At 33.5% G+C, this 70303-nt stretch overlaps 5 protein-coding genes across 9 annotated transcripts; 3 read left to right on the forward strand and 2 right to left on the reverse strand.

Moving 5' to 3' along the window:
• Positions 1 to 2288: 2288 nt before the first annotated feature.
• ATM (Serine/Threonine-kinase ATM-like protein) lies at positions 2289 to 40376 on the forward strand. Of its 2 annotated transcripts, XM_012224674.4 has the most exons (79): positions 2296 to 2744; positions 3023 to 3131; positions 3215 to 3358; positions 3500 to 3661; positions 3769 to 3964; positions 4161 to 4317; positions 4419 to 4558; positions 4662 to 4749; positions 5154 to 5257; positions 6439 to 6537; positions 7887 to 7943; positions 8204 to 8288; positions 9157 to 9231; positions 9586 to 9627; positions 9826 to 9896; positions 11452 to 11500; positions 12088 to 12159; positions 13606 to 13764; positions 13869 to 13958; positions 14036 to 14220; positions 14844 to 15453; positions 15540 to 15611; positions 15739 to 15897; positions 16133 to 16258; positions 16687 to 16814; positions 17195 to 17351; positions 17470 to 17516; positions 17592 to 17655; positions 17880 to 17954; positions 18068 to 18187; positions 18279 to 18464; positions 19343 to 19464; positions 19554 to 19623; positions 19713 to 19840; positions 20662 to 20803; positions 20885 to 21025; positions 21157 to 21255; positions 21375 to 21421; positions 21638 to 21830; positions 21916 to 22137; positions 23031 to 23102; positions 24006 to 24075; positions 24262 to 24379; positions 24469 to 24592; positions 25160 to 25297; positions 25721 to 25831; positions 26319 to 26366; positions 26481 to 26585; positions 26822 to 26908; positions 27800 to 28117; positions 28314 to 28426; positions 29656 to 29722; positions 29800 to 29874; positions 30300 to 30422; positions 31296 to 31460; positions 31537 to 31635; positions 32596 to 32747; positions 32837 to 33038; positions 33117 to 33164; positions 33250 to 33333; positions 33653 to 33736; positions 34118 to 34198; positions 34335 to 34424; positions 34508 to 34570; positions 34807 to 34947; positions 35037 to 35093; positions 35251 to 35310; positions 35486 to 35580; positions 35690 to 35798; positions 36738 to 36827; positions 37420 to 37499; positions 37581 to 37659; positions 38003 to 38049; positions 38137 to 38236; positions 38509 to 38640; positions 38732 to 38866; positions 38965 to 39030; positions 39556 to 39699; positions 39894 to 40376. In XM_012224674.4, the coding sequence occupies exons 1-79, from the start codon at positions 2667 to 2669 to the stop codon at positions 39969 to 39971; spliced, it is 9120 nt and encodes a 3039-aa protein (XP_012080064.1). In that variant the 5' UTR covers positions 2296 to 2666; the 3' UTR covers positions 39972 to 40376. The 2 variants fall into 2 exon arrangements, 1 of the variants encoding a protein (XP_012080064.1); XR_002285134.3 differs by lacking the exons at positions 37581 to 37659; positions 38003 to 38049; positions 38137 to 38236; ... (3 more) ...; positions 39556 to 39699; positions 39894 to 40376 and having other exon boundaries at positions 2289 to 2744; positions 35690 to 35802.
• A 2622-nt stretch (positions 40377 to 42998) lies between these two features.
• Positions 42999 to 46430, forward strand: LOC105640382 (putative inactive poly [ADP-ribose] polymerase SRO5). 2 transcript variants are annotated; one of them, XM_020681778.3, is made up of 5 exons: positions 42999 to 44003; positions 44157 to 44398; positions 44492 to 44628; positions 44728 to 44818; positions 45991 to 46430. In XM_020681778.3, the coding sequence occupies exons 1-5, from the start codon at positions 43468 to 43470 to the stop codon at positions 46047 to 46049; spliced, it is 1065 nt and encodes a 354-aa protein (XP_020537437.1). In that variant the 5' UTR covers positions 42999 to 43467; the 3' UTR covers positions 46050 to 46430. The 2 variants fall into 2 exon arrangements, with proteins under 2 accessions (XP_020537437.1, XP_012080065.1); XM_012224675.4 differs by having other exon boundaries at positions 43010 to 44003; positions 44728 to 44823.
• A 3999-nt stretch (positions 46431 to 50429) lies between these two features.
• On the forward strand, positions 50430 to 51756 carry LOC105640383 (uncharacterized). Its single transcript, XM_012224676.4, has one exon. It carries the CDS (start codon positions 50584 to 50586, stop codon positions 51490 to 51492), a length of 909 nt encoding a protein of 302 aa, XP_012080066.1. The 5' UTR covers positions 50430 to 50583; the 3' UTR covers positions 51493 to 51756.
• A 5134-nt stretch (positions 51757 to 56890) lies between these two features.
• DXR (1-deoxy-D-xylulose 5-phosphate reductoisomerase) lies at positions 56891 to 61534 on the reverse strand. 2 transcript variants are annotated; one of them, NM_001308791.1, is made up of 13 exons: positions 61234 to 61321; positions 60681 to 60847; positions 60500 to 60586; positions 60181 to 60306; positions 60037 to 60099; positions 59505 to 59654; positions 59267 to 59334; positions 58717 to 58828; positions 58492 to 58596; positions 58289 to 58410; positions 58034 to 58180; positions 57168 to 57337; positions 56917 to 57027 (listed from the first exon to the last, which is right to left on the reverse strand). In NM_001308791.1, exons 1-12 carry the CDS (start codon positions 61319 to 61321, stop codon positions 57169 to 57171), a joined length of 1404 nt encoding a protein of 467 aa, NP_001295720.1. In that variant the 3' UTR covers positions 56917 to 57027; position 57168. The 2 variants fall into 2 exon arrangements, with proteins under 2 accessions (XP_012080067.1, NP_001295720.1); XM_012224677.4 differs by having other exon boundaries at positions 56891 to 57337; positions 61234 to 61534.
• A 3415-nt stretch (positions 61535 to 64949) lies between these two features.
• On the reverse strand, positions 64950 to 70098 carry PEX14 (peroxin 14). 2 transcript variants are annotated; one of them, XM_012224678.4, is made up of 13 exons: positions 69958 to 70098; positions 69794 to 69874; positions 68753 to 68994; positions 68590 to 68629; positions 68272 to 68465; positions 67899 to 68088; positions 67693 to 67782; positions 66874 to 66950; positions 66694 to 66736; positions 66543 to 66610; positions 66270 to 66314; positions 66122 to 66190; positions 64950 to 65656 (listed from the first exon to the last, which is right to left on the reverse strand). In XM_012224678.4, exons 2-13 carry the CDS (start codon positions 69855 to 69857, stop codon positions 65165 to 65167), a joined length of 1614 nt encoding a protein of 537 aa, XP_012080068.1. In that variant the 5' UTR covers positions 69858 to 69874; positions 69958 to 70098; the 3' UTR covers positions 64950 to 65164. The 2 variants fall into 2 exon arrangements, with proteins under 2 accessions (XP_012080068.1, XP_020537559.1); XM_020681900.3 differs by having other exon boundaries at positions 68272 to 68468.
• Positions 70099 to 70303: the final 205 nt, after the last annotated feature.

Raw genomic sequence — 70303 nt, forward strand, 5'->3', positions numbered from 1 at the left:
TATCCAATGATTAATTAAAAAAATAAAATATAAAAAAAAAAGGACAAGCGCATGAAGAAATATAGTGTCAATTCTGACTTTGGTAATCGAGTAGTATGAAACCTGTTTCTGGTTTGTTGTCGTTTTGGCGTTATCTAATTAATGTCAATGTGTGCATGATGTGATTGAATAGTTCTTTAAGTTAATAGTGGAGCACTTTGCACTATTTTGTGAGAAATTTTGAGACTGGTCAATTTAGAGCGGTCCAAAAAAATATTTGATGCAAAAGTATGGTTTCACACCATCTTCATTTTCACATTCAGAAAAGCATTTGCCTTGTTGATTTGATTCGATTATCTTATCTATGTCTACTAGATATAAGTTTTATAATTAAGCGTTCACACAGTTTGATTTTTTCAAAATTCATCTATACATAAGTTATGACTTTTCTAATATTCGTTTTATATAAGTTATGACTATTTTTTGTAAGTGTTATTTTAATAGATTGAATATCTGATATCTTAGAACATAAATCATTAACTGAATTTAAACATATCTTACCACTTAAAATACTCTTTATTAATTTAAACACGATACATATCAGGTTTTAATACAAGATGCATATAAATATAGACACATTAGGACTAGTTAATTTCTGGTTTGCAGACAGAAGTAACGAGCAAGACCTAAATTAAATTAATTGACTTACAGTAATCTTTGTTTGTCTTGTAGGTCCGGATTGCCCCTGCCTAGCTTGCTACCAAACAATATGGATAAAAAGATATATGTCGACTGTTTTCTTCCTTCTAATTGGTTGCACTGTCATTGATTTTCTGTTTATAGTGGTAAATGTGACTCACATTTCTTGAGCCTTTTATGATTACTTATACAGGAAGCAGATTTGCCTTGACATGATGCAATTGTTCAAGTCCAGCTTGGTCGGAAATTGTATAATTAAATCCTCAAAAAAGAAAAAGTAATTGTATAGTTAATTAATTAATTAATCTGAAATACATGCACGCGTGTCTGTCTTTTCCTTATTTTCTTTGTATAAGAAAAGACTATTGGTAATTTTACTTTGTCAAATATTATTGTGTTAGTTGAGTTGCACGTGTAGATGGGAGTAAGGTGGACAATAGAATAATTAAGTTTTGATTAGCAATTAAATTTGATTATGTGTTGTGAAATTTAATTAATTGTCTCAATTGACTATGATTTTGACTTAATATTATTGAAACAATTTCTAAAAATTATAGAGTTTTCCTCTGAAATGCTAAAAAAAATTATAGAGTTTTATAGTTAAAGAAAAGCAATAATCTTGATCTCCATTTTAATCATCGTGTATAGGTTACTAGCTAATGTAATAACATCGCAAAGAGCAAATGTGAGATTAAATTTTCCTTACATTCACGGAATAGTCAAAAAACTGAAAGGGTAAAAAAATTATTTCATGAGAGTAATTATTCTATAGAATAACGAATTTATAACCTTCATTTTTGATTGAATTTTTAAATATGTTATAATTTATTATATTCAAAAAATATTTTAAAAATGGACTCGATAGATTTTTTACCATGTTGCATTGTGCATGGCGAAATAAATGGGCCAATATGCGGCCCATTGTTCAGCCCCCAATAGTATAAGGAGTCCAAATATAGCCTTTGGATCCATTATGATATTAATATTAATGGACATTTTTTCATGTTATCCATTATAATATTAATGTATTTTTTTAAGATTATAATGTTAATTTATATTAGTTACAAAGAAAATAATAAAATAAATTTAAAACAAAATATGGAATTATAAATGAAAAAATTACAACTATATTTCATGTATACTAAGTGAGTAATTCTCTGTTTTATTATGTGATTTTTTTTTTTTTGGCACAATGCAATTATTGGAATTTTAATTTAATTGTTTAATAATTTAATTTATATACTATAAATAATAAATTCCACTTAAAGCGAATTTATTTTGATTTTATGAACGTTGATTAATAAAGAGAGAAACTTTCATTTTAACCAAGTTAATTAATCGTAAATTAATCACTTGATATAAAATAGCACTTCATTTTACAATAATAATAATATTTCAATTAGAGAATAGTAGTATTAATAAAATTAAATAATTTGCTATTTTAATTCTAAATATTGCAGATTTTTTTTTTTCAATTTATCTCAAAAGCACATAGTTAAAATAAATAAATTATACTTAATTAATAATATCCAAATAGTTGAATGCTTTATAATGTATGTCCAAAACGCACCGTTTTTCCGTAACCCAGTAATCCCATTCTCTCTTTGCCTGCAAGCTATTTCCCACTCTTCCATGGCCAGCAGTCCGGCACAAACAATGTCTCTTTCTGTACTTGACGTAAATGGCTTTGAAGCGAGATAGTTACTGCGTTTAATCACTAACAACGGAGAGATTTTAAAAACCTAAAAAATCTCAACTCTTACGATCTCAGAAAAGCTGCTGCCAATTCTATCACTTTTCACGCCAATGCTCGCGCCAGGGATACTATTGGTGGCTGTTATCGTATCATTTCCAGTTTAAAAACTTAAATTCACTATCTTCAGCGGGAACTTAATCTCGTTAACCAGCGACTTGGGTTCTATCAGCAGCTTTTCATACTTTTCTTCTGCTAAAGCATCGGCCATTTCCCGCCAATTATCCCTGGAAGAATGTCGACGATGGTCACTTCTAGAGATGTTCAAGAGATCGTCTCAAAACTCTCATCTGACAAAGCCAAAATCCGAGAGGTAACCTTTCTACTTTTTTTTTTCCCTCTCTATTCTGTTTGTTTCCTAAGAAACTGAAACTGTCTATTTGCCATAGAAGAAAAACGTCTGGAGGAAAGATGAAACGTAAAATGAACAATTTCAAACTTAATTTTTAACATACTAATAGTTTTAAGAAATTCGGTTGACTTGGCTATTTTCTAATTTTCTACTGCTTCAGTTCCCAAATTAAACTCGATAATTTTTACTTACTTGTTTTGCTTTTCTTTTTCTTCCTTTTTGTTACTTTATGCAATCAGGATGGAATAAAATTGTTGAACACATGGTTAGAAGGAGAAAGATCCATAAAGTTCTGCACATTCCTTGGACAGAACACAGCAAAGCTTAAGCCTAATGAAATTCCTCACTGTAAGAGAATTTTTTTAGAGGTATTATTATTTAAGAAGATTGTTTACCGACCAACTTTGAAATGCTTGTATTATTTTCTGCAGCGGAAACATGGCCATTTCTCGTGACATTGCTTACTAAATGTGTGTCATTGGAGATATCTACTAGCAAGCGAAGATTACCTAAGGCGAGTCTTGCAAAAACTCTGAGAATTGTTGTTCAACGAGCTGAGGATGCTAAGTTTTCCGGTTAGCCACTGAACAATATTATATCTGTAATAGTATAAGGTGCATATACATTTAATTGATTCCAGGATAAAGCATTTATGCTTATTTCCTTTTTTTTTTTTTTTTTTTTTTTTTTTTGTTTTAAATATGTTCCACTGACAGGCAAGACATTGCTGCTATTACCTGTGGTTAAAACGCTCTTTAATCATATATGGGATGTCCTCAGCAATGTTCCAAGCTTTCAGTCAGAATATGGGATTATTCTTCGGCATCTAATAGCAGTTAGAGATTACCGATTTCACTTGAGGGACCGCATCTATTGCGGTGAGTTCTTTTTGTGGCTTTGATTTTACACATGTCTGTTCATGGTTGCTAATTGATGTTTTGTTTGGTTGCTACTATCTTATTTAATTCACTTTGTGTTGGCAAAGGGCTTATTCGTCTTTATATAGAGAAAGTGGAAATGGGCATGGGAGGGAAAAATGACAATCAAGTTAATATAAAAGAGGAGGTCTATCGCTATGTCCTAACACTGCAGTCGCTTTTGGAAAATCCTCCTGGAGATTTCCCAGATGAACTCAGGGAAGACATTCTTAAGGGGCTTGTTCAGATTTTCTCCTGTGTAAGGTACTTCAATACTTGACCTGCTTGATTTATATTTTGGCCTAGAGATGAGTTAGGAACAGGAACAAGGAGAAGAGAGAACCACTTAAACGGAGGAATCAATTATATTTTGGCCTTTCATCTGTTGCTAATGCAATGTGTTTCTGTAGTTGCTTACTATTATTAACACAGATCAGTTACCTTGTTGTAATGTGTTCAGGGAGGAGGGAAAGTTCTCACGTAGACTTATTGAGTGCGTTAATGTCTACTTGTTGAAAGATGGTCCAAATTTGGGTTGCCAGTCTTTGGAGATACACAATGCTGTGCAGCAATTTGTCTTTCGTTTTTGGATGACAACGCATGACAGGGTTTTGAAGGTTTATTAATCATCCATGTTGTTGCTACTCATGCTATTATATTTTTTTTTGGTTGATCTTCCGAATTTGTCATTTACTTCCATATCTTTGTACTTTTTCAGGATGCATTTATACTCTATGCTAGGTTGCAGCTGAATCTAGCAAGAGGTATTGCTGATAGAAGTTTGTTGATTGAACAATTTTTGGATGTAGTATGTAAGGAACTAGATCAAAGCAGTATATCCAGCATAAGCATGCCCAGGTGAGTTCCTTGGTATCTTTACTGGTCCAAACTTTCCTTTGCTAGGTTTATACTTGATAAAGTTTGTCGGTATGGTTGTGATGAATTATTTTGTGACATCCAGAACAGACGCAACCAAGGAGGATAAGTCTGGAACTTTGAGTGGCTCACAAAGTAGTTTGGTGGAACTTGCAGCCCATGTTTTTTATCAGGTTGCTATTTCCTTTCCATTTTTCACTTGTTTTATCAAAAAGCTGAATGCAATTTATAGCACTCTTTTACTTTATTCTGTGGAAAAACATTTTTTTTTTTTGGGTTAAGAATTTGTTTAGTATTGCAAGCATCTCACGGTAATATATGTTAGGGATATGGAATTGATTTTTTTGTCAGGATGTTTGGTAATTGTTGATATTCTTTGGTGAATGATTGATTATGCAACTGGCTTATGGTTACATTCTAAATTGTTTCCTCATTGTTAACTGTATGAATTTCTTTTCACACATGCTAACTTTTGTGCACTTTGAATACTTTAGAGAAGCAGAGGTTTGAATCAAAATTTCAAATTTTTATTCTCCTTATTTGGGGCAGGAGATATTCTAAATTCTTCACATTGCAGGCCTGTGTTAACACGTGTAAAGCACAGCCATCTGAAAAGCGGGTAAAAAGGGAACATGCTACTGTCATTTTAAAAGAAGCACTTACTGAAGGAAAATGGTTATGGTAAGGCTTATCCAGCCAGTAATGCTTAACTCCCATGTTTTTACTTGTGTGCCAAACTTGAAACCTTTTAATTTAATTGGAATAAATATTTCCCATGTGGTTCTTCTTACCTTACTTGGGTACAGAAAGGCAAGATAGGTGCTTTATATTATAGTTTAAATGTTTGCCAAACAAAACAATGTCAGCAGTGTGGTAACTTTGTTGGCATGAGTATTGAACTTATTTCTGGGATGATACTGTTGCAAACATTTCTTTGATCTTGTTTACATGCTTGTAAAATAGTAGTTCAGTTTGAAATAAAAGGATGGAACAACCTTTTTCTCTTCACTGTCATTTAACAAGTTGGTGTAGTTCGGTTTCATATTGTAAACAAGACTTTCCATCAATATAACATGTATTGAGTGAAATAGTTGAACAAATGGCAGTAGAAGTAAGTCTTCACTGTCTCCCACGATGCATATTGTTAAAATTTGAAGTACAATTACTATGAATGCTTGCATGACTAAAGTTATATATAAAGACCTTGCCTCCCAGCCGATTTTAGTGCTGGTTTTCTGTCTAAAATTGCTAGTAAAAACTATTAGGAACTCACATCTTAGATAATCCTCCACCAGGCTTATCCTCTGGGCTCATGAATGATGTTATGGGTGTTATTCACCCTAGAATGTGCTTGTAATTCTTAGAGCTTTGCTCCCTTGTTACCAGAAAAAAAGACCTTCCCTTCCACTCCTATCTAGTTTCTTGTACTTAATTGCCTACTTTATACCATGACCTTTTCTTGGTTGTTGAATCATGTATAACTCATATAGAGTTGTATTCAATCATTCTTCCAACTTGGGTTCAGGAGGTGGTGTGAAATTATAGTTTTCACATTAATGCTGACCTCAAATGATATCAATGTTAATATGGAGTAAAGTGAATGATGCCAATGGAGGCTTTATTGATATACCATATTTCATGTATTCTAATTTGTATTGTGCTCAGATTCGTTGTCGTTTAATTGATGCCTATAAAATGATTTAGTTCCTTGATGTATGTCTTGTAATGTTATTGTGCAAGATCTCCTTATTTTCGCATAATTTCTGTGCTTCTTCAGTCCAGTGCTATCTATTTTTTTCTTCTGATGCAAATGTTTCGTTTACAAGATCAACTACACTGAAAATTATGGTCCTCTATTTCAGGAATGCAGCATTTTGTTGTCTTGTTCATAACTACTACAGTCGCATGAATAAAGATCTTTTCATATACTGGTTTGAAGGCCTTTTGAAAAGCTTTGAGAGGTAAATATGCATTTATATATGGTTATATGGTTAATCGAGTCCTTCATCTGTTATAATTCAGCTTATTACATCTTTGGTTTTTTCACTCTTCATGCGCATGCTTTTGTATTTGACATTGGATTAGAGAGTTCTTTATTTCCATTTGCTTACATAGAACACTTGAAATTGTTATATTTTACAAATAAGTTTTCAATTATATAGATTTATTAGTAAGGAGCTTATATGTTGCTGGTCGGTGTGAGCAAACTTCGGTTCTAACTGGAAAATCAAATCGAACCAACAATGTTTGGTTTGGTTCGGTTGGCTGAGCTGTTCAGAAAAATTGGTTTGGTTCAGTCTGTTAAAAATCAGAATTGTTTTTTTTCTAGTCAGTTTTCTCCCTAGAAAACCAAATAGACTGAAATAACCAAATTGCAAGTTTTTGAAGTTTGAACATAAAACTTTGGTTCAAATCGAGAAACTGAGCCGACCAACCACTCCAGCCAAATCAGTTCCTTTAGGAAGGTAATAATTTTGAGTTCTGTTAGGTATCAATACAACCGAAATGTTTCTTTTCAGTTCGATGTCTCCATTTTAACGTTTAGTTATTTTGGTTAGTGGTTGTTTGGTTCAGTTGAACTAAATGCTCAATCCCTTGCTATGGATGTGAACTTGAAAACTGCAAAAATTTTATTGGAGAGAAATTGCACTGATTTTTTTCTTTTTAAAACATATCCATCTTAGAAAACTTGATGCTACTTCTTGCTTAGTAACTCAATGCTACTTAATTTTTCTTTATTCTTTATTTTTTAAAGTGAAAAATGCATTCTTTTAATCATCATCTCTTTTGGGATCACTTCATATTTTTATTAGCTTTTGAGTAGGTTTCTACTTTTGGCATTTTGAATGGTATGTTCCTTGCAGGTGTCCAACATTACTGTAGTTCTTTACTTAGAAAATTTTCTTATATTTTCTTTTTCTCTTAGTGGTATATAAATTATCCTCGTCTGTCTGATAATCATCTTCTATTTCTTGTTAACAATTTTTTTTTTATCTTCATGAAAGTACTCTTGATTTTTTTTTTTTTTTTTGAAGGACACACATGTTTGGATTCCCTTTTGAAGTTTTTTTGAACAATTGATGGGCCGTTTACACTTTTCTCATCTGCTGTTTGACAAAATTTCTCCACTATTTTTCCTTTTCAATTCTTTGAGATGCTCATTCAAATCTTAATGTGTAAATGCAGTTCTCTAAAATTGTAATGCTAGTGTCACTTCCTGCCCACCTACATTTCATCTATGTTGTGTGAAATCTTGGGAATGTTTAAATTCTTTGCAGTTGTTTGATTGTTGATTTGGGATATGTTGCAGGATTTTGAGTGATGCATGTATGGGGCATGCTTATGATGGTTTGCTGTGGACCTTGAGGTATTATTCTTTGATTTAAATAAACAAGGATCGGTTTTATGTTTAATGTCTTTCTACAGCATATTGTGTCTTCGAAATTGTGGAAAAATGGGTGTTTACAATATAAAGTGGAAAGGAAGGGTTTTTATCAGATGGCATATTTATGCTTTTCATTTCTGAGTTAACGTCATTGTGTTGATTCAAAAGGTGTTAGATAATTTTTACTGCTCCTCTCTCATATTTTCTTCCCTTTTAGCTCATATCTGCATTGGCTTGTAAAGGAGTTTGCAGGAGCTGTCTACTATTTTGCCGCTTTCAGATTCTCAAGTGGAGATATGGTCCAGGTCTTCATCTATATCAAATGAGGTATTTTTTTTTCTCCTTCTTTTTGTTTTCATGGTTGTTCCCATATTTTTTATTACCCAGAGATCCCTTAACTATTAAATTAATAAACTGAATCACACTTTTACCACTAAACTATGCCCGCTACGATGTGATTATTGTATATAAACCAAGAACTTTACTGACAATTACTTGCTTGGTCAGAAGTGTCCTCTGAATATTCCGGTCTTGGATTAGCGATTAGTTTCATATATATATTTTTTGGAATATAAATTATTAATAAAGAAGAGAGGATAGGCTCATTTCAGTCAAAATCTATTTTTTTCCTATTGACTAATTAAATATATTATCACCTTAAAAATTTGGCATTAATTGCTTGGCCATGGAACTCTTTGTGGAGATTGCTTGTAAAGTAGTGTATAGCTGATATTCAATCTGAATTTGGGGATCGCTACTTTTTTAGTTTTTTATCAAAATTTTAGTTTACATTTCCTTTCGACTTTCAAAGGATATCTTCTCTTCCACACTGCATTTCTAATTTCCTTCTTTAATAAAATCCTCTTCTTTTGTCAGAAAAAAAAGTTTTTCCCTCCAATCCAACTGGAGAAATTCAGTGCATATCTGTCATTTTCCCTGAAAAATCTTTATGATTTGTTTTGTACTCAATTGTTGGAAGAATAATTTCAACGTTTAAAAAAATGTCTCGCCTCATTTTTTTCATATTAAGAGTGCTATTGTCATAGTTCAATATCTGACATACATCTGTTGTTTATTCATATGAATTTTTCCAAACTGTCAAATCTTTATGCATTGCTGTACTTCCAGTTTTCATTGCAAGCATGCTTCCTTTATTTGAAGCAAGCACTGACTTATTGATTGGCAAATTTTGCAGTTGGATTCTAGTTGGCAATTATTATGGAGCTGTATAATGCACGGGCTGCCATTATTGAGTAATATAACTGCAGTTGTAAGTTTTATTTGTACATTGGCTTTGGTAATATAACTGCAGTAATATAACTGCCATTATTGCAATTATTGCGTACTCAAGTTATAAGTGGTTTCATTTCTACATTGCCATACCTACTTTGATCTGTTTCATTGCTGCATCTACTTCCCTTTTAGACTTCTCATTTCTTGGGTGGTAGTCCTTTAGTTTTTTAAATTAAATAATCTTACACCAAAATGGCTTTTTAAGGTTGATTTAAGATCAAAAAATATAGACATGATTGCTATTTTAGTTTTCGTTGTTTATCTGCAGTGAAGCTAGGATTCTTGTTTTAGCTGATTATATCTCTTTTATTCCTTTTACAAAATCATACAGGCAGATGCGGCTCTTTTCCTACTTGGAAGTATTATATCCAATGTAAGTATACTAATCTTCTTTTGGAGTTTGGATCTTGGTTCTCACACTTGTTGTATATGAGCCACCTCCTTTTTAAAGGAGTTCGACTATTCTAATTGTTACTACTAGAATGATCTTGAAGCTTTATCTATTGAAGTGAATTTAAATATTTTTCCCATTCGCATTAGTTTATTGACCGGTTATAATTTTTTCTTTCAGCATTTGACAAATACCTTTGTTGTGCCTCAAGATGTATGGGACCTCAAGTTATTTAAGCAAATGCCTTCAAGGTGAGTACTTTTTTATTAACTCTTCTTGTTGGAATCTTTATAATTAAAGTAAATATTGTGTTTCCTAGTTTAGGTTTATTCCTAATTAGAGTAAATATTGTCTTTTCTAGTTTAGGTTTATTCCTATTTAGATTACTTCCTATATTGGAACAATCTTTTTTTTTTTTTTTTTTTTTTTTTTTTTTTTTTTTTTGTATATATATAGTGAAGTAGAGGTTGAAAAACACAACACAATTGAAAGAAATACAACATATTCTTTCCTTTAATTTCTACACTTCTCAAACTTTGTGTGCCCTTCTGGAAGAGGTAAAACCAGACCAAAATTTGATCTTCTGTAACATTATCCATGAAACGAATGCGTCATCATCTTTTAGATAAGCTTGGGAAGAATTAAATTTGCAAGTACCTAATTGAATGAATAATTATATTGTTGAGAGCCACAATTTCATCAAGTTTAAGCTTTTTCTTCTTAGTTGGTAAACATTATAGTTAAAGGATTATGATGTAGAGTGACAAGTTCTTAATTATAAGAATATTATGTTTCCATGACATTGTATATTAAGCATCATATTTATGGTATAAGTTAATAGCTTCGAAGGGACAAATTCATGTGGCATTATGAGTTCGCAATTACTACCACAAGAAAGCCGCCCCTTTCAAGAAGATGGATGCTACTATTTGATTCGTTGGTTACCTACTGTTCACGGGTTGTCAGACTAGCTCTTTTTTCACTACTGTGCTAGTAACCTATGTCACTAAAAATGCCATTTAGCATTGGAAACAGACATGACTACATGGCTAAGTAAACTTGATGGAAAGCAATGCAAAAGTAAGGAATGAATTTTTGATACTTAGGTCACCAATGGAACTGCTCCATTGCTGAGTTTTTGTGAGTATTCCTTTGGAAAATAATTGGTAACACTTAGTCACTAATTTTTGTTGATTCCCTCATTTTTCCATTCAGAAATTAGCTGTAGAAACCTGTGCACCGCAAATCTTCCGTAGCTATTTCGCATATTTGTTATAGAGTATTGAATACTTGTCTCGTAATGCAAGAAGTTAGGGGTTTGAATCCTAACACTTCCTTCCCTCAAAAATTTCCAACACATTGGTTTTTTGAGGATTTCTGTTTTCTCCGGAGGTTTGGAGCGCTATTTACTCTCTCTTTTTCAATGGATTTGGTGGGTTGGGTGGGAGGTGTTCTTATATGGTCATGGTTTTAAAGTGATAATACAAGATTTGTTGGATACAACAATGTAATTGTTGTGATTCTGTTCAATCCTTTTGCCTTTATGAGAGACTAGTGTCTCTTTCTTAGAGATCGTGTGGCTCTTTGCATTTTTTAATATTTATTTTTGGTGTAAGTGGAAACTTCTATATATGCATCTTGTGTGCACATTGGTTTCACCCTCTTGGATTTATTTTAGGCAAAATTTTGATTCATTTATTAGTAACATTATCATGCATTTTTCGTTATCTATATATGACCAATTATAAATATTGTCATGCATTCATGATTATCTAGCTAACTTGATCTGTTATGATTTTCTTTCAGGTCTGTTTTGTACTTCATTGCATGCTATTTTTCTCATAAGGGTTCTCAAGTAAGTGGCTTCTTTGACATATTATGGATTTCTTTCTTTGTCATTTTAATGTTATTGGATTCTTTATTTCACGTTTGTTGGGATCTTTTTTTTTTTTTTTTTTTTTTTTTTTGCTGTTGTTTTTTCTGCTTTTATAACTGTTTTTTTCCCCATTAGTTTTGGGAACTTGATATCTTTTCTGCTGTTAATTATCTACTCAATTTCACTTCAGTCACTACAATCATTTATTGTTCTTTTTAAGTTGACTTATTAAAACTTAAGTTGCCTGACTTGTATAGTTGGTTTGAATGAATTTCCGAACATGTTAAAGCTTCTCAAAATTTGGGGCTGACTATCAATTCATAAACCCTTGCCATTAGGGTAGCAACCCAACCATACTTTATTTTATTCTCAACGAAAGTTTGAGATTTACACTATCATTTATCTCAATCCAATTCCCTTTATTATCCTTTACTTTGTTTGGGTTGTTGGGTTTTGGGGGGTTGGGGGGGGGGGGGGGGGGGGGGGCGCGTTGCAAGTGTGTTTGATCAGACCTAATGCAATGAACTTTAGATCATACTTTCCTACCTTTCCTTTTATCTTTGCAGGGTGACCTTCGAGACTCTTTGCATCTTCGGAAGAATCTCTTGACAACAATTTTGAGCTATGTGAACTGGAAGGTATGTTGGTCATAAAATCTTATGCTAATAGCAATGTTGCTATTCTTCTAGCATCTCTCTCTCTGGCATAATGGTGGAAATAGAAATATAATTACCATTTCATTTCATTTAACGTCACTCTGATCTGTGATCCTTTTGGTCATATATTCTTGTATTAGTCATGCTGAAGAACTGGGAATTTTTTTCAAGTATGACTTTGTTTAGTTTCGGTCAGGGGTTGGGATGGAAGCGGCTCGGTAACTGCGAATTTTGACGTACTTGTATCTGTCCAAACCCGTTTAAGTATCTATATCTGAACCCGTTAAAAATTTTACTATCCGTATCTGTCCAAAACTTGTTGAAAGTACACCTTAAATATGTAGAGTATCCGCAAATTTCAAACTATCTAAATCCGAACTTATTTAAAATATATATTTTACTAATAATGGATAGGGTACCCGCCGGTACCCACTACCAAACCCAATTAATATAGCGGTACTAAGAGACCTATATATGTACCTTACCCATATTCGTAACGAGTAGCAATTTCACTACCCATATCTATTTCAAACCTATTTATAATTATCAATATCCTCTTTAAATGGATTGGAGCAGGGTGCGTATCCTAAAATACTTGTACTGCTTCCATCTGTAGTTAGGGGATAAAGTGGACCTGTATTGTGCTAGCTTGCCAATCTGAAGTCCACTATGGTAGGAAATGGTTCTCAAGGGGCCTGACTCATATTCGGTATGGTGGCATTTTGGAACACATTCTAATGGTTGAATTGAAACAAGTCTACCTTAGTTGCTTTATGAGTTTGGTATGGTTTATACAATCTCTGGGTGCCTCATTAAAATATTAGGTTTTCTGGTTTGTGCTTTGATTCTTCTGTTTTTTTTTTTTTTTTTTTTTTTTTTTTTTTGGGGTTTTGTATTTTTTGTTCTAATGGTATATTTTGGGCCTGCACCTCAGAAAAGGTCTCTAAGAATCTGCATTTGTGTGTTTTTTCGCCATTGGTTGATAGTGTTGCAGGACTGTATTAAGTGAAAATTTGAATGCTCTTTGTGGTTGGTATGGAAATTATGATTGGTCCTTAAAAGGCGTTTTCTACAAATTTGTGAAGCATTTTGATCATTTATCTACTATGTGGCATTTATTGTTATTCCTAGAGGAAGAAGCTTTTACGGTCCTATCGGGAGTATTGACTAGACACCTAAAGTTGGGCATGCATTTGTTCTCTCTAATAGAAGTATGAGAACACCAGTGCATTCCATTTCGGTTAGGAACTTTCATGTTGGGCATGCATTTTAAATTTTGCATTGACTATTGCATTTTGTCTTCTGCTTTTAGGTTTTATATCTTCAATGTATAAACTTATTTGCAGCATGCTAGTTCATTTTTTTTCAGGTTGCATGATTTTTGACTGTTTTGTATAATTTATTAGTGAAGTGTAACTTCTTATGTAGGAATTTTCCATATTAAATGAGCATATGGTACTGTTGTTGCCAGCCGCTGTTTATGCTCTTTGTGCTGGCTGTGCCCCATTCACACATTGTTCCAAAGGACTTGCCCTGTTGCACACTTTTTTCATGGACAAATTTGAGGCTGCAGATAATTGGGTTAAGGTATCTCTTAATGTTGGATCTTTCCTGATTACCATTTTGACCTTTGGACCAAATACATTCAAATTTTTCTCTTTGATATGTTTATATATGGTCATTTCCAATAGACAGACGAAAATGAGAATGAAAGGCTTTGTGGACTCTTTGAATGCTCAGTGGAGGTTTTGGCAAAAATTTATTTGGGTTCTCAAGTTGAGGTGCTGGATCATTTTCAATTTTTTTGTTTTTATTCTTTTCACTTTTTGTTCTTTAACTTGTTTATTTTCATTTGCAGATTGCTTCACACAAAAATCAAAGCGTACGCCTTTCCAGACAATTAAGAGATCCGCTGCAGCATGAAATGGAGACTCATATTCTTGGAGCTCTGATGAATAACCAAATCAGCAAAAGGCCTTTATCTGATGTTTTATTTATATGCGCACTATTATCTAATTTTATACATGGCTCATTGGTAACAAGGTTTGTGTTTTCTGTATCACATATGCTTATCTGCATTGAAAAGAAGTTCTTATCTTTCTATCCCTAGTTGGAATAGTTTCTCCTTAGGTTGTCTTTTGTATTGCAAGAATTATACCCCATGCATCTGAAGTTTATTTATTTCTGATAATAAAAATTGTGTTTTAGGTTACCAAAATGGTTGATTATAATCATTAGGAAGCTTGTGTTTTTCTCTTTGAGTAGGCATGCGACTTTGAATTTTCCCAGGTTTAAAATCTTGGTAATACTTGTGGTTTGCTTTCAATCTCACTCAGCTTCTTTGTGCATCTAGCAGTACGCATGGTGCATATTCCTCCCTTTTGTTTTTCTCATTGGTTAGTTGGATGGTATACATTTTAAGTTGCAGCTGCCATGTTTCTACTATTGTGTTTTCCATGTTCAAAATGCACCATAATTGGCTGGAGAGCATTGCTGGTAGATTTATATTTTTTAACCTTATTACATTGGTGTTAACTATGCAGTTGAAGATTTCTTACTTGGATTCTTATTACTTGATGCTTATTCATCAATAACATCTAATTTTGCTCCTCTTATTTCTTCTATTTTTTTTTTACTTTAATTTATTCCCTTTTTTTACCTTACAGGAAAAGAGAAGAAATATTACCCTTTCTCACCAAAATGGGCCAGTATTTACTAGAATTGCTAGATCATGCTGTTATTGTAATTAAAGAAAATGGCAACGACTTCCAATCTCTTGGTTGTTCAAGCTCTAGTTCTGACTGCAATTCAAAAGACAATATTTTAGCTTCATTTAGAAGCCTTCTCTTCTCTCTAATCTTTGTCAAAGGGGGAGATGAAAATTCTTTGGACCCTGTACTTTATGGTGCTATAATTCAAAATATAGAGAGGCTTTTGCAGGCACTTGCTGAACTATATGAACGATTTGCTGAAAGTGCACAAAATTCTCATTCTGACTTGACGATGTCTTCACATTCATCTGATGCTTCCTTTCAAATATCTTGCCCACTAGATAGCAATAGAAGTAGGATTGTGGACATGGATTTAGATGTGAATGAAGATACAAATAATGTGGATATTCTGAATTTTGGTGGCAGAATTACTAGTGGTATATCCTTTTCTATGGTTAGCTGGAAGTTGGGAATGGTTTCAATTATTTCAGGTTTTTTCTCAGTCATAGATTTTGTCACTTGGGATATCCTTCTTGAACTTATGAGAAAAGAATGTGACACAAAGGTATATTGCTTAACTTTTCTATATGTTAGTTTTCCCTGAGTTTTATATACTAATGGATCTGTTGTTTTTGTAATTCATTTCCTCAGGTCTATGACCGGGTTCTTTACTATTTGTGTCAACATCCAGACTGGTCCTCTTCTGCAAAGATTATGGACTTGGTAACAGATAGTTGAAGTTTTGATTAGTTTTTGTGCGGAACGTGCTGTTTGTAGCATTTGCAAGTTATTTTTGATCAGTTAGTGTATTATACTCCTTTTTCTTTTTATTGTGTTTAAAAATTTTTAGGTCAAAACAATGCATAACATGATGGAGATACGAGTTAGTGTCAAACTTGATTGTGCTAGTATGCTTGCTGCTGGTCAAAGATTGATCTGTACCTTGCTATCCTTGGATGCTGTTGGAAAGGCTGCTGACAAAAAGTCAACTGTAAAAGAATATGATCCTGTACTTACAATTTTCTTTTGTACTTTTTTAAAGTGTTCCTTTTTTTTTTTTTTTTTTTTTTTGTGGGATTGAGTTGAAAATTTGAAATCTTGATTCTTTGTTTCTATATATGATTATTTATACTCATTTTCAATTTATGCAGAGTCTATCTATTATATAAAAGTACTGCGGTATACAAGTTTGGATGTGGTTAATCTTATGCAGAATTATAAATTTATGTTGTTTTTCTTTCCAGATTTTGATAAGTCTTGGAAATTTACTTAGCAAAGTTGCAGAATTTGGTCTTCTTGACTGGATGGGACGGGCTAAGCTAATTGAGTGCATTTGTGATCTTCTCTTACTCAGTCCTCAAGTTGGACAGGTAATTACTGTTAGATATAAATAAAGGGATCCATTACATTTGTCAATAGCAAATATGAAGCGTGATGAACAGGTGCAAGGCGAACTAGACTATCGGGTATCTGGGGGGAGGGAGGAATGTGTATGTTTTTGAAAAAACATAATAATATTTAGGGGAGAAAAATGGAATTCTCAAAAGCTCGCCCAACCATATGGATAGATCCATCGCAGCAGAATGAAAGTTTAAATGAGCTGATGGATAAAATCTTAGAATTTGCTGGATTTGTATATGTTAGGATAGTGCCATAATTCACGTGTCATCAGATAATTCTTTCATGCCACACCTTTCTTGTTCTCCCACAAATTCTAATATATGCTCTGTTTGTGTATCTGTTGATTATTCGTTGTACTCATTTAGTTCTATCACTTGCTTGTTGTGATGTATTACAGACAATGATAGAAAGGTTATTCTTACTCCTTCAAGATCCTGAATTTCGAGTAAGATTTTCTCTGGCTCAGCGAATTGGTGTTCTTTTTGAAACATGGGACGGCCATGAGGAACTTTTCCAAGATATCTGGTGAGTTTCACTTTGAATTATGGTAATATCTTCATATGGTCATATGAGTTTCTCTTCGTATAGAAGTACAAGTTTCTCGTTTCAGTTGGATAAGTTGTATGATTAACATATTAAATATAGTGATGCTTCCACCATCATTTTGGATTAAGATTATTATGTCAAATTTAGTTAAGTAGGAATTTTTTTTTTTATCTTTCTTAGTTTCAAGCAAATACTGATAATTTTGTTAAAGAATAGTTTGTCTTCTTTTCTCCCTATAAAACATAATGCATTTTTTTCTTTGTTCACCTTTTTCCGGAATCTGAATTTCAATATTGTTTGTGACTTTGTTACTTAATATGAGTTGTCTTTTTTTTTTTTTTTTTTGGCTGTTTTCCCAGTTCAAACTTTGGTATCACAATGGTGCTCCACTCGAAAGGAAAACTTGTTAGTGCTAAAGAGGTCCTAGGTGCTGGTCCTCAGCCACGCCCAAGAATAGAAACTGTTATTATTACTCTCATGCATGTTGCTCTGCATAGTGATAAAACAGAGTTGGAGGTACTCATATTACCTGTTTTGTGTAGTCTAATAACAAGTTTAATTTCTTTTGACCTAATAAATTTGCAAGTTAATTAGCAGTTTAAAAGGCATTGTTGTTTTGATGTGGCACATGCAGGCCATTTTTATGATATGTGTGGTTGCTGCTATTGACCCTTGTCATAGGTACTATATTTCACTATCTTATCCAATTTGAACTAATGCCAGTTAGTTTATTTAACCATTGACCTTTTGCTCCAGGGAGTTGGTCAATGCAGTAATTGATAACCTATCAAGGCAGCTCCAATATGCAACTAGGTTCAAGGTTATGATTATAGTACTTTCTTTTGAATATTGAATGGATTTATAATGTTAAATTTTTAAGGATATATCTATTATATTCCAGTGGACGCTTCTCTCAATATTCTTTAAGTTCATCACCCTCTTTTTTACTAACTCAATTGAATCCTTGAGCTGTATTGCTTGATTGTTCATGGATGTTTACTCTTTTGATACAAGTTTGCCTGGCTCTATTGTTTTTGACTGCAGTACTTGGAGGAACTTATTGGAACAATTCTTTTTTTCTGGGTTGCTTGTGGTGTTAGCCTAGTTTCTCTTGTCGAGGTAATCTATTCACTTGATCATTAATGACCCCCTCCATTTGTCACTCCCAGCACATTAATATGCTATATGTAGTTAACATTTCGCCTCTCCATTTAACGAGTGTTCTTTTGCAGATAAGGCAACTTTTTGTGCCTGATGCAGAGCCTGGTTATTTCATGCAATACTGTTTCCATTGGCTTCTTCCAGCTTTAGTTTTGCATGAGGACAACTCCAACATGAATTGGGTGGCTGAGGTAGGAGACATGCAATTTGGTATTTCTGTCTGTTGGCTTATGACTCTCTCATATTTATGTGGTATCAGCTAATATATCTGTTTGAATGCAGGTTGCTTCTCAATCTTTGGCTGTTCTAATTAGAAACAACTTTGTACCAATATTTTCAGTCTGTATGGTATTGCATTGTAGTAAGAGACCTGGTTCAGATAAGGCAGCTTTGGTGCTTCAGAGTTCAATTTTGCATTTTGCTGAGATATCCGAGAATGAAAGAGACAAGCTCATAAAGAAACATATGGTGTGGATTTTATACTTTCAAAGATAACCAACTATTTTTTAAGGCATTATACTCTTGTGGGTTAATTGCATGTAGTTGTTTTTGAGCATGCCTTCTATGTCTTTGTGTACTTAACTATGTCTCTGTTTCTACCTCTTGGAGTGTTTGACGTTGAGCAAAAATGTGACTTCAGCAAGGAACGTGCCACCTCTTATTGTTGCTCTTCAACTTACCTATTGATATGTGTTTCTATCTAATTTACAGCTAGTTTGTTTCAAATGGGCAGTTCCTTGGAATGAATTGCACTTGTGAAATTTTTGAAGTATATCATACTTTAGGATACTTTAGAGTTATGTTGACCTTTTAGAGCTCTGTTTGGTACTTTTTACATTTTTTTTACCTTTTTCTATTCTATAAATAAGAAGCAAATACTAATGTCTGGCTAGAAAACAATAAAAAAAATTTGTGAAGAAAAATTTAATTCCTTATACGATAGCCTTTTCATATCTCACGTGAAGCAAAATCCATATAAATACTCTCTTTTTATTACATTTGTCTATGCGAAAAAATTGTAACTTTTAGATATTACTTATTATGAAGCAAAAAGTAAAAGACAAGAAATGAGAGCAAGCTAACTAAGCATAGTCTATATCTTGATTATGTTCAGGGAATAAAGCATGGATGTTGATATAAGAGCACTATGGACATAATTCCTTCTTGGAATTCTGTGCCATTTGGCTTGTGCTTGTCACCGTCTTGCATCTAATTTGTGCAAATTCATGTTTTTCTGTTTTGGTTCATTGCTTGTTGACAAATTGATCTTTCCATTTCTTCTTAATTCTCTGAATTGACTAGTTCATTGTAATGTAATGTAATTTCCCTTATCTGCATATATGTAGGTATCTATTGTGAGCCACATACTGTCCCTTACTTCTTGTGCATCAGATCCTGAAGTCCCTTTCTTTTCCAAAGATATGGTTGCACGTGCAGTTCAAACAGTTGTTGATGGATTTTTGGAAATGTATGCTACCTTCTTATTGCTTCAATTTTATTTTCTACTGCTCTCTAGACCATTTTTATGAAGAGGAAAATGTTTCTTGTTGAATGTAGGGAGGATTATCCTACAGGTGTAGCTGTTCTCGACAAGATTAACATTTTTCGGGCAGATAGAGTTTTCATGGTGATTGTGTGTTTTTTTTGTTGTTTTTTAGTTCAATTGTTGTAGTATTCCCTCGTTTGATTACTTGTTTATTTCTTGTGATCATGCAGTTTATAGTAGAAATGCATTATAGAATAGCAGCAGCGATTCATCATAGGCATAAATGTCATAGGTTGGCAAGTATTGAGGTCCTCATCGACATTCTTGGGCACAGAGCTGCTGTTTCAAGCACTTTGAAGTGTGTATTCTATCCTTGTTCTGTAGGATTACCTGATAAAATTTGGTTTATTGGAATAATATGTGCTGAGATTTAATCTGGAATATTTGTTGATTACATTTTCAGTTCAATATGCACAAGGCTTGTGTAAAATTAAGCATGGCGGCATTTTGGTCCTAAAGAACTTGTTTATTCTGTTTTGTTTGGGTTTTGGGATCAGTTTTAGAAACTTAGGAAAAATTTCAGTAACTTAAATTCTATTTCTATATATTTAATTATTGTCTGTAAAGGTTAGGATTTTCCTGGAAATTGCTTCTCTATAAAAAAAAGTAGGGGGAAGGCTGGAAAAGATGGATGACTCTTCCCTCACCCTCACAGTTTTTGGGAGCCTTGTGCTCTGTGGACACAATCTTAAATCACGAGATATTGGTTGAAAAATCGTGTATCCCAGAATGAATATAGATGTTACTCTCCATCTTTGTGGTTTGTCGAGAAAATCTTCTTTGGGAATTTTAAACATCCCAATGTGGATATCTAATGAATACTGTGGAAGGATTATCCTCTCTTAGGCAAATGTTTCGTGCTTGCTTGTGTCTCTCTCACTCTTGTTTCTTGCTTTCTCCTTTTGTTTCTTTCCTTGCTCTTATAACTGTAATTTAATGTTTGTTGAATTCCATTACGTTATTTGTAACACTTAAACTGGTTGGTGTTAGTTTGTTGCCCTTATGTATTGAACTTTCTTGGACAGTTAATTTGTTACAGCAAATTGTTTTCTGTGTTTCCTTTTGATCCCATGGAGATATGATGTCTATGTAACTTGTTTTATCTCCGAATTGGCACAGCTACCTTTTCAATTTGATTGGGCAATTTATTGGTTGTCAAGCTTTGCAAGATCAATGTTGTCATGTAATTTCTGCATTGCTCAGAATATTTAAAAGCAACCCATCCAAAGAAGCTGGTAGAGTTCTAGGTGAACAGCTTCAGGTATTTATATGTTCTGACACCATAACATCTTTAGTTCTCTCAGCTTACTTTAACCAAGTTCTCTCTTCGATCTTTGTGTAGTTTCTGGTATCTAAGTTGGTGCCATGTTGCATTCCCTCTGACACTACTGGGGAGCATTCTGGCACTAGATCATCTGCCGTCTTGTCTTTGCTCCTCCAGCTAACTGTGGATTCTGATCCTTCTCTTCATGATTATATTACAGTAGGTTTCTGTGACTTGTTTTTGTTTTGTAAATTTCCTTTCTTAGAAATGAATGTAGGTTTTTCTTTCTTTATTCTCTTGAATTTATTTCTATGAAGTTATGCCTGAACTTTGATAATGCTCTTTGGCAGGAGTTGGAACCTTTCCCGGAGATAGATGTCTTTAATGAGGTTCAGGAGCTCCATCAGAAGTTATGCCAAGCCTACTCTCCAAGGGACCACTTACTGAAGGTACACAACCTTTGACTTTTATGTCATTTGCATAAATATCAATATATACTTAAATCTACTTGTATTCAGTCACTATTTGATTCTATTTTCACATTTCCCCATGTACTGCTCCTTTTCAGTTTGTGAAGAGATCTTGTTATCTTCCACCGAGATTACTTTTATCGAGGTGATTATTTTGAACAGGCTTCTCTGTGCTTATTATATTACTACTACTACTACTTAATTCAAGGTCATTGAGATGACCTTAGACAATGTAGTTACATTCTAATGTCATTAATTACTTTACCTTACATAGTTTGTTACTGTTTTTCTATTTGTTCTTATGGTGATATTATGTTCATGAAAATTGAAGGTTGCACTGAGGTGGTAAGTTTTCTTGCAGTGTCCAGACACTCCACAAGAAGTTGATCATGGGGGAAAATATTCAGCAGGAAAGGAATGCAGAGGACATTGGAAGAGTTATACATTGGCATTCTGATTCTGAAATTGTGAAGGCAGTTTGGACACTAGTTAATATGTGTGGTTCAGATGATGCAATTGGTATTAGACCTTTGGTGTCTGATTTTGTTTCGCGGGTATATAATTGTTTTACAGTTCTGGCCTTTGACATCTTTTAATTTTTCTTGGTTAGGACATCTGATTTCTTGACTTAAACTGCAGGTTGGCATTGGGGATCCACACTGTGTTGTATTCCATCTACCTGGAGAGTCTAATGACATTAATGTTTGCAAATCCATAGCTGAAGACAACCCTACTGAAATCAATTTTGGCATGGAGACTGTTGTATCTGAAGAACTTCTTATAAGACTTTTGAAACTGTTGAAGAAATATCTGATGGATGATTATGTTAGAATAGTTGATTTGACATCACAAACTCTTCGGGTGAGTCTTTGGAGATTTAAATGCCTTTGGCCCTTTATTGTGTTTATCAGGCTCAAGTCTTGATATGCTTGCTTGATTGGTTATCTTGAACATTGAGATCTTGTCAATAACATGGTTATTTTTTTTTGTCTATCTTGAAGTTAAAGTTTTTCTTGCAGTGGATATTTTCTGGTTATACATTTGATTGTTGCACTAGAAATGCTATGTAAATCTTTTTGGATCATAACGATATAGTGTTTATGCACTAAATCCCAATAAACCAACCTGAATGATTAAACAATTTGAATCAAAGTCAAAACAACCCATGAGGTTTCATTTATAGGTAAAAGTCGGCTGTTATAGCTAGATGTAGTGGCCTGAATGTCTTATATAGGGTCTATGGCCTTCAACAAAGCAATTGAATATAAAGTTTGAACAATAAAATGTGTCAAATGGTATTCTAAGTTTATCCGGTGCTATTACTTCATCTTGGATGTAATGCATCCTTTCAGAAGTAAGAAGTTGATGTAAATGCAAGAAAACTATTAACTCTTGTTGCAACTTGAGGTTGCTGATATTTTCTTGTAGACGTCAGAAAAATATGCCTTTTCTTTTAGTATGGTATCATTATTGCATTTAATGAACTTGTCCTGTTGATTTAACTGTATCACTTACGTGTGTGTATCCGTCTATGAAATCAGTTATATGCTTGTTGAACTGTAGATGTCAATAATTTTTTCCCTGCTCGAGTGTTTCTTGTAAAATTTATTTTCTTCCTCAAGATATTTCAAGCTTCAAGTTTTCTTAATATTTAACTGTATTTGTTGAAAGTGCAAAAACATGCTACATCTTCAAATGGGAAGTACATAGAAGGAATTGAAGAAGATTCTTACAGGTTTCTTGTACTAAAACAGGGAATACTTTCAACTGAAAGGGGTCAAAGAGCTATACTGTCATTTGATTATTATGAAAGGTCCCTTATTGAGGTATGCTTATTTTTATTTCATAATAGTCTTACCACTACGCTGAAGTAGATCTTCCTTGTTTTTACCTGGGTGATATCAAAGAAACTGTATTCAGCATTTTGGTTTGGTAGCAGGGAAATCTCTTGCTGGTAGGATGTCCTGCCACTTTAAAAGGTCTATAGGGGCTAGAGTACTCAATATATCCTAATAATAATTTTATAATATTTGGACTGTAATTTTATATTTCTCGTTCTCTTTAGAGCACTAGAGTAGTGGCAATCAGAAGAAGATTTGGATTTGGAAGAGCTTGCTGGTTGTGGGACATGGTGATGTTTTTGGCTTCTACTTGGCCTTATGCTTGTGGAGCTTTAGAGATTCCCTTTGAATTTACCCAACTTTTTTGGAAAGCATCACATTCTTAGATTTTATTTTTTATTTTTGTGATCTTCTTTGCAGTTGTCTTTTGAATTTATAGGAGGATTCCTTGTGCTGCATGTTGTGTTCTCATTTCTTTCTTTCTCATCAATGTTTGCTTCCTTATCAAACAATTTAATAATAATCTTCGTCATTGTTTATTGGGAGAGGCTAAAATGATATTTAGCGTCATTTTTCATGTTTCGGTAGATCACAACCAGTTATTAAGTGCAGAAGTGACACTTTCTTTTTTGTCTTTTATCGCCATTCTCATTTCTGCTAACTGACTTTGTACTGCAGCTGTATTCTTATTTAATTCTTATGGTATCATATGTTATATTCTGCAGCAAATGAGAGCTAGTTTGTCAGGAAATTAATCAAACATGCACATAGGCGTTTATCCTTTTGTTTGGATTTTTTTTTATTTTTCTTATAAGAAAAAAGAATTAATTACAGAAGAATAAATATTATTAGTGTAGAAGATAAAGGCTATTTATGCTTATCTCACAGATTCACTCCAAGGGTGTCAATGTTAAGCTGGTGGAGAAGTTTCTTTTCGATATGGAAAGGAGGTTTAGAGGTAAACGCTGCTAATTTGGAACTCAATTGTTTATGTATTAAAAGATTTTTATGCATATTTGTGCCTGAATTTTGAAGTTATCTCCACATCATACATAGAGTTATTGCTATTCCTATTAGAGCTGGATTTGCTGTGAATTATTGGCTAACCAAATATAAAATGTTATCTTTTTATTGTAATTCTTAGCTGAAGCAACTCCAATAGAGGAGTTTACTGTATGGGAAACGCAAAACAAAACATTTGAGATGTGGATTTGTCCTCTTGTGTACTCGCTTATTGGCTACAGCAATGACGTCATTTTAAGGTAGTATTGTTTCTTGTCTAAAAGCATTGCTTTAGAATGTCATTTTATTTTTCATATTCATATCTTATTATGTATTACCATTTCTTTAGGTTATGTCAAGACATTGTGTTGGTTAAATCTGAAGTTGCCGAGCTTTTGCTGCCAAGTGTTATTGTAGATCTAGCTGGAAGGAAGAATATGGACATTGACTTTCACAAGTTAATATCTTTGCGGGTAACATTCTATAGGACTTTGGGTAAAAAATTCCATTTCTCATTGAATTTTACTTCACTTGTTTTTCTTTAATAATTTTCTGCCATTTTCTAAGATTCAGAGTATCTGATTAATGTTATTATGTATTAGTCATTTTACTGAGTCACCCTCTTTTTTCTACTCACTATTTGCTTTGGGGGGCCAGAAGCCAAATATAGATTCTATAAAAGAATTTACGTTATTATGCTCTATTCTCCCTTTTGCTCCAGCATATAGCTGCTGTCAGTAACTAACTTGCCTGATATGTCCTCCTTGCTTGGTCCCCAAAAACCCAGTGTTATTCCCATTGCTGTCCTCAGCTATCTTGCTTCTTCCAGAGTATACCTTAAAGGGCCTTGGTCCTGGATCAATTCTATCACATAGCTTATCAGAAAACGGTAAAAAGAGTAAAAAATTAGATATTTATTGCCTTGGAATTGACTCTGGTGAAAATTTATTTTTTGTAAAGACTGCCATGTTATTATTGTTCTAATACGCAGTATATTATGCATGCAACTGATATTGTTTAATTATTTAATTAATTTGCAGGTGCAGGAGCGTGTATTGACAGAGTCTAATAAGTTGATAAAATCCATCCAAGTCTTCTTGAAAGCACTTAACAAACTTCGGTTATGCTATGTCTTGGAAAAGTCCTCCTTTTTACCATCCAATCGAGAAAGTCTCAAGGCAAGTGCAAAAGTTGTTCCTCAATTGTTTGTATTTGGTGCATTTCGATTATGATTCAGTTCTTATGATTCTTTTTTCTTCTGAGAATAATTAATGCACCACTTCATGCCCATGCAACACATTTCTTTATTATTTCTGCTTAAATGAGGAAGGATAATGAAGAGGAATTATGGGGAGGCAGGCCTGATCATATTTTTTGCAACATTACTTCTTTTTTCTTGAAAAGCGTAGATCATATAATATTTATTCTTTTAAATAAAAAGATATAATTTCATTTTGTAACAAATAATATCATATTCAACAGTTGATAATCTGATGATAGTGGGTTGACAATATTTAACACTTGCAAAATTATTGATATAATTATTACCTATACAAAATAGGAAATTAATGATTCACAGTCTGTGCAATATTGTTTCACAGAGTGCTAAGCCTTCCAGTTATGGCTCAAAATCCCGTTCTACTGCTGTAAAGGCCAGAGATTCAATAGCTGCATCCAGTTCAATGGCAATGTCAACATCTTCGTGGGAGAAGGTCTGGCTTTTTGGACATGCGTATAATTAATGCTTGCAATTTTACGTTACTTGTGTTCTTCTGGATCATGTTGTAGAATATTTCCTAGTGCTACCTTTCTTTCAAGGTTGGGAAAAAAATAGAATTTTTTTTTCGGCTTTAGCTTATAAGGCAAGGTTCAGGACAAAAGGGCTTCTTTCTTTTGCAAAAAGAGATGACTAGCTAGAGTTTATCACTGAGAAAAGATATATTTTGGTGCTATAATATTAAAGTGTCCAAGACAAAAATATTAGCAGTGTATTGATGATCCAGTAAGGAAAACTACTCATCCATATATGGTTTCTTATTAACAATACCCTAGAAATGGATAAAGAAGGGGTAAGACAGAGCTGAAAGCGACTGGAGGTTTATGCACTTTGCCTAGAAAGTTACATAAATCTGTTAAATTTAATTATGCAGCATGTTTGTGAATTTTTTATTGTTACATTCTGATGGAGAGTTTTTGCAGGTTTATTGGCTAGCCATTGATTACCTCATTGTTGCCAAGTCAGCAATAGTGAGTTATACTTTTTCCATTTTTTTCTTTCTTTTGTTTTGGTTACATTTTTTAAGTTTTCATGCACATCACAGTTTTTAGAACTTCTCTCACATGGATATCTATGCTTGACAGATTTGTGGCTCCTACTTTACCTCTATGATGTATGTGGAGTACTGGTGTGAAGAAAATTTCAATAGCCTTACCCTAGGGAATCCAGATTTTACCCATCTTGAGGTGGTAAGTTAGACTTATGCGCCATATCTTCCATAAATGTCACTCGGGATATAATGATTTAATTTTGTTAGTTATTGGCCTTGGCTCTTTTTTCCGTCATATCATTTTAGAGCAATTAATAGTTCGTTATGGATCTATGCAGTCAATCACCCGCTATAACTAAATGCCAAGTTCATTTGTATCACTGCATTCATTTTCGTTATTTTGTGTTTGTGTTTCCCAATGTCTTTTCTCATCAGTTGCCAGATCACATTGAAGTTCTTGTCTCAGCTGTTACTCAAATCAATGAACCTGACAGCTTATATGGGATAATCCAGTCACACAAGGTTTGTTTAATTTTAGTACTTCATGATAGTTTTATTGGCCTAGTATCATTATCTTGTAGCCTTTGGCATTTGTTGGCGCTACTAAATTTCACTATGCTTATATGCTCCAGGAGTGCTTATGTTGTCCGTATTGGCTGTGTGTGTGTGTGTGTGTGAGAGAGAGAGAGAGAGAGAGAGAGTGCAGAAGGCCAGTTGTGTATTTTAAGTATTGTCCAGTCATCATAGATTGGCTGCACCATCTTTATGTACATAATGGTTGTGCACTGGAGGGAGAAAAAAGGGGTGGGGAGAGAGAGGGAGGAGCATAAAATGCCAGCCTTGTATAAAAGGCGATTGATTGTTCATAGATTTTTCTAGACCAGCTAAACCATATGGAAACACACATATTGCTCAGAGAAAGAGAGTGAGGTCGGTTCAGAATAAAAAAATTGTTAAATTTCTTTGAAAAGATTTATTCTGAAAATACCCAATAAGCAAAGGAAGGATGAGAAGTAGAACTAACCAGCCTTGTCTTTAACTAGGTTCACCATGCTCATGCACATGGTCTATGTATTGGCTTGTGTGCTGCTTGATTTCAGGAGTTTCACCTTTTTAATTTTAATTCAGCTCTTCTATCAGAGAAAATCTTTGGAAGGCTTTTAAAAAGGTTGAAACTTGGGCTACATGCTCAAACTGGTTACTGGAGTTCAAATGCTATATTTGATTCTGAGATTCAATTTTCAAAGGCTAAATGGTCAAATTTAGTAGGACAGTCATAAACAGGTTCCGCTGATTATAACCATAGATTACATTGCAATTCGGAATCAATGATGCACATCATGTCAAATGCATGGTATACTACAAATTATTGTCTCAAAGTTTTGATTTTTGGTTGTGACATTGGTAAAACAGTTGACATCTCAAGTTGTTACCTTTGAGCATGAGGGAAACTGGAGCAAAGCCCTAGAATACTATGACTTACAAGTCCGTTCAAATGCCATGATGCAAACGAATGGTGGATCTGGAACTTTATTAGCTGAGCATAATCAACCAGCAGCATGTCTAGTCCTATCTGCATCAAAAGATGAGATTAAGCAGAGAAAACCTTACAAAGGTCTGATTAGATCTCTTCAACAAATTGGCTGCACGCATGTGCTAGATTTATATTGCCTGGGTTTGACTTCTCGGAAGGGCCAGTTTCAGCATGATTTGGAGTTCACAGAATTGCAGGTTTGCCTTTGTTTCTATTAATTGGAACAAACTCCTCTGTTGTTGCTATAATGACCTGCCATAACTCCATAAAGTCCTAGAAAATTATGGCGCTGGCTAATTACTTACAGATGCAATAATCTTTTTTTGCTTTTCATGTGGCTGATTTGAGGCTTTCATTATCATTTTCCTTGAATACTTGGACCTATATTTGCAGTTTGAGGCTGCTTGGCGTGCAGGAAACTGGGATTTCTCCTTCCTTGTCCATGGAGGCAATTCTTCTTCGCATCAAAATGTTAAAATTGATCATTTCAATGAAAATTTGCACAGGTAATTTGATATAAAATGAAAATTATTTGGTGTTAGTTGGAGAATATGTCGTTTCCCCTTATTGTTTTTCTGCATCGGTTCTCCCACTACAAATTTTTCATATAATTCCAATGAAATCCAGGAGGTATTTATTTTAGTACTTTTGATGTATCCTTCTTATCTCACAGTATCTTGTTGGTGTAAAATGTGAGGCATTCTTTCTATTTCACTTCTTTTTCATGTAAAATTGCTTGTTCAATTCTTTTTCATCTTATCATGAGTTCTTAACTACTATACATTTGCTAAATTGATGTTTTGAATCTGGCACTTATTCTAAAAGAAGTAGGAAATGCTAGGTTGACAGTGGCATATGGGTTTTCCTAGGGAATCTTGGGGATATTGTAATATATATCGTCACACACACTAAAATGATTGGAAAAATCAGTTATTAGGAACAGAGACATTGGAAATTATAGTTCTGTCCCTATATACTGAAAGGCTTTCCATTTTCCAATTTATTTGCGCAGTGAATGCATAAACTGTATGGTTATGATGATTTTGAATTACTGCAGTAGTTTGTTATATAAGTTTGCTGCATCCAAGTCAATATCTTTGACAGAAACCAAATTGGTTATTCGAGAAATTAAAATGGAAAATGAATTTGTGATTTTTTTAAAATCACTATGACTTGGCTAGAAAGTCAAACATGAAGTTTTACTGGTTTTGTAGACATGAATCTAGGGAACCCATCAATTTATAACAGTATTAAGTACGCTTCATCTTAAATCAATACATTGATGCCAGCCCTCAAAATGCCAGAACATAATGAAAATCTCAGCATACTGGATCTTATGGGCCTTTAAGTATACTGTTTAACAATTGCACTTTTTTATACAAAAGTTTACTTTGTGTAGAAAAGAATAATGGGAAAAGGTCTCAGATTTTAATATTTTTTTCATCAAGGATAAATTGAGTTTGTTGGACAGGCTTACTACTAGGTGGCTTTGTAGTTGGATGGCATTGCATTTCAGTATTAGGTTGTCTTGCTGTTTCTAGAAATTAATGGATGTGCTATCCAATTGGTATATCATCTTGAAGGGAGAAGGGTTGCCAGGGAAAACAAATATGTAATACACACACATAAAAACATACTTTTTTAAAGCTGATCCTCTTTCAACTTGCTTGAGCATGTCTGCTCTGACACATATCTTACCTCCTCATTTTCCCATCTTCGCTGGCTGGAATGTTAGCTGTTTGAGGGCATTGCAAGAGGGGGATTTTGATGAATTTCACCAAAAACTGAAAGGTTCAAAGCAGGTAATTCTTTGTCATATTTATTTTCATGCACTGGCTGCTGTCTTTAACAGGATCTCCTGATTTTTTATTTATATTAGGAGCTTGTGTGGTCTGTCTCTTATGCAAGCGAGGAAAGCACTGAATACATATATTCCACAATAATTAAACTTCAGGTACTTGATATCTTGTATCAGGCATTGCTTCTCAACTGGTACACAACTTTGCAGATAAATAATTAATAAAGGATGCACCGTCTTAATTCTTGTTCTCTTTTTTTTTTTTTTTTTTTTTTTTTTTTTTTTTTTTTTTTTTTTTGTCTAAGCTTGCTAATATATAGTTTTATTGTTTTTATATAACTTCAATTATTCTATTGTTTGGGTCAGTGCTGCCAAGTGCAGTTCCTATTTTACTTGTCCTGTTTAAGGTTTTGTAATTCTAGCCAATCTTAGTAGCTGCTTAAAATCTGGAAGATGAATCTTTCTGTGAAGAAAGGAGAAGTGTGGGGAATAGGAGGAGTGTAGTGGCGGTTTCTGCATAATGCACTTTGGTGATACATGAGGGTGCTACTTGAAGCTAAATTTTGGATAATCCTATGCAGATCCTTTATCATCTTAGCATGGCCTGGTTTATACGATGGACGTCATCTCCATGTGAAGCGAAAGAACTTTGTCCTAAGAAGCAGCAAAGTTTTTCAGAACCTGTATTCCCTACCATGGAACAGGTATTCATCTACTGACTAGCAATCATCTTCTTATTTTACAATTGTGCGATTCACAAGTAATTCTCATGTAGGATTCATTAATATGGTAGAGATGTGAATGTCAATGTCTTCAATTTCTAATTAAAATTACATGTTTCCAAGGCATAGATGAATAGTCAGGGCAAATATTTAGTTTTACAGGGGAAAACTTGTAGTTATTCTTATGTCAAAACTCCATCAGGACACTGATCTTGGTGTATTCTGTTAATAGCAACAATCAAGGATAAAATTCCAGCCACCATATAAACAAGGGCAACACAAACTGCAAGGAGCTAACAAAAGACCAATTTAAACGTCTAAGATATTCTAAAGTTATGCACTAAATTCAATGTACACAAAATGAACTCTTCAAAGTATTTTTGTAAGAATGACGCTGTAGTTGTGTCTCTGTATATAACATTAAAACGTATATATTTCTGTTACAGATACTTGTGTATATTTATATTTTAAGAGTCAGAAATTTTTGAAATTTTATTCTTTGTAGGAGTGTCCGTGATTTTTATTATTCTCATGAATTGAATCATGCAGTTTCTATTTCTTTGCGCAATTTATTGAACACCTCCTTCTTGTCCTAATTTAAATGCTTTACAATATTTGTTGAAACTTCTGAAGTATTTTCCTTTTGGTCTCAATTTTTTGTACTGGAATAAAGTTTTAGTTTAATTGACAATCTCAGTGTTATAGCAGCGTCGTACTTGTTGAGAAAAATTGCTGTTTATTTTCAAGAAAGGTTGACTTTTACATTTCATTTAGAGAGGTATTTCCAAATTATTTTGTTGTGGGAGTAATAGGTAATTCTGGCTGTCTGATGCAAGATTTTGAATTTCTATTTAGTTATCATGGTTGAATATGGACTGGAGCAAGATTTTGGAGCGAACACAACTTCATATGAATTTGTTAGAACCATTCATAGCATTCAGACGAGTGCTACTTCAGATCTTGGGTTGTAATGAATGTTCTATGCAACATCTTTTGCAGTCTACGTCCACTCTTCGCAAGGTAACAGAACATTCCTCAATATGCTGAAGTATTGGTTTGCTACCATTCTAATGTTTATTCCATCTATCATTTACAGGGTTCTAGGTTTTCTCAAGCTGCGGCAGCTTTGCATGAGTTTAAGTTTCTTTGTCTTGGCACAGGGGAACAGACTACGTCATTATATTGGCTTGGAAGGGTACAGGATTTTCACTTCTCTTTTCCTTTCATATTAGGAACTTCTAATTTGATTCTTTGCCACAAAGCATAGGTCTTGTTATTCTCCCTTTATTTTTAACTGTTTGAAGTTCTTGTGCATGCGGGGTGGTTTTGCACATTTCTCAAGGGTTTGAATTCCTTGCTCATTTATAGCTGGCCAAAAAGGGAAAGACTTTCCTTCTGGAGATAAGGAAAATCATGGTCGGGATACCGGACCCAAAGCTATGGAACTTGGATTAGGTGCTTTTTCAAAATAGATTTCAAAATAGATATCCTCACTTTTTCTTCTTTTTCTTTTTTTAATTTCTTAAATGGTTTAATCTTTCCACATAGTTTGCTTGGCCTATATCTTTTTTTGTTTTACTCCCCTTCACTTTTCCTCAGCCATGCTTAGGCAAAAGTGTAGCAGTACACATTATTGGCATAGCAAAGAATGTGTTTTTTGTCTTTAATATGTTTGCTTGTGGTAATTTGTATCCTCTTGGGAGAATCGACTGCATCCTTGATGCACTTGCAAGGACTAGTATATATGAAAATCTTAATTGGCTAATTGTAGATAGCCCCAATATTTTGGATTTGGATTACACTGGAACACACTTACCTACATCGAGATGCTGACGATGAATCTCAAATATCGCAGAAAAAATGTGATGATTAGATAGAATGCGATAAAAAAGAAAGACACAAGGAATGGGTTACCTACTCTTAATGGTCAAAGCAAATTCTTTCATTCCGAATTAAAGAATTCAAAATAAATCAAATCTAACCAAGTGCGATAGAAACCTATGACTAGTCAATTATAAGTCAACCTCTCTATCATTGAGCTACTAAGGAACAACAGGAGTTAAAACATTTTTCTCACTTGTTGTATTTGTTTTATTCCTAAGATGTTTTATGAGGATGAAGACAAATTTTACTATGACAATATTTGCAATGGCAGCTTGAGGAAGCAAAGTTACTGCGTGCAGAAGGTCAGCATGAGATGGCTATTAACCTTGCAAAATATATATCGGAAAATTGTCATTCAACTGAAGGACCTTCAGATGTGTATCGCTTAGTCGGGAAATGGCTGGCAGAAACTAGATCTAGCAAGTTGTATCTTTTACTTGAGTAAATTACTCCTGTTTACCATATTTGTATATCATGGATGCTAATACTCTCATAATATTGTATGACTACAGCTCAAGGACTATTTTAGAGAAGTATCTGAAACCTGCAGTTTCCCTAGCGGAGGATCTGAAGGCAACTCACAAAAAAGCGATAGAAAGACAAAGCCAAACTCATTTTAATCTTGCACACTATGCAGATGCTCTATTTAGGTCGTATGAGGAAAGACTAACCTCTAGCGAATGGCAAGCAGCAATGCGTTTAAGGAAACACAAGGTATAACAGTTAGAGGTGCACAGAGATTGAGAGAGAGAGAGAGAGAGAGGGATTTAATTTAGCTGTTTAATATTTCAGACATTGGAGTTGGAGGCACTTCTTAGGCGGTTCAAAAGTTCTACAAAGGTAAATCTGAATCTCATATCCAACTTCCAGTCCTCTTTGAATTTGCTTTTCCATTTTTATAAAACTTTAGATTTGGTGTTTTTAGGGGGACAAGACTGACTATTCAACAAAAATACAAGAGTTGCAGAAACAGCTTACAATGGATAAGGAAGAGGCTGAGAAACTGCAGGTATCTCTGCTGTTTTCTCCATTTCTGGACTGCTAGGTAGAACATGACCATCTGTTTTTGAATTATTCTGAAGAGACTATATTATGACTATAGAAACTACTAAAAACATTGATCATCATAAATGTAACCCACATGCATGCATCATTGAACATTGTAACTGGAGAAGTCATTAGAACCAAGATTTTTTTCCCCTTTTTGTTGAAATGCAGATGGAGTTTTATCGAGATTCAGATTATGAATAATGATAAAGTACAGCGTATCATGTGGTATTTATAATAGATTCAAGTTATTGTTTTAATCACATTTATCAACCTCTCAGGATGATCGGGACAATTTTCTCAGCCTAGCATTAGAGGGATACAAGCGTTGTCTGGTCATAGGCGAAAAATATGATGTACGAGTGGTATGTATTTAGTATCCTATTCTTCTGCTCAACTGACAAAAAAAAAAAAAAAAAAAAAAAAAAAAAAAACTGCGCACTGGTAACAAAAGAGCTCTAAACTGATTTATGGGGATCATTTGTTGATGAAATAATAATCACTATTCAATCGAAGTCTCTTTTGCCCCATTTAGATAAATCTAAAATTCAATCAAGATTTTATTGGCTTGTAGCATGTATGCTTATCCTATTTCATTTCCATTCTTCAAACTGATAATAAGAATATATTAGCAAGTGAAGTTCCTATCTTATACTTCACAGATATCTCCTTTCCTATCAAGGAAGATATGTTGTCGCTATTTATGGGATCCAAAACCTTTGACAGTTGAACTTATATGCTTTCAGGTGTTTCGACTTGTTTCCCTATGGTTCACCCTCTCTTCTAGACAAAATGTCATTGATAACATGCTCCAAACTATCAATGAGGTAACAGTCACTGTCTCAATGAGTTGGTGCATGGAATGTTTGAATTCCATTTTTCATAATTTCTGTAATGAATACAATTGCAACCTTTTCTTTTATTGTGGACCAGGGTTAATAATCCCTTTTTAATGTATTGCAGGTCCAATCATATAAGTTTGTAGCATTAGTTTATCAAATTGCTTCAAGAATGGGGAGCTCAAAGGATAGTGTGGGACCTCATAATTTTCAGGTTCTTTGACTAGTTGGTTTTTAGACTTCATATCATCTCATGTGATAGCTGCTGTTTCTGAATCTATGTTTTCAATCGTGCAGTTTGCTTTAGTTTCCCTTGTGAAGAAAATGGCCATAGATCATCCGTATCATACAATTTTTCAGGTATATAAGTATGATTTTCATGACTGGAAAGAAATTGTTCGGCCTATAACTTCCTTTGTCCCATTTGAAGTAGATGATTTTGAAGTTCGTGCTGTATGAAATGGAATAGAGACCAGAATTGTGAAATCTTTCAGTATCGTATATGAACACGCAATGAATGAATTTGGTTTTAACACTTGGTTGAACCTTGTTTCTTACATATTTCATTACATTTTGCCTCCCACTTTTGTTGATAGCTTCTTGCTCTAGCAAACGGTGACCGTATCAAGGACAAACAGCGTAGCCGAAACTCATATGTGGTGGATATGGATAAAATACTTTCAGCAAGAAATCTTCTAGATGAGCTTTCATCATATCATGGAGCTGTTATTGGCCAAGTATTACCAACTGTGCTTCTCATTTTTTGCTCTTTTAGAAGTTGAGTTCTTATATCAACTCCTGTGGTCCATGTTTGTTAACCATGTAGATGAGACAAATGGTCGACATCTACATAAAGCTTGCAGAGCTTGAAACAAGGAGAGAGGTTTGTCAAAACATTTTAAAGATCTATTGTGTAGCCCTTATCATTACAATATGTAACGTTAAGATCCCTTAGAAACTTTAATGTTACTGAAAGGGGTAAAGAAAGGCGAGGCAGAACTTCTAACGTCAAACAATTACTTAATCTACATGGCTTGCAGGATACGAACAGAAGGGTGGCACTACCAAGAGATATCCGCAGTGTTCGAGATTTAGAACTGGTAAGTCCATTACCATGGCACTGTCATCTGATTGGTGTATTTCTCTTGAAAGCTATAACTTTGACAGGAAATATGTTTTTTAAGTAGTTGGGTATGTTGCTTAAAACCTGGTTACCATAATATTTCCTTATCAGTATTGCTTTATTCTCTTCTGTGAGTTTTGTCTGGCTTTCAGGTACCTGTGGTGACAGCTAGCTTTCCAGTTGATCGTAACTGTAATTATCATGATGGTTCTTTCCCATACTTCAGAGGATTAGCGGATTCGGTTATGTGCGTCTTAATGATACAAAAGAACTTCAAATTGCCTTATTATTTTATATTTCTACTATGGTCATCATTCTTGATGCTATTGTTTTTAATATATATCTGCATAATGCAGGGTAATGAATGGTATTAACGCCCCAAAAGTGGTTGAATGTATTGGCTCTGATGGTAAAAAATATCGACAACTAGCAAAATCTGGAAATGACGACCTTAGACAAGATGCAGTGAGTATGAAAAATTAGCCTTTCATTTTAATTCCATCTTGGCATCTATTGGTAGAATATCTGGAAAAGTTGATTTATTCTGAAAGCACAGAAGCCTGAATGATTTGCTTCAACTATCATTCCTTGGTTCCTAAATCCTGCTGAATTTGTTGTTGACACCTGCTTTCTGAGCTCATATTTACTGTTAATGCCTCCCCCTTCTCTGATTTTGATTTCCAACTCTTATTTCATTGATGCACTGCTTGATATTAGTAAGTTGTGCACAGGCAACCATGCCCACTGAGAAATATAGTTTAGAGGGGCCTGAATGAACAAAATGATTTGTGTAGTCAGCCAAACTTGTTTTGATTTAAGGTTTAGTTGGTCAAGTTGTGTTAGTCATCTTTCTTGGAAATTGGAAAGGATATTAATGGTTTGATGAGATCATGCAGTTTCCTGCTTTAATAATAATTAGATTTAGGCCTTATCTGGGAAGGGGTTTCTTTTGTAGGAAAGAAAATATGTGAGGAGAATATCAAGGGAAGAAATTTTTCGCTTGCTTGGAAATGGGGAGGAAAATGTCAAAGGAATGAAAATATGCATCATTTTCCTTCCGGGCCCACAGAATTAGAATCTCTCCAAATTGGAGAGAAAATGATGGATGAGTTGAGAAAATTGCATTGTTTAAAATGAAATATAATCTATTTTCTTTTCCCCCTCCATCCACACACAAGGGTGAAAAATAACTAAGGAGAGAAAATAAAACAACACTTCGTTATTTTTCCTTTTTATTTTCATTCCTCTCCCTTCCAAACTAGGTGTTAGAGTCTCATGGCTGGGGAATCCCTGTCTTCCCTAGTTTCACTGCTGAAGTGTTGAAAGTCCAGTTTCCTTCTGGGATATTTAGGATCATATTAAATGCAATTTACATTTTTTATGAGTCTTGTGAAAATCTTGCAGGTTATGGAGCAATGTTTTGGTCTGGTTAACACTTTTTTACAAAATAATCGAGATACGTTGAAGAGGAGATTAGGTGTGCGTACATACAAGGTATCTTCTTTCAATACATTTTTCATGTATTGTTTGTTTTTTCACTTTATTTTCATTGAGAAAGATGGAATCTTGTCAACAGGTATCATATACCTCTTCATACTTCTTTCCCCTTTTTGAATCTTCTTTAATTCTATTCTCTTGGATAACAAACATTTTCGTGTGCAACAATAGAACATGCTTGGCTATGGACCTCATAGTCTGTATACATTAGTGCTGTACATAAGGTGTACTCTTTGCATATATCACAGTTTTGTTCTAAAACTTCTCTTTCATTACTTTAATGTCCTGAAGTTTCAGTGCACAGCTTATGCAGCCTGATTTATCCTAGTTACCTACAAAGATGTATGATGGTAATGGTACTATTTCCCAGATGAATATAATCATTCTGCGGGCTTCTTCAGACTTCACTTTGATTATCTTGTGGCTTCTTGTTGATCTGTGCGATAATAATAATAATAACAATAATAATAATATTAATAATAATAATACTAATTATTATTATTATTATTATTATTGCAATAATTGTTTATATTTAGTTAGTTTTGGCAATGTGAGTTACGTAACAAGTAATTTGTTATTAATGAAATAGGTTATTCCTTTTACTCCAAGTGCTGGTGTTCTTGAATGGGTTGATGGCACTCTTCCCCTTGGAGAATATCTTATAGCAAGGTTAGTCGAGCCACAATTGTTTAACTGCTGGTTTTATAATATGGCTGAGTAACGTTACTGTCTTGCATCTTAAATTGTCAGTACGAGAAATGGTGGTGCTCATGGTCGCTATGGAATTGGAGACTGGTCATTTCTAAAATGCAGAGAGCTCATGTCAAATGTAAGTATCATATTTTTCTGTGATTTTTCAAAATGATAAGTTCTATCTCCTATCACTGATGAATTCTGTTCAACGTTCTAGTTACATTTAAGGACATTATGCAGCAATTAGAACCAAATAAATAATAATAATAACCATAGTGTCATGTTAGTGCTCTGTATAAGATTTCGGTAACTATTGTTGGTTTAAGCAAATAAAATGACATGCCCATTTCGTGACCAGAAATTTAATAATAATAAAGAAATAAAAAAATGCGTTACACCTTTCAAAACTTTCTTATCGAAAGGCATCGACTCCTATTCAACTTTGACTGAATTTCTCATTTGTCAATGTGACTCAACAGGCCAAAGACAAGCGTAAAGCATTCCAGCAAGTTTGTGAGAATTTCAGGTTTGTCTTTATTTTTGGAAATACACCTAGTTTCCAAATACTTACCTAACTCTGTCAAGCTCTTAACTCAGTTGATGCATAATGCAGACCAGTTATGCATCACTTTTTTCTCGAGAGATTCTTGCAACCAGCTGACTGGTTTGAGAAGAGACTTGCGTATACGCGTAGTGTGGCTGCAAGTTCAATGGTGAGAACATTCTTCCTTTTCTTTGGCATTGTTCCTAGTATAGTATGTTTTCCAAAACAATTTATGTTTTTTCTCATCTCCCACTTGCTCCCTCCTAAGCTTATTTCCTTTTTCTCAAACTATTTTTCCCTCTCTCCAAGACAAACTTTAATTAAATCGAAAAGTATCTCTTTCTTTCATTCTCTTTTCCGCAAAGTGACTTCCACAATATTACATAAAACATTTCGTGCTATGATATTGCCATGGTTGGTAAATTTTGGTTTAACTTTCAGGTGGGTTATATTGTCGGCCTTGGAGACAGACATGCCATGAATATCTTAATTGATCAAACCACTGCAGAGGTTGTTCACATAGATCTTGGTGTTGCTTTTGAACAAGGGTTGATGCTCAAGACACCAGAGCGGGTTTGATTCCCTTTTAGCTTTGTTTAGTTTGTTGATGAAGTTTTGATGTCTACTCCTATTGTTGATGCCTGCTCTGGACCTACTTTGGCAGGTTCCATTCAGACTGACAAGAGACATAATTGACGGCATGGGGGTTACTGGAGTGGAAGGGGTTTTCAGAAGATGTTGTGAGGCAACTCTCGCTGTTATGCGTACAAATAAAGAAGCATTACTGACCATTGTTGAAGTATAATTTCATTGCTAAATAACCTTTCAAACTAAATTATATTCTATTTTATTTTATTTTATTTTATTTTCATGATAACAAGTGCACATTTTCTGCAGGTATTTATCCATGATCCCTTGTATAAATGGGCTTTATCCCCTCTGAAAGCCTTGCAGCGCCAAAAGGTATTTCTGCACGTTGGCCCTTTTTCTCTAAAATTAAGTATATTTTTGTTTGAGTCATGAGATACAATAAAATATTCTTTTCTAGGATATGCATGGAATTTTTGTTATTAGTTCTGGGATTTGTTAAAACCAAAACGAAAGGAAGAAATTTTACATTAAAGAGTGAATGCCTAATAAATCTGTCAAAATAAACGCCACCAAATTAAAATGGTTTTTATGGAATAAACAAATCCTGCAGAGGCCTTATTAGTGTGGGGGCTGATTGTCACAGCTTTGGTCACAACAACCGGACAACTGCTCCACAAAACATGGCTGGTCTTTAGTGATAGTTTTCATGGATCATTCTGGGGAAATTTAGTGTTGCATTTTCTTCATTTTCCTGCTCAAATTCCCATCCTAAAATCAGTTCTTAATCTCTTAGATTTCTTTGATTGGTTGTAGTAAAAGTACATTTACATAGTTCAAAGATGACCGTATTACTTCTCATGTTTTCTCTTGTCTGCCTTGTGGATCAATCATTGGTAGGAAAGGGATGATGATCTGGAGACAAGTTTGGAAGACTCACAAGATGAATATGAAGGGAACAAAGATGCTGCACGTGCACTGATGCGTGTCAAGCAAAAGCTAGATGGATATGAAGAAGGTGAATTAAGAAGTATAAACGGACAGGTAAATGTAGCATGACTTTTCCCTTTCTATGTTGGTAGATATGTTTCTGCTATTGGGTAATTCAACTAGAAGTCTAAAACTTTAGCATTAAAATCAAGTTATGCATGTGTGGAGAACATGATTTATTATCTGAAACTCAATTTGCATGTCCGCTTAAACATAGCTAATATAAGACAAGTGATTTTCTTATGTAGGTTCAACAGCTTATACAAGATGCCATTGATCCGGAGCGTTTATGTCAATTGTTTCCTGGATGGGGAGCTTGGATGTAAATGTTATCTTTCCCCAATTTGCGCAGTCATATTGTACAGGCGGTTTTAGTTTAGTTATATAAACCAAGAGGCTGTTGGGTTTGGTTGGTGGATGCATAGAGAAGGTAAAAGTTTTGGTAATAGAAAATCTGTTGGACAATGGAGGTAGGTGATAAGGTTCAGTTATAATAGAAACCCAGTGGGTTGCACTTCAGAAAGAGGAAACAGAACAGAAGAATACAAGACTAACAAGAGGAGAGAAACTGAGAATAGATTGTATTAAGATGACAAAATGAATCAAGTTACCTTTACAATTGAGCAAATTTCCTTTACATTTTTTTTTTTTTTTTTTTTTTTGAAGACTAATTTATAATTAATTGTTTATCTCATACCATTCAAATTAAATAATAATCCATATTAACAAAATGTGTATGGATAGGCCTGGCCCAAGTCCCTAGGACATTTAAGGACACGTGGAATTTAGAAAGCTGTGGGGTGGTAATTTTGGCCACCAACCTATCTTGGACTTTGGGATGAGGTTGGGTTTGGGACCCTTGGCTGCATGTGTCATGATCTGATTATGATGGCGATGGTATTTCTTGTTTTTCCCTGTAACTGCAGTTTATTAGTTTTTGTATTTTTTTTCGTTTCAGGGACGTGGTTTAACTCAGAGTGTTGTGTTTAATATTCTTTTTTTTTTTTTTTTTTTTTTTTTTGCCATTCCTTGCAACAATTCAAAACCCACCAGAGCGGCGGTACAATTTATAACAATGTCCATTAGAGACAATAGAACCTACTAAAGAGAGGAAATTCAAATTGAAATTAATTGTTATGAAGTATTGAACCTGGGATCCTAGTGCATCACTCATGCCATTAGAGTAGGGAATCATTTGCGGATGAACAAGTTTTTACTATTTAAATTAATTGTGATTAGTAGTTTATTCAAATTTAACATTTACCAAGTTCTTATACATCAAGATTTTAAAAGTCAAATAATATTTTATGAATTAAGCTAATATTTAATTTCATATATTTGAATTATTGAAAGTGCAATTGCAGAAAGTAAATGGTACATATGAAAATAAGTTTTCTATTAGCAGCACTTCACTTCATTTTTAGATATGATTAGTGTCCATGGAATCCAAGCCAAGCCAAAACATTACTATGGGTCTGGAATTAATTTCTTTTCTCGTTCTTTCTGAAAGGCATTTGAAGCCGATGGGTCCAACTGCTGTTGGCAGCAATTTTATCGATAACAAAGTGCTGCACTACCAACGATTGGGATATTTGCTTTGAGAAGTGTTGTGATCATTTGTGCAGAGGAGAGGATCAGTCTCTTATTTAAAAATTACAGCACAATTAATTATTGCTTGGTCTAATAGGGATAATATCCAAAAGTGGTTACAAGTTTGGCATGTGAAGTGGATGATTGTAATGCTCCTATTCTTATTTCCCAATCCGTGAGCACATGCCAATTTGATTGCTTCTTTGAAAGCCATGCAATTGCTAGCTAGAGTGAGGACCAAGTAATTATTGTTTAAAATAAATAAATAATAAAAACTACTAGCTTCATAATTTGCTTGTATTATTTATATAAATCAATTTAATCTTATATTTTCGACGATTACCCTTTTGGTACTCTAATTTTACGGAAAATCTATCATAATTCTGCATCTTAATATTTCTATAATAACTATAATCTTTGTAAAATAAAATGTGAAAATATATGTTCAGGATTGAACCCCTACAAAATTATTTCATTTTAAAAGGGGTATAATTATTATTGAAATATAATGCTCTCTTCCAAAATATAAGTCGTTTTTGATTTGTTATTTTGTCCCAAAATATAAGTCGTTTTATGTATTTCAAGAAATAATAAATGATATTTTTTCAATATGGCCCTTATTTACACTAAATATAATAAATACTTTACAAGCAACTATTAGTTTTGAGATAAATGATAATTTGGTCAAATTACCCTTGAATTTGTTATAATCTAGAATAATTAATTACTTCCTTAATACTTGTGCAAAAAGTTTAAACGACTTATATTTTGGGACGAAGAGAATGGTGTTAAGTCATGATTGAACTCTCGTCTTGTAAAATGAAATGTGAAAGTATCTGTTTATTATTGAACCTTTATAAAGATATTTCATTTTAGAAAGGTACACGGTTATTATTGAAATATGATAGTATTAGTCATAATTGAATTCTCGTAAAATTTAGAGGGCTACAAATAAAAATAATCGATTAATATTTAGGGTCAAATTGATGCATTAAACCTGTATGTATTTGGAGGCTTGAGGAAGGAAAGTCTTCTGCCTTTGTCTCCAAGCCAAATTAATTTTTTTTATTATGATTATTTTTTTTTTTTCCTTTTGCCATTTACTTCACAATACTCGAATGATATATATTCCTTGTGTGGCAGATAAAATTGATTGATGTTGGCCTATTTTAGCCAATTTACACTCCACTATGCAGTTGAAAATTGCAAACCCGTGAGGCAAGACACTGTTTCAAGGGAAATCCCTTTACTTATAACTGTGGGTTTTCTACACTTAGCCCATAAGTTGGCTAAGCAGTTTTTTTATTCAACGGGGCTTCAGTTGACAGAGTGGTTTCATGTTTTTGCATGTTTACGTACTTTTATGTAAAATTGCAGATTATCAAATTAATGGATTTTAATTTATCTTTCACGAAAAGGCAATAAAAAAATAATTCTAAATTAATAAAATCACAAAACCTGAAATTTAATAATCCTACTATGTCTACATTACACAAATGATATTATTCATACCCTTATTTTCATTATATATATATATATGAATAATATTATTATTGAAAAAAGAAATGGATCCACGTGACAAGGGATATAAAACCAGAAGGCCAATTTAGTAATTTCACGGAGTCCTCAATTCTGAGGGCCACGAGATGAGAGGGTACCGCCTTTATAGGTCGCTGAAACGGCGGGCCGAAAACTAATAGCGCTGCACCGCCAAATGGAACACTGTCAGGAGAAGAAAAAAAAGCCCACTAAAAATATAATATATCAAAAAAAGGCGGTTCCGTTAAATTCTTGCTTGTCCCACTAACATTTATAAACGGGTTGCAGCACTCCCTCCTTTCTCTTCCTCTTCTCCAAGCAACCAAAATTCAAAACTGAAACTCTCTCTATAATTATTTTTATTATTAATCCCACACGTCTAATTCATATCCAATTTTTATTATTATATCTAAAAATTGCAAATCAAAAAGTTTCCTTATTCCTTCTGTTTTTTTTATTTAATTAGCTTCTTTTTTGTTCCAGTTCTTCTCTGTTTTTGATTAATTTGGCTGCACATAAATGTATTGCTTACTATATGGTTTGATTCTTCGTTAGGTATTTGATTCCAGTACATATTCTAATCGCTTTTTTCCATTTTTAGATATTCTAGCCATTTGTCCATTTATCTTTGTCTATACAGTTTTGTAGCCATTCCAATCTTTACTTTTCATTTTTCCTTCAAAATTTTAAACGATGGAACATGCTGTTCCTGTGAATTCATCTTCTTCTACAGAGTTTCAACAGCATTCATTAGTCATGTCTAGTGAACAATCACAAAGTCTAAACTCTGATTTAGAAACCCTCAATCACCAAGAATCAATGGTTTCTGATGGTGAAAGTGGAGTTTCAGGTGCTACTTCCAATCAGTTTCTAGAACTCGGTAACGGGTTAGTTCGAATTTTTGAGGGAGATAGGGTTCATGATCTTATCAAGCGAAGATTCCTTTCCGGTTTAGGTTCGCTTGGCAAGCAAGCCACAGTGACCGCCATTTACAGGAACACGTATTCTGGAATTATTGATCAAGCCAGAATGAAATCGTTTCAGATATTGACGAAAGCAATGGAGGATAAATGCAATGGCAATGCGAATGTGAAATTCGCTTGGTTTGGGGATTCAACTGATGAGATATGTAAAATCATGAAGCATGGTTTTGGTAGCCAGATTAATAACAATAACGGATTGTATGGGTGTGGCATCTATCTTTCTCCAGATGATTCTCCTCTAGAAAGGTAACAAAACTTTCTATTGTCCTTTTAGATTTTGTTCTGTTTTTATTTACTCTGCTTTTAAATATGTGCAATTACTGTTGAGGATTTTATTTTATTTTTATTTGTTAGCATTTAATATCTGTAATTAAGAATTGCTTTATTTCTTATTTTCAGTGTGAAGAATTTGAAGGTTGATAAGAATGGTTTACGACATTTGTTGCTTTGCCGTGTTATACTTGGTAAGCCAGAGATTGTGCATCCTGGTTCTGATCAGGGCCACCCAAGTTCAGAGGAGTTTGATTCAGGAATTGATAATTTGTTATCTCCTAAGAAGTATATTGTGTGGAGTACTCACATGAATACTCGTATTTTGCCCGAGTATGTTATAAGTTTCAAGGCCTCTCCTTGTTTGAAAGGTAAGCAATTTGTTAATTGCTCAACTGTTTTTTATCATGAGTTGAATTTTGTTAATTTTGTGTGTTATAAATTTTGGTTGGTTGATTTTTCAGGATTCCGTAGAATTCGAGAACCTGCAGGCATACCAACTTCACCTTGGATGCCATTTCCAGCTGTTATTACTGCACTTTCAAAGTTCTTGCCTCCTACTACTGTTGGTCTAATTGCCAAGTACCATAGAGATCATAGAGTAAGTAACTCATTTGCAATTTTTTTTTTTTTTTTTTTTTTTTTTGACAGATAGCAGCATTAGTATGATCTCTCATATTCTTGCACTTCTACTCTACAGGAAAAGAAAATCTCAAGGCAAGAACTAATACAGCGAGTTAGACAATTGGCAGGGGATAAGTTGTTGATTGCAGTAATCAAAATGTTCTCAAGTAAGGTATATCACTTTCTCCCATGAAATGGTTGCCCCTTCTCATTTTTGCATATTTAAGATTACCTTCTGTTTAGTGAAGTATTCCTGGATCTAGTTGGACATCCAGTGCTGTTGATTCATATTTGCACGCTGCCTTACCCACATTTTTTCAACCCACCATAAATTTTATATTTATTTTCTTGTTTTTCATGTTCACAATTTTGTATCCGCTATCGGAAAAAAAAAAAGAAAAAAAAAAGAAAAAAAAAAAGAAAGAAAGAAAGAAAGAAAGAAAGAAAAAAGAAAGTTCCTGAAGCACCTCCTTTCTGTATCTTAATTTGCTTTGCTGCTGCTTAATCATATTGTTTGCCATCATATTCATCTCAAGTTTGTTACTTCGTACTAATCTCTTTATGCATCGATACATGAAGCACCATGAAATGAAATTTTTTTTCTTCCCACTTATTATTACTAGTATTATTAAATGGCCTATTATGCTCCAATTGATGAAGTTCTTGGAGCTTTTACCTCTATTTTGAGTAGAACTGCAGTTCATTGCTAAACTTACCCAAAAATTTTTTGGACTGAATGATGAAAGCATCAGTTCTGTATTTTTACTGTCTTCAATAGCATAATGGAAACATAAATCATGACTGTAGTATATTAGACTGATGGAATATTATTGGTTTAAGAATACGTTATTGCATATAAATTATAATTGCTGTTCATGGATCAGTAGGTGATATTCATGAGCATGGCTCCCAATTTACAATTGCAAAACATATAGAGGACGGAAAATATTATTTTTGGATTTTCACGCAGTCCGAAAGTTTGTCAAGAGATGTGTTGAGTCGAATGAAGTGTTTTAGTTTGGCTGATGCCTCTTCGTCACACCTTAATCCAAGGCATGATCCGTTACTTCCTTTCTTCGATGGAAGTCACACATCACCTGTGCGTGATTCTTTTTACCAAAATGAACCGGACTCTACTTTATCTGTAAACCATTGCTTGCTTGATGGTGATCTTGTGCTTGAATACACAGTAAATTGGACAGCAGTAGAGACAGTGTATTAACAAGTGTTACTTGATGCCTTTCCAATTTGATTCTCTTTCATTTCTAATCTGTTTTTCCCCTGAATAAATTATGATTATGGATGAATCACTGACTGAAAGGCAATTGATTGTTCTCAGCACCGTTTAGGACCAAGCTATGCTATGCAAACAAGGGTTCAAAATGGAGTCAGGAATGATGCAAATCATGACGAGAGAAGCAGCCACAGCAAAGGCGCATGGACTGACTCTTTCATGCATGAATGAAGTAATGTTCAGTGCTCCAAGTGTGCGGAAGGTAGACGAAACCGACAGAAACGAACTAATAAATGCCTAATCCAAAGTGACATATAGAAGGTTAAGATCCAGCTGATGCCAGGGCATGTTTTGGGGGGTTAAGTAGTAGACTGATAGTGTAGTTTCCTAGTAAGCAAGTACCAAGTAGTATCTCACGTGATATTAGAAAATAGAAATGGTCTTTGTTATTTTTCTTTCTTTGTGGATATACTTGTTGAGTTGCTTTGCAACTGGACATGTTCTTGTCAACAGTTATGAAATGAAAAATGAACTTTTATAGCCCAGCCAAAGAGGTTTACTGTCCCAGTGGAATTGAACTTTTCGTGGCTCAATCTTGGCCCAAGCCTAAGCCTAAGCCTAAGCCCAACATTCATCTATTAACAGTTTCTTGTTTTTTCTAATATAAAAAAAAATAAAGACTAGAAGTAAAATTTTTTTCCAGTCGTTGCGTGGTGGTCCACAATGGGGCTTGATCATATAGTATTTGAACCTAATCTTAAATTGTCATTCCACATGAAAAGAAAGAAGACTAGTCCTCAACAGTGGACTCCTTACAAAATAAATTGCAGATCGTCACACATCGATGCTACCAGTGAAAGAATTAAGCTGGCCGTGCTTCCAACTATTGAGAAATGCATGCAGAAGGAATAGCTTTTTTGTTCTAGATTTCAGTAGTGTAACTGCTGAAACAAAAATTGATGTCAAGTTACATATCATGAAATAATTATTATTTTATATCAATCATTTTTTAACGACCAAAGACCATTTGAACGTTATTCATTCTTGCTCTTGACTTCATGAATCATTCTAGATTTTCGAGAAGTGTATATATATTTCGATTATTTGTGTGCTTTTCCCCTTTTTTTATCATTGTCTAGAAGGTCAACACAAACTGTCTGAAGCTTCTTTTCTTGATGTCGAGGTTTAGGTCTTTATCAATTTTCTCTCTTAGCACTGTTGTTTATTTTATTACTATAATTTATGTGCTAGCTAGTATATATAAAACATAAACCCATGACAAAAGACATGAAAGAATAGAAAAAAAAGACACCCATATTGTCAATCTCTTAGCTCAAACGAACCCTAGCTTGAATAGGAAAATAATAGTAAAAAAAAAAAAAAGTACAAATCAAAACTACATTAGTTTATTTGAACCTAATCCTCATGATTTGTATGAATTGATTGAAAGATTAAGTGATACTTAAGAATTAGAAGCGTGGAACTAAAATGATTTCACCTAATATGTCATAATACACTAATTAACAAACAAAATCATACCAATACATTGATGAATAAGTTTACAATATTTGCAGTGCATTTTACTGAGCCTGATATGATCATTAAAATCGAATTTTATATAAAGGAATTAGTAAAATCTTGTTTGATTGCAGCTCAAGGTAACTTTCACTCTAAGTCTAGAATCTTGTTTGGCAATCAGCCTACAATACAATCACATGCCTTTTTTCCACATGTTTCGTACGACTCAGATTGGTTCTCAAATCTCTTAATTACATCAATAACAATAAGATTGATCAGCGCCAATCATGCCATTAATTTATTAACTATTTTCTTATAAACCCTTTCCAGCATTCAAATTAAGGATCATTTTTCTTCTTCTTGTTTTTTTTTTTTAAAAAAATATTAAGTTGCAATCTTAATATTTATTTATTTGTTTATTTATATTTATTTATTGAAGTAAAAATAGATCTCATTTCAAGTTTACAATGTTTTATATTTATTTATTTGTTTATTTATTTAAACGTCATGGACCCATTTGATGAGTTTGTAATATAATCAACAACATTTTGGTATAATGTTACTATTTTTGTTTGATTATCTTGGAAGGGACTAATGTGATTAATTAATATTAACACGAGATTAATGATATTTAATTGGACAAATTAAGTGTATCATCAACATCACCATTTGCATAACTAACACATATTTTTTATTTTAGAAACGTCATTATCTTCTAGAATTGCTAAACTTTGGAGGTTAATCGAGGCGGATATTGCTAGTTATGTTATTTTTGTTTGCTATGTATAATATTTAATTTTATATTTTGCTATTAGATATTGGCTTCCATTCATAAAAGATTCAATAACGTGCATGAATATTTTATCATTATACATGAAATTTATTGTTATCATAATATCAATTTTTTATTTAAGTATTATATTGCTCATATTCATCAAATGGTACTGAAATTAAATTACTATTTGCATTTTTATAATAAATCTTATAAATTTTTATCTGTGAGATGAAGAATTCAAAATTTGAGCCTAGGGCAAGAGGAAAAGAAAAGGAAAAGACAAGTAAACCATGTCATATGGTAGGGGAAATATGTGTGACCACTATACGTTTAACGATTAACGTCCAAATGAGCATTTGGAATTTGATACACGTGTGAGGGAAGGAGACGTACAAGTGTCAAGAAGCAATGGGAAGAGTTCGATACATATCCATCCCCCATAAAAGAGGTAGCCACCGTCCTCTTTTGCCCAATAGCGATAGCTCGATTGTTGCATTTACATAAAATTAATTGTTCTTTTTTTTAACTTCACCAAAAATAGGAAAATTACCGATTAATATTGCTTTCCTTGTTATGGATCCTTCTTTGCAAAGGTACCTGTCCTATACTATAGTTGACCCAACTCATTTTCTTGCCAAGCGGACCCCATTCAATTTCAAATCAAAGAAATTAAGAGGAAAAACAAGAAGAGCAAGTATATCAATAGCATGCATGCATCTAATTTTTATTTGGCGGGGTTTCTAGCTTTATGACTATGTTCCGCTGTAAGTTTTTAAGTAGTTTTTAGGTTTTCACCGATTAAAATACTAAATGTTACTCTCTCTATTTTTAAAAAGAAAGTCTGTATTAAAAAAAAGTAATTATTATATTGAAATAATAAGTTAAAATTAATGAGGATAAATTTAATAAAGGTATGGTAGACCATATAAGGATTAATTATAATGCAAAAAAAAAAAAAAAAGACTATAATTTGGAACAAACTAAAAAAGAAAGATGAACTATTTTTTTGAGATAGATGTAATATTTTTTATAGTATTCAATAATATAACTTTTGAACTAATTTTTAGAGATTAAGATAGCATTTTATAAAAGATCAACAGCTAACAGCGATTAAAACAGCTAATTTTACCGAACAGACTCTAAAATAACAGCTAGATGATATTAATTGGTCACATTCGTGTCTTACCAATTCTTTTTATTATTCATATGGATCTCAAACGGGTCGAAAGAATGTTTTAGATTATACAAGGAGATCCACTCTTCTTTTCTCACTAAATTAATGAAAACTCATAGAATGGAGATGTATCAAATTTAAGACTTTCAAATTTTTATATAAAAGTAAAAAGCCCAATCAAACAATACCTGCTCCTTGATGTAAACCAATTTCACATATGATGATTTCATTTTTCATTGCTGAAAATTAAAACACCATATATATGTGCATGTTAGAGTCGTGTTACTGTAACCTATTCAGCAGGAAAATTCCCCACACCACAACCTTTTCATATATCATCGCCCATGATATTATATTATATTTTGCCTTGCTAATTATATCGCCCACAAATATTATATTATCGTTCGGAGCTTGCCTGCCTTGATAGGACCACCACAATAACACACTCACGTTAATTACATACAGCTCCCCAAATCGCAATTTTTTTACCAAAGTAAAGAAAAATCTAAGGCACGTGTGAATCCTCTCGCTCTTTCCACGTATTAAGCTTTGGGTTGATCTGGTGTTGCGTGTAATTGAAGGCAAATAAATTTCTTTATTACATTACCTAATTAATAAATAAATAAATAAGTTATCCATCTTAAATAGATCCTACGGATAAAAGTCTTCGGGAATTATGCAACTACACCACACATCATTTAGAAAATTATTTAAAAAATTTCTTTGTTTTAGATGAAAATATTATAAATTAGAAATTAGAAATAATAATTAATTACTCCAAAACTAAATATTAAATCGAAGTCTAATTACGTATTGCACTTAATTCATGTTGTTCTCTAAGCCTGCCATTTAAAAATTTATTACTTTTTGTTATTTATTTATTTAAAAATCCAATTTGTTGTATTTATTTTTATTAAATTAGTTTAGTGTAAATATAGATAAATGAAATACTATTAATCAAGGTTTGCATAACGGTCTTTTGTTAATTATTTTACACAGAATACCATTCCTTTAATTTGCAAAGCGCGTACGCTCCCTTCTCTCTCTTTCTATATAAATAATAATATTCATTGATACTGATTCATCTTTACAAATCACACTCGCGCCTCTATATATATCTTATCACATTAAAATATATCCCACTTCTTTTCCTTTCTTTTCTTTTCTTTTATTCGTTGGAACCATAACTCACTCACAGAACTAAATTACATCGCCATTGAAAAAGCTCCAAATGCAGGCGTCCTCACTTATCACCCTCTCTCCAAGTTCTCCTAGCTTCAACTCTTACTCTTCTGGAAAACTTGCAGAGATTGCGGCAAGAGTCGTCCAAGAATTTTCCAATGAATCGGAGGAAGATTCTAACATTTTCCCTTGGGAATCTGACACCTATTTCTCAGCCCTGAAGGAAAACAACAAAGAAGGCGGAGATAACAACCCCGACCACGAAGAAGAAGACGGAGAGTTTGAATTTGCAATTGTGTCTAGGGAACCGTACGGTTCGCCTATTTCGGCTGATGATATCTTCTACAACGGCCAGATTAGGCCAATTTATCCGTTATTTAACACAGCTTTGTTATTGGACCATGAAGATTTATCCAAATCGTTATCTACTACTACTGCTGCTGTGTCTAAGCAAACAACAAAACCGATTCGATTACCGTTGGGGAAATTATTCAGCGAAGATAAAGAAACGACGTCGTGTTCGTCATCGGATGCCGACGAGCTTGAGAATTTACCGGAGGGGACTTACTGCGTATGGACTCCGAAGAAAGCTGGGAAAGAGGAATCTCCTCGAAGATGTAAGAAGAGCAGTTCTACAGGATCTTCGAAGAGATGGAAGTTCAGAGATTTGCTTTACAGGAGTAATACCGATGGGAAAGATATTTTCGTGTTTTTGACGCCGGCGGCGACGAAGAAGAATAGTGCGAGGGTAGCAGTTGTAGACGAAGGTAAAGAGAACAAAGAGAAAGAGAAAGAGAAAGAGAAAGAGAAGGAAGGGAAGGGAATGGTGGAAGAGCATTATGTAAAAAGCAGAGCTGTAAAGGAAGGAGATACACGACGGTCGTTTTTGCCGTACCGGCGGGACTTGGTTGGGCTTTTCTCCAATGTTCATAGCTTGAACAATCTTCATCCTTTTTGAGGTGGATATTCATTTGTTTTGTTATGTGTTGTTTTTTTTTTTTTTTTCCCTTTTTTTTTTTCCCCTTAAGGGAGGGATTTATTATTATGTGATTATTAATTAATATTTTTTAAGTATATATATATATATATATATATATATATATATATATTTTTTTTTTTTTTTTTTTTTTTTTTTTTTTTGGTGTGTGTAAATATATGCATGGTTTGAGTTGAGTGATCTTATTGGCAGGCGAAATTAAAATAATGTGAAATAAATTATGCATTTTCTCTTTTAGAAAAAAAAATTAAGATATACTTTTTCTAAATTCAAAAGAATAATAATTAAGACAATTTCATGTTGCAACATAATTTGAATGGGTAAATAAATATTGGTGGATCAATTTGGCAAGCAAAATTTGTTTTTGATTTTTATTACGATAAAACAAAATTTCTATTTATCTCATGTAGTTGATATAAAAAGTCTACTATAAGAACTTTCTAGTTGCTATTAATGTAATGTCCCCTCAAAAAAAAAAAAAAAAAACTCTACTATTGTAACGTATAAGTAATAAATTGTGTCTCACAGGGATTAATGTGATGTTTAAGTAATTTATTTGGTCCTATAATTAAGGATTTATTCGGTAAAATTAATTGTTAGCTGTTTGTTGTTTTTTAGTAAGATTACTACTTTAATATCTTTTCATAAATATTATATGGGTTAATTTTTTATAAAATGTTATTTTAACTTATGAAAGTTGTTCAAACGATATATTGTTGAATAATAAAAAATAGCATTTAACATTTTTTGACCGATCAAAATGTTTAAATATATTTAAAAAATTATTGCTGAAGCTATTATATTCAAACTTTAATATTTTATGTTTTAAAAAATCAGACTAATATTTACTAATACTATTTAAAATTAATCAAAAAAATGTATCTTTGAGCAAACTTTACCTATAAAAAACATAAATTAGTGACTATCAGAAAAATTGTTTCCTAAAACCTCAACCCAATATAAATATACCATATGATGCGAATCAATCAAGAAAGTAAAAAAGAAGTCTAATATTTAGATAAGCATTATAAATGTAATAAAGGAGGTATTTGCAGGTTTTGCCTAATCCAACCGCCAATTTTTGTTGTGTTTTGATTCTTGAAATTTAAGTTTAGTTGATAATATAGTTTTATATTTTTAATTTGTTATAATACAAGAGTATAATTTGAAAACTATATCTTAAGCAACTTGTAATAAGTAGTTGGGTTGGGAAAATTGTTTCCGGATTAAGTATGAACACAATTTTAAAAATAAAGTAATTTTGGTAATAAATAATAATTAGTGGTAGAGAAGATAGCAATTAATTAAAATTGGTTGTTGAGTGAGAGAGTTGGGTAGTTAACAATCTGATTTTTGGCTAATTAGAAAAGGAAAGATTTCTTCCTGCCAAGCAGTTGTTTAATTAGAGGAGTTGTAAGGGTGACTTGCAAGAATAAAATTAGCAACTTTGAAATTAATTAGTTTGGACAGAAGGATTAAAAACCATAAATTCTTTTTAAATTTTGATGATATGGGTAATTACAAAGTCAAATGTTCACATACTTGGACAGAAACAACTAAATGAAATAAGAATTTTTGAATTTTGTGTAGTGCATCATGAAGTTGACAATTCAAAATCTCATTTCACATTTAATCAACTAATCAAAGTTTGCATATATACAAAGGCTTCATTTTTATATCTTGAAAAGTCTTTCAAGGACTTCCATTTCAACTATATAGTATAAACATTTTTATTTAGCGTTAATATAGCATTTTTTAGAAGAAAGAAAGAAAGAAAGAAAGGAAGAAAGCACCATTGCAGGCATCACGATCTTGGCTGTGGGGATGTTCAGTTATTCACACACAGACCCTTTCCTTTACTTCTTTTGGAGCACACAATGCTCAAAGCCTGTACCTTGCTGGCACTCACAAGTACTATAGTCTAATATTTGTTGGGCAACTAACCAAATCAGCATCGAGAGCTCTATACCATCAATTCCACATCATCCCCACTTAATTTGCAGAGCCACCTTTTCCACTTGCAGTCCCTTTTTCTTTTCCTGTCCCTTCACCCTCAACTGGAGAGGAACCAATTCCATTTAACTAATTATTCTTTTTTCTATCTTTCATTTTTTGTTTCATAATTTCAAATATTACATAAACAGATTAATATTTAACAGAATGATTCCATAAAAGTATTAATTATCATATACACATTTTTTGATTGTTTTATAATATATTTTTGTTTAAGATATTGCATATATAGCCAATGCCTTTCAGAAATCATAGTAAAATGATTGAATTTCAATGTTCTTAACTTGTCTCGTTTGATGCTTTAGAACAATATATAATGGACACATTCTCCAATTACTGCCTAATTTTCCACAAAAAACAAGCAAAAGGGAAGTTGGATAGGGAAAGTTCTTGAAGGTAATAATCATTGAGATGACCTTTCTCTTTTTCATTTTGGATAAAATTCCAAGCAATTTGCTTGGATGCATCCCATTATATACTCTCTGTCTCCATTGCTACTGGTCCATGTGTTCTTTTTTCCTTTCTTCCTAGAAACCACTCTAAAGAATATTTTATACAAAAAACAAAATATTAGACTGTTTGATTGGTTTTATACTGTAGAGTCGGAAAGGATAGCTGGCCATGTTCACACGTTTTGATGCTAATGCTATATCACATTTTTCTCCCCAAATGGCAGACCAAATTTGTTTCCTTGTCCTTCTCTAATCTCACAATCATACCCTCAAACCTATTTGCAAGAAAAACTTTTTTTAGTCTAGAGAGGAGAGAACTTTGAATAAAGAAAAGAAAGGGAAGAGCTTCCTTTCCAAAAATCTATTTAATTACATGTTTTCATATATACAACTAATTAGTAAACGTGAAATGAGAAAGAGTGTGTGTATCATACAATGGGTAGACATGAGGATATGGAATTATCTATATTAAAAGGTGGGACCCAAAATAATGTAGTAGCAGAGTATATGGTTGTTGTTAAGTTAGGTCAATTGATAGTTGACAGAAAGTTGGGAAACTGTTGATTCTGATACTCTCTTCCATCATCTATGAATTGAATAAAACAGGTAAAGCAGTATGGATTAAGTCATGTTTTTAGCGGAATGACTTTGTTTCTGGAGTTTCTTTCTTCGATGATCAATAATAATTCTTCCTTTCCATCCAATTCATGATTTCTCTATTATATCAACAATTCTATGAATGACATAATCTCTGCACGTTCTGAAACTGTGTTTTAGTATTTTTTTTTATTTATTTATTTAAATTGTTTATCATCAAAACTATTCTACTTTCAGATTCTGTAGATCATCTGTTGAACTCACTCGAGTCACTGGAAGAAAAATAAAAATTGAACTACCAAACAAGAGAGAAGTGGCTACATGGAAATACCCTGGAAAGCTACAGAACGTAAAATTGCTGTCAAAATAATTTCTTATGGGAAAGTGAGTAATCCCAACACCAATTGTCGACAAATCACAACTACGCTAAGAGGCCGGCATAACTCCAATACATAAATTTCCTTTATACATATATATACCATTTGTCTACTCTCTGTCAACTGTATTTACATAATTCGCAAATAGCTTCGTAACCTTCTTTCTTTTGTTAGACGCTTCATAGATAATATGTACTGTATTTCTTTCAAATTTGTTTAGAAATGCAGTCTATTTTCACTGATCTAACTGTTTACTAATTGTTTTATATACACAAAGATGAAATTAGAAGACTAATTTAGGTATTAATCAGGATTAGACAATTGATAACGATTTTGTAGAATTGATGATTTACAATAGAAGGTTACTATTTTCTTGTAATTTTGCAGGTGTTAGTAATCCAATTCGAAAGAGACAATGTTTATTATGTAACTTGTCGTAAACACAAAGGTAAACACAACCGTGCTTGTTAATTAATGTGAATTGATGGTTATAGTTTTTGTTTGGCGACTTAGCGTAGGCAAACATTGCACCGCCTCTCTTTGAGTAGCAATCAACAACTCTTGTAAGCTAAAAAAAATTAGGAATTCACAACTACCAAACAAGACACTAGCGGCCAACGAGAAATGACTTGAAAAAGTACAAAAGCTACAGCTCCACCCAATCAAAAACAATTGATTCATCGCATTTTCCATATATCTATCTATCTATTATGCCGGCACAACCCGAAAGCAAGTCTTTGGAAGAAAATTTTAGTTTTGATAAATATATAAATCGAGAATATTTTCATTATTATACATAAACAAAGGCATAATATCTCGCAATTTGCAAATGCATGTATAGTTCAATGTTACACCGGATCATAGAGAGGGGGGGTTTCATGAATCCCAAAATTAGTTTTATATTTTAAAAAAAGCATGTACTTGATAAAAAATTTTTTAAAAAAATACTATATAAAATTATTCAGCTTATTTTGTCATTGACAATGTAAAAAATAAGAAGTAAAAATTAAAATAGATCCCTAAATTATAATCAAATTAACACAGAAAAATTTTTCTTTTCAAAAACTAACTATAAGTACTGCAACTTATTAGTCTATTAGTACTTGGCCCTTTGGTTCAAAAAGCTTCTTTTGATTGTCGATTGTGTGAGAATTCGATCTTTAAATTATGGTCAAACTAAATATGAGGTCATTAATTTATAATTTCGGTTAATACTTTTGTCCCTTTATTTTTGGACGTAAAGATGAAACTATTAATAAAATTATAATCTACTAACCTTATATTTTTTGAAAATAGAAGTCTCCTTATAGCTAGTTTTTGAAAACATAAATTCTATGTGTTAATTTGAAAATAACGCAGGGCTGATTTATTTTTTAATAAAAATTAAACTGTTAAAATTAATAATTGAAGGAATAATGAATTAATGATATAAAAATAGATATGTTTTTGGCAAATTTATGTATATTCGCGAAGCATGTTCAAAGTGTTTTCTGAATTTTATCTTTTCTTCTTTTTCTGAAAACATTGACGTGTCACCTAATTCATCCAGATTGGTTTTAGACAAAACAATTCGACCACCTATACACAATTCGGGCCAGACAAAATGTGGGCCGAAACAAACGGACAGTAGTTTTAGTTTATTGGGCTTGGGCCATCTAGTTCTGTCCTTTTCTGTTCTTTTCACGGGCCTGACAAATTTTTGGTTTGTTAGACAGCACAGGGACATTCCTGAGCGAGGAAATAGAATGTTCATGCTAAGAATCAAGTTTGCAATTGCATAACCAGATTGAGAGTTCAGTGTAGAGTAGTTCTGTGCACCCAATGGATCAACATAAACGTATAGAATACTGTAGATAAACCATATTTTTGTTTCCTATGGTGTGGCTTTCAAAGATTGCCATCCTCCAAGAACTGGAAATATGAAACCAAAATGAACAATTTTTATTTTTTCAATACAAAATGCAATTTCGTATTCATTTTCTTTTTCCAAAATCAAATCTTCCCATTCATGACCTTGAAAATTCATTTAGCATCTCAAGGATAACACATTTCGGTTGCCATCTTGACAAGCTATATAATACATCTGCAAGACGCCCCCCATAAACCCCACCAACAATGCCGGTTTCCAACATGAGTATAACATCAACCCTCCAGTTAAAGAAACAAAAACTTACTACCATGGCTTGTCAAGTGGTTGATCATGCAAGAACAGGACTTAAACCAGAAGAGGGTTGCAAATTAGCAGCATAGTCTCGCGCCCACAAGTCATAATGTATAATTTCCTCTAAAGAAGGTGAGCTCACCAATTCTGCCCGATGCTTATTGCAAGTTAGCTCCACAATCTTGAAAATGTCAAGATAGCTTATCCTGAAAAAAGACGGCAAACTGTTAATTAACTAAAGATTCTCAACATAAGCACATGCATACTAGCATCTTTGTTAATCACCCAAGTGATCATAGAAAAATAAAATAAAGTTGAACAGACATCCAAGTGCATTAAATTTATGGTTCAACCACTTGATATAGGTGATGCTATAATCTATAAAATATTTTTCTTGACAACATTAACCAAGACAACAAATTCCAAAAAATAGCAGAAATTTAGTAACTCTGCCCTAACAAAATTTTGTATGTTTAGTCATTGATCACATCAAACTACCCGAGGAGACACTTAGGCTGCCAGCTAGCTTCAATGGACAAGAAAAAAAGAGAAAAGAATCCCTTAACTACCACTCTGCTTATAGGATTACACCTATGACTCTCAAACCCATCTGTTTACTGGCTAAGCGTTTGATCAAAGATGAGCATCTTCATTTCTGACTCCTTATACTTCCACATATATCAAGTCATCTATTTCTAAGCACTGATCAGTAATCAAGGGTCCACTAAAACTTCATACTGCATCATCTATATGACTTGTGCTACCAAAATTGGCCAGAAGACAAGGTTGTAGTGCATAAACTTTTTAGAATTTCTTGAATTCCACAAGCTATGCAACAAAAGGTTGCCATAATAACTTTTACGATTTGCAAGCAGATAATTGTTAAGCAATGATAGACATACTTTTCATCGATGAACATCTCCACAGCTTTCTCATTAGCTGCACTAAGAACTCCTGTCATGGTGCCTCCTGCCCTTCCAGCAGCATAGGCAAGATCCATAGATGGGTATTTTACATTGTCAGGAGCTTTAAATGTTAGAGACCCTTGCCTGCATCATCAATATAATTCTAAATATCAACTATAATCCTCACAAAAGTTCCCAATAAACTTGTAATATATCTAAATCCATAGTTTGAAAGGAAAAATGTGTTCTCACTTGCAAAGATCAAGGCGAGGCCAGGTTATTTCAGAGCAGGAAATTCTGTCTGGCCATGACATGGTGTATAGAATTGGTAAGCGCATATCGGGCCACCCCAACTGTGCAAGAACAGAAGAATCCTAGGGAAAAAAAAAAAAAGAATATAAGAAAAGAACAAAGAACTCCTATGGTGCAAGCAGGGAGAAGATGACAGTGCACACCTCTGTTTCAACCATTGAATGTATTATAGATTGTGGATGAATTACTATCTCAATATTATCATAGTCAGCTCCAAACAAATAATGGGCTTCAATAACTTCTAAACCCTGTAAAAACGGGAAATGACTTGAGAGTGTATTCCAGAGCATGGTTGCAAATTTATTTTTCACTCAATATGCTGCACGCAGCATGGAGAAAATTATAGAAAACAGAGCAATATTGCAAACCTTATTGAAAAGGGTAGCTGAGTCTACAGTAATCTTTTTCCCCATGTTCCAGTTAGGATGCTTCAAAGCATCAGCTACCTTAACATCTTTCAATTTTTCAACAGGCAAATCCCTGTCAGCATTCAAGTGATCAAATAGTTAAAAAACAGCTTCTTCAAAATTTAACCGGGTGTGAAATGAAAATTTATGATATTCAGAATGAAGCCATGAAAAAAATGAATGATAGGGACAGATCAGATGTTCAGTAGTCTAAACACTACAAAAAAGATGCAACTTGAAGACAAACATAAATAGAGAACTGTTTTAACCTATGATTTTGATTATGTCAATTTAGTGGCTGTTTTGATACTAATGGAAAGCGACAAGTGCAACAAAACAGATTTTAAACACATAAATTTTCCAAATTATCAAAGAATCAATATCCACAAATTATTGCCCTATCAACAGAGCAAATAAATATAGTATGCAACAACAGCAGAAGGTTAATATTTCCCAGCAGTCTCTTAAACTTACAAACTCAGAAATTGAAGCTTAAATTATGATTTCTCACCTGAAAGCCCCACCAGAAGCAGTTAAAATAATGCGCCGCAATGCACCTTCAGGTAGGCCCTGAATACACTGTAGAAAAGAGATCTCTTTATAATTAATAGAAATAGAATATACTGAAAATAAATTATTGTGCAAAATGCTAGAAATAAGATGAGCTAATACCAAATAGAATTCACAATGTAGCAGAAGCATCTGAGATATACAGAAATTTAGTTATTAGCATAGATACGTTTTCATACCTGAAATATAGCAGAATGTTCTGAATCAGCTGGAAGAATTTTTACGTTATATTTGTGAGCAAGAGGTAGGACAAAAGGACCTCCAGCAATTAAAGTCTCTTTATTGGCCAAGCATATGTCTTTTCCAGCTTCTATTGCAGCCACGGTAGGCTGAAAAAAGTCAATCGAGAAACTTTAGGTGATCCATTCATGTTACTAATTGGCACCATGCAGTTTAAATCTATAAGTAACTCAAAGAATCATCAAATAGTCAAAATACTGCAATCAGTATAAAATACATAAACCAAGAAAACGTTGACCAGTCAGGGTGTTCTCTCCTTTTCTTTTCCTTAAGAATCTTTACATAAATGTCCAACTATATCAATATGAAAGGAAATTATCATACATCCACCCGTCTTCACATTATGTTGAACCTAGGCTTTCACATTTTATTATCTTCCTCGTACATATTTTACCTAATAAAGGCACTAAAAATTTTTGTATCATGTGATGAGATTTACAAGAAAATGACAAAAGAAGACTAAGAGTGTACCTTTAAGCCTGCACAACCTACTATTCCCGTAACAACACTGACAGCATCTGGATGGCGAGCAACCTAAAAATAAATCACTGGCAATTAATAACAAGAACGGCTTCATCAACTAAACCAAAGTTGAGAAATTAGATGGTACCCTACCTCAACAATTCCCTGCTCCCCAGGAATAATCTCAGGCTTTTCTTCAACATCAGCTAAAGCCTCTTTGAGCTCATCAACTAATGACTCATTCCTAACTGCAACAAGTTGCGGTTTGAAAGTTTTCACCTGTATAATGCAAAAAAATTATCAGCACCAGCTGAATTGAATTTGACTAGAATACTTTTTGCTAAATCTCAGATTGCCAAGCATAAGAAGTTCACTAAAGATTAAGATCATGATTGGACCAAAAACAAAGGTCAAATAATAAATTAGAAGTATTGCATGTTCTATATATATCATAACGAAATTGACTGATTACCTGATCAGCAAGAAGAGTAACATTTGAACCAGCCGCAAGCGCCACCACTTTAAATTTATTAGGATTCTCTGCCACTATATCCAATGTCTGCCAAAACAAAATTATCAAATTCTATTTCTGAGACTTATCATCAATCAAAAGCAGCCAGAAGTGGAGAAGATAAATCTCAAAGAATTCACACCTGAGTACCAATTGAGCCAGTGGATCCAACAATTGAAATAGGCTTCGGACCATCCCAAGTCTTACGGCCTGGCTCTGGAAAAGCTCTCCCAGGCCAGGCTGGTGGAGGAGGCTGAGCCGAACATTGCACTTTCCTTCCCAAATCCTTTCTCTTCAAACTGAAACTACCTGAAATTTCACAAAACAGCAACCCGAGTTTGTTATACTTAAAACCATCAATAAACCAACAGAATACAATCATTTTACACAGAAATGCTTCAGTTCTAGTTGAAACAAAAACAAAAAAAATAAATTTCTCTCTCTCTCTCTCTCTTTTCTTTTTCCTTTTGATCAGCAAAAACTCAAAAAGGAATCCATTCAGTCTTATCTTTTCCTATAAAGGTCGTATTTCATCATGTATAAAAGAATAAGAGTTTCGCTTTTCAGACTAAAAAAGAGTACAGGTAAATAAGCTTTATGTTGTAGCTCAGTAGCTCCAACTTTGTGTGTCCGTCTTTCTAGGTAACCAAACAGAAAAGGAGAGAAAAATGGAAAAGCAGAGAGAAGAGTTAAACCTGGAAGCTTGGGTAGCTGGTTGGACTTGGTGGAATCTAAGAAGGAAATGGCTTTGATTTCAGCCGGAGAAAGCAAATTAAGAGCCATGAAATTAACCAATCAAATTCAAAAGTTCTACCAACTCGAATTTCAGGAGAGAGAGAGAGAGTTGGAATACGATATGTGTGGCCTGAGGCTGGGGATAAATGAAACGAAAATGTTAGAAATTTATACGGTAGGCGTGTGGCTTTGTGAATTGCGGGATTTTGATTTTGATTTTATTATTTTTTGTTCGCTTTGTCTGTTTGTGTGTTGAGGAGGTAAGAGGAGGGGAGGGGGATATAATTGACCGTGGAATACCGGAATTAGACTGGATGACAGTGAGTGGGACAGATTGTCCAATGAGCTCATCTTCGTGGACTCAGTGGATACCCCAATATATATTTAGTTATGGAAATTAATTACTTATTAAGAAACATAATGACATTACATTTATATTACCATTAAATTTAATAAATTTAATAATTTTTTGAAAGAACGTAAAATTTTAAATGCGATAAGTATTATAAAATAGATATAGCAATAATTTTTATTTAAGGGAGCGAAATCTTGTATTAACTTTCGATCTTCTAAAAATTGCATAAAAGCATTGAATTGGAAATATGATTAGCATGTGGCTGTTTTTTATCAATTAAAAACGGAAGGTTGTTAAAATACACTATTGTAAAACAAAATAATATGAACTATCCTTGAAACTTATATATTTTATTGTGCATAAAAATTACTCTTTTCTAATATTGTTTTCGGGTTCACGACGGTCTCTCTATCCGAATTTGTTTTAGGAGTATTTACTACTCATTAATAGTTATATGATGCATGAATAACCTTAAACTGGAGGCAGACGACACCGTTCTGTGATGCATGAAATTTGACTGCAAACTACACATAAACAGTGATATTTTGGATACCTGAGTAGATCCCCTTTGAATATAGCCAAAAAGATATTCTTATCATGGGCTTTTATGAAAAGGCATCTTTTTGTTTTTGATGCTCATAAGCATAGTTATCTAAAGAAATTTTTATTTTCTTATAGTTACTATTATCAATTCAAAAAGGTCAAAGATATGAAATTCAATTTTCAACAAAAAAAAAAAAAAAATCATATATAGCATACAATGTTTGAATTTAATTTAGAAATTTCAAAATTAAAACTCATATTTGTGTTTATTTCCTTTTTTTTTTTTTTAAGTTCTATTTCACCTTACCCTAAATCCATTAAAACAATAGTAATTGTTCTTGTCCACTTGAAGATTGGGGTCTGTAGCTAAACGACAATACTTTTTAGTAATTAATTATAACAAGAGAATAGAGGAGAAAGAAAATAAAATTAAGTGTGTTTGAATAATATATTTTATGAAATCAAGAAAGGTTTGATTTTAACAGCCAAAGTCCAAAGTTTGGTAAAGTTTGGTAGTATTAACGACGCAATAAATAAATATAAATGATAAGGTAATAAACTGTGCTTCCTCCGTTTTGTGAAATTTATCATTTTTTATCTTTTTACTGAAATTAAAAAAAATAAAATGATTGAATCATTTTAATTTTAGAAAAAAAATTACTTTAATTTCGGGACAACAAAATCTAAAATAAATTAATATTACAAAAGACAAAAAGTACCATTTGATAGAGAAATGATGAAATGAAATGGGCACATCATGTGTTGTTTCACATGCACCATGGCAGGCATGAATTCACGTGTCTCCACTGTTTTCAACACGTTGCATATCATTTTTTGGGTGATTGATTCTGTATAATCGATGAATGGAGTCAGATGCTTAAAATGTAAGCGTTTAATATTTTAATCGATTAAAAAGTTAAAATTTATTTTCGAATACATCTTACATAAAAATGATAAATTTATTAAATTTGAGAATAGAATTTACTTTTATTAATTGGTAAAGAAATTCTAAGTATAAATAACAGAGGAATGAAAGATCTGTCAGTTAAGGTTTAGGAGTCAATAAAGGAGAGCTGAAAGTAATTTAGGGAGGAAAACTAGACATATTGCAGGGTCAACAAAGAGACTAACCAGCTCTCTTAAAAATATGTTTCTGTCAATAATAATTAAATAAGAATTTTGTACTCTACTGTTTTAAAATATAGATATTCTCTAGGATTGGTGTTCTTCCTCATTTCATTTTTATATAATAATAAACTATCCAAATATAATATCGAAAGCCAAATGGGTCGGCAAAATCGAAATTTATTTCATTTTTATTCTTAAATTTTTTAGTGATTCCAAATACTCTAATAGCACCACAATTGTGCATTGAAGGTCTGAGATTTTTATTGGATAATTAAATCCCATAAAGAAAAATGGATCAATAAACTAAGAAAAATAATAATAATAATAATAATAATAATTCAGTCTACAAAGTAGACTACAGTAGTAAAAGAAGAAGTGTAAAGCAACCAAGAGAGAAGTGATGACTGAATGACTCAAACGTCTGCTTTGAATTGTTTAGTATACTGCATGAAGTCATAGAGCCCTATAATTTCCAACAAAACCAAATTAATATTTGCAGTCAAGTTTTACCAACAAAAAAATTATAAAATATATATATATATAAGGAAACCGCAGCAGCCATCTTTTTTGTTTATTTATTTATTTATAATGTTTAATCGAGTGAGCTGAGATATCTTGACTGAGAGAAAATGGAATCCATATTATAATTGTCAAAGTTTTGTTTTGTCTATTAGGCTGCTCTGGATAAAACATTAGCTTATTTCATCAGTCAAAAATGGCAAGCTCAAACTCTCTGCTCTGTTTGGATTTTATATTATTATTATTAAACCACTCAATTCATTATCGTAGCAACAACAGATAAGACAACAATACCCTCTCCTTCGACATCAGAGAGAGAGATTTTTACATCACGATTTAACTTTTTTTTTTTTTTACCATAATAGTATAAATTATGAAGTTTCACTAACAAAATGGAAATGGACACCTATGCATCTTTAATTCACCAAACGCGAATGAAGAGATCGATCCAGAAATCGGGAATCCACCGGCAGTCACAAAATCTGGTTTCTATTGGTATATCTTGTCCGTAAACAAGTATATAATCTCAAAATTTTTAATAAAAATTATAGTATTATAATAATAAATAAATCTGGTAGGTACTAATTTGCCAGCACAAGAAAACAAGTGGAGCCACACATTCCAAGGTGCATAAAATCAGAGATAACTTTGTTAATGTCCATTGCTAATCACGTCTTGGAAATAAAAGATACAAAACGACAATAATCATAATACCATAAATAACTTATAATTCACAAGCTTATTTTTTTACATTTTAAGCAAGTTGTCAGGCAAGCACATGGACATTTTTTGCCACCTAAATTATAAGGGAAACGATGATAAATTAATAATGGACAAGCACTGATTTATCATTCAGAAACAAATAAGCATGCCCTTTTCAAATTTGAAATCGATCTATCCTCTCGGTTCTACTTATTTAAGTTTTAAATGTGGCTCAAGTTAAATCATTTAGTAACCTCAATTCCAGAAAAGAAAATGACTTCTAATTGAATATTTACAGCAAGATTGGAATGCTTAATATACAAAAATAAAACAAATGGGCAGCGTGTGATAGAAATTAAGGTATTAAAATAGAGTACAGTAGTAGGCTGACATTAAATAAAGAAGCAACAGCAAGATTAGACTACGCTATAAAGATTGCAATTTTGCTTTGTTTATTCACAATTTATTCCCTTATAAAATAAATACCACATATATTGTTTAAAGCTCAATTTGGATACACAATACTCATGGGAATAAACATATAGTTTCAGGCAGATACAGGATAATTCTTCAAACAATTATTTTTACTCGTAATTACCTACCTGTAATTCAGGCCAGCTGATCCTGCAAATTCAAATCCACCTTCAGTTTCCTTCATAGCTGTGTTCTTGATCTTCCTTTATCTCGCTTGAGTTTACCTCTGATTCCCCACCGTTGATCTCCACTGCACCACCTGATTCAGATATTTTTGTTATCCTCTGCAACTCATCCGTTGCGTCTGTGGAATGAGACACAGGCTGATCATCAGCCAACTGTTCCTTCTGAACTGATGGTTTTGGCCGTCGAATGGCTTCTGCTGCTTCAGGCATTGCAACAGGCGGTGGCTGTGGAGGAACCCATGCACGCTGAATTGGCTGCTCATTAGTTCGTGCACTGTAAGGTCCAGTCTTGAGTTCATCTTCATTTTCAATCTCTGTGATTCTCGCATTCTTCCGCTGCCACCAAGGTGTAGTGTTCTCGCCATCAAACTGATAGGTCACCCCGTTTTCTTGTATCTTGGTATTCAAACCTTCTCCATTTACTTGGGGCTGAAGCACTTGGCTCAAATTGGTTTGGGATTGACCCACCTCCCAAGGCTACATGAGAAAGAAAATGAGTTAATTAGATTCAATGTGAAGATATTTCTCAATAGATCAAACAAGCATCAACAACTTTGTTCTTAGATGTAGCTCATATGCTGCATTGAATTTGAGCCATATGAAAAATAGGGCATAGGAGCCATCAGTTGATTACATATTCTCACAAGTCTCAGAAGTCGAGTAAATGCAGTTTTAAGGAGTGAATTTCATATTCTGCACCATCAGTAGAGATTCTGGCATTTTTAATTGGACGAGTGCAGCGAAAAATGACCTACACTAAGAAAAGAGGACTAGAACTTCTCAAAGAACAAATAGAAGTACAAGTTCCAAAATTTTATTCCTTAAATAGCAAAGCACATCCAACAAGGATTCATTGGTCCATAATCTATAGCAAGTTAACAACAAAGGGGTAAAAAGGGGGAGGGCGGACATTAAGGAAGGAAAACCTCTCAAAAAACACACCTTATTTCTAGGTGCCAAGCGAGGATTTGAAATTTGCTGGTTAGGGTTGGGCGGTTGATCATTGATATCCTGCATAAAATTCCAGGAGGATAAAATTAATTTGACCGCAAAAAGCAGCCAATCTTTATATAAACTAAGTCTTCTTTACTCTGATGTTTGGAGGTCTCTCTCCTCTTTGGACCATTGCCATGATCTGCAATGTTATGAAAAAAATGAATAAGACATGATGCTATGAATCTTTATTTAACTCAACAGAATCAATTCATGAATTGCTATCTATCCAACTTCACTACTAAACTAAATGAAGAAATTCAAAACATATACAGGCCACAATAATTTGGATACACAAAATTGCGTACTAAGAACAAGGATGATCCTCAAGCTCATACAATAAAATCAACAAATTTACATGCACTTTTACCTCCATATATGACTTTGGGTGTGGTGCTACTGAGGGTTCAGCAGACGTGGGCGGCGAGGAAGATCTCACTGTCCACAATTGCAATTACATGAAATGGATAATCAAACCATAAAAAAGAAACAAACAAAAACAAAATATTGAAGGTAACAACCTGAGCGCAAATCAGAATCCGCCTTCCCATTCACATAGGTTTGCTGGGATAAAAAAAAAAAATGAATCAGAAAGAACATCAATTTGCATGTTTCAAAACTAGTTGTACAGAATCTACAGTCCAAATTCACTTTCCAGATCATGAAGCTTAGCTTTATAATTCACACTATGGTATACTTACCTTAGGATGATTTGCCACTGAGAGTGTATAATCTTCTTGATCAGCAAGAGATGTTCTTCCAAGGTTATTAGCTTGTCCTAACAGACAGTAAAAGAAAATGTCTGAGACAAAAAAGTCCTGGCTTTTATTTTGAGACGCCTTTTCCAGAAACTCTATGGAATTTCAAAAGGAAAATTTAGTACTGAAAAGTGACTAGTAGTTTAGCTACAGTGAAACCTTAAAACTGAAGAAAATGCTACCTGAAGAATTAATTTTGAGGATAAGAACTTTTGGCATAGCAATGGGGATAGTTTCATTTCACTGTTTGTTAAGGAACATCATCACTTTTACATGTACACACACAAAGGACTTGTCCAAAGCTGTGATATAGATAAAAATATTCCTTCCTTTTTCTGTGAAATTGACCATATAAATTTCTTTACATTTTGAATTGGGACTACAGTTCACACATTGACCAGGGTCTTGGATTGCAACCACAAAGCTGTAAGTTATTCTGTGAAAATTGACCATGTAAATTTCTTTATATTTTGAATTGGGACTATATAGTTACACAGTGACCAGGTCTTGGCTTGCAACCACAAAGCTGTAAGTTTGATTCGTGAAAGAAGCTAAGTTCGTATGAAAATGATAAAATAAGTTTTCCTTTTAACCGACTATGGATGTGTGTGTAAATATATCCTCAGTGCAAACATATCCTCAATAAATTTATGTTTAGTACAGACTGCCCCAGAGATAGGCAACAAGCAGCCACTTAACAACCAAGCTTGTGCAGCCATATTAGCAAATCTACTAGTGTGATGAGACGGCAAGATTTTATACCTTCCAATTTGTGTATCGCCATACTCATTGATTTCATTTCCTGAACTTGAAGATCCAGCAAATTCATAAATTCCTCAAAGTATCTCTTCTCTGAGGAGAAGATATCAAAATTCAGCAATTTTGTAGATGATAAAAGCTTATTAGATACTAGTTAAAGTCAGCAAAATTAATGGATAAAACATAATAAGCCCAACTCCTAATCCCACCTTCACTTTTTGAATTCAAGATTTCTTGGCTTGCTTTTGCAACATCAGCTGCCGCTGCTGCAGCTGATTTTGCGGCTGCAGCTGCCTCTTCTGCCAAACTTGGTTTTGCATTAACTTTCTTCATAGAGTCTTCTTCTTCTTCCAATACAACCTTGCGTATCCACAACTTCAGTCTGGGAACAATAGCATTCTGAACAAGGACCATGTTAATCTAATAGTGACGTCAAAAGAACATAACACACATGTTAAAATGCATGATTAGGTAGAAAAAACATAAAGATACAGCACAGAAGCTCATAATTGCACATGCACATTAGGCATTGACATTTGTCTAATTTGATGCAATGGTAGAAGAAAAAATAGTTGTTGATACCTTAATCAGGACAGCTGTCCCAGCACCTGAAGCTGCCAGTAATCCTACTGCTAAAACAGCATGATACCATTGAAAACGGGATCTTGCTAAAGTTGCCACAGAGGAAACAGTACCAGTAGGAGCAGCTGCTGCAGGCTGAAGAACTTGTGTCTGGGCTGGCGGCTGAACATTTGATGTTGATCTCACTTGAGCATCTACTTTATTGCAGAAGAAACACCAATAACATTAGTGATAAAAGGACAACAGAATTTCTTCCAAAACCAAGAACTGATATACCACAAAAGCTGAGTCCCAATTCAATATTGCAAAGATTATTACCTTGATTTGTAACATTTGCTTGTGTGCTTGGAGGGGAGTCCTTCAAGTTCCAGAAAATGTTAGAGATAAAATGGAATAGGCATGAACATATTGAGATTTTATGAATTCTTTATAAAAGAAATGCCATGGAGAAAAGAGTCACCAAACAAAAGCAATTACTTACAGGCACTCTGCGAAAAGCTTCATCAATTTCCTCCTTTGTTAGGCCCTTCCTTTCAAGAAAGGATCGCCTATACATGACCGGAGAACCCCTAACTTTTGGGTGTGAAAGAAATTTTACAGCATTCTGCACTTGATCCTCTCGCATTGGTTCCGAGTTCACAAAGACAGATGGGGGACTCTGTTTAGTAGCCTCCTCCCTGGCTGGCTGCTGAATCTCATTTGTTGGTTGTGCCAGCTCTGAAGCTAAATGTTTCAAAGAACATTGCTACATGATTAGCTTTTTAGCTAAGGGACTCCAACTAAGAATAAACTGTTGGTCCTAACTTCTAAACCAATAAATTTGATCATATGTTTCAAGTTCTCTTCAATGTGAGATTAACAAGCAAAAGGCACGGCCATTGCATTAAATTAAGTTGAGTTTGGACATATATTGGAACAAAGTAATTCATGCTTTTGTGAAATTAACAATAAATATTTTCTTTCGTTTGGGTGGTGATAAACTCATGAATGTGAATGAAAACTTGTATTTCTTTAAACTCGAAAGATCTACTAAAAAGATAACGAGATGAAGCGTGTTTTTCCCCTCTAGTTTTGCAAGTCCAAAACATATGCAAAATAAACTAAAATTCAAACCTTGAAATGCAAACGGCATTTTCTTATTCTAAAATTATACGGGTTTTGGAAAAGGATAACAGAATATGCGGACGTCACTGGTTGATGGAAATTGGAACGAGATTTAGGATTCTTTCACTTGTTAATAAAGTTTCATATTAACGCAATTTTCTTCCACAAAACACCAAACAAAATAAATAACGACGAGATATAACAGTGTACTAATAAGAGAGCATAATACCAAAACTTCAATTGTATCGATATGTCCACAAAACACATAAATTCAAATTGCAGAAATATTTCCTACTACTCCTCGAAACCAAAAATTGATATCTAATTTTAAAAACTAGATTAACATTCAGATATCGATTCGTACAACACTAGAAAAGGAAAACCAAATGTCAACATAAGTAAGATATTTGTTTAGCACCTGGACTTTGGGGTTTCTCATCGGGAACACTAGAAGGAGGAGGAGGGGACGATTGAGTGGCCATAGAGTCACCTATGTTGACTGAAAAAACGAAACCGGCAAATCTAAGCGATGAAAAATGTAAAATTCAAAGAAGAAAGAAGCAAGTTCTGCTTCTTGCTTACCTGAACGATGACGGTGGTGATTGTCAGAAGTGGTTTTTGCTCATTTCGAAGCGTGTGATGTTTACTGCAGGTTGTTAGTTCAGAAGTCTTAACCGATTAAATACGCTCAAAATCGGTGCAGATAACATGGTGCGTTACTCAATTATTTCACTATTCAGCCACTGCCTCAATACGTATCCACTCTTATCTTTCCTTGTTTCATGGGCTTAAAGTTGGCCCAACTCAGATGCTTCTAAAACTTAAAAGGCCCAAACAAACTTATTCCTAAATTGACCGACATGTCGTTCGACGACCGCCTAAAACATTCATATTGGCCTCACAGCACGCCGTCGTATTTCGAGAAATT

This window comes from Jatropha curcas, chromosome 10 (genome assembly GCF_041381405.1).
Source record: "Jatropha curcas cultivar XTBG-Jc1 chromosome 10, XTBG_Jcur_1.0, whole genome shotgun sequence".
Classification (NCBI taxonomy): Eukaryota; Viridiplantae; Streptophyta; class Magnoliopsida; order Malpighiales; family Euphorbiaceae; genus Jatropha; species Jatropha curcas.

Excerpts from the sequence above, each read along its gene's own strand:
- ATM (XM_012224674.4), top strand. The coding sequence starts at position 2,667 with ATGTCGACGATGGTCACTTCTAGAGATGTTCAAGAGATCGTCTCAAAA. Across the intron at positions 35,311-35,485 it reads GTGTTCGAGATTTAGAACTG|GTACCTGTGGTGACAGCTAG; the intron begins GTAAGTCCATTA and ends TCTGGCTTTCAG. Across the intron at positions 38,641-38,731 it reads TGCTCAAGACACCAGAGCGG|GTTCCATTCAGACTGACAAG; the intron begins GTTTGATTCCCT and ends CTACTTTGGCAG.
- LOC105640382 (XM_012224675.4), top strand. The coding sequence starts at position 43,468 with ATGGAACATGCTGTTCCTGTGAATTCATCTTCTTCTACAGAGTTTCAA. Across the intron at positions 44,399-44,491 it reads GGCCTCTCCTTGTTTGAAAG|GATTCCGTAGAATTCGAGAA; the intron begins GTAAGCAATTTG and ends TTGATTTTTCAG. Across the intron at positions 44,629-44,727 it reads AGTACCATAGAGATCATAGA|GAAAAGAAAATCTCAAGGCA; the intron begins GTAAGTAACTCA and ends TCTACTCTACAG.
- LOC105640383 (XM_012224676.4), top strand. The coding sequence starts at position 50,584 with ATGCAGGCGTCCTCACTTATCACCCTCTCTCCAAGTTCTCCTAGCTTC.
- DXR (XM_012224677.4), bottom strand. The coding sequence starts at position 61,321 with ATGGCTCTTAATTTGCTTTCTCCGGCTGAAATCAAAGCCATTTCCTTC. Across the intron at positions 60,587-60,680 it reads CTGGCTCAATTGGTACTCAG|ACATTGGATATAGTGGCAGA; the intron begins GTGTGAATTCTT and ends TTGTTTTGGCAG. Across the intron at positions 57,338-58,033 it reads GAGATGTTCATCGATGAAAA|GATAAGCTATCTTGACATTT; the intron begins GTATGTCTATCA and ends GTCTTTTTTCAG.
- PEX14 (XM_020681900.3), bottom strand. The coding sequence starts at position 69,857 with ATGGCCACTCAATCGTCCCCTCCTCCTCCTTCTAGTGTTCCCGATGAG. Across the intron at positions 68,469-68,589 it reads AGCAAATGTTACAAATCAAG|TAGATGCTCAAGTGAGATCA; the intron begins GTAATAATCTTT and ends TCTGCAATAAAG. Across the intron at positions 66,315-66,542 it reads ACCCAAAGTCATATATGGAG|ATCATGGCAATGGTCCAAAG; the intron begins GTAAAAGTGCAT and ends ATAACATTGCAG.